This window comes from Miscanthus floridulus, chromosome 2 (assembly GCF_019320115.1).
Source record: "Miscanthus floridulus cultivar M001 chromosome 2, ASM1932011v1, whole genome shotgun sequence".
NCBI classification, from domain to species: Eukaryota; Viridiplantae; Streptophyta; class Magnoliopsida; order Poales; family Poaceae; genus Miscanthus; species Miscanthus floridulus.
The window spans coordinates 27932279-28001463 of NC_089581.1; the positions used below are offsets into that span (position 1 = coordinate 27932279).

Below are 69185 nucleotides of genomic sequence, written 5' to 3' on the forward strand. Positions count from 1 at the left end.
AAGAGGTATAAGCGATGACTCTACCCTCTTGCATAAGAACACCTCCTAACCCAATACCTGATGCATCACAGAACACATCAAAAGGTTTCTCAATATCCGGTTGTGCCAAAACCGGAGCCGATGTTAGAAGAGTTCGCAGGGTATGGAAAGCCGCATCACACTCAGGAGTCTAGACAAACTTCATGTCTTTTTGCAGCAATCGAGTCATAGGCTTGGCTATTTTAGAGAAATCCGAGATGAAGCGACGATAATAGCCAGCCAACCCCAGAAAACTCCGAACCTTGTGCACCGAGATGGGAGCCTTTCAGTTCAATACTTCTTGCACCTTGGTGGGATCAACCATAATTCCACCATCGGACAACACGTGTCCAAGAAAAGGTACCTTACGAAGCCAAAATTCACATTTGCTGAACTTTGCATATAGCTGGTGTTCTCGCAATCTAGTAAGAACCACCCACAAATGTTCAACATGATCTTCTTCATTCTCAGAATAGACCAGGATATCATCTATAAATACCACCACAAATTTGTCCAACTCGGGCATAAACACTGAATTCATTAGATACATAAAATGTGCGGGGGCATTGGTCAATCCAAAAGACATAACCAGGTACTCATATAGACCATATCTTGTAGAGAATGCGGTTTTTGGGACATCCTCAGGCCAAATTTTGATTTGATGATACCCAGATCCCAAATCAATCTTGGAAAAGACTTTTGCCTTAGACAACTGATCAAATAAGATATCTATGCATGGCAGAGGGTACTTATTCTTGATTGTAACTGCATTCAAGGGTCTATAATCTACACACATGCGTAGAGATTGATCCTTCTTCTTCACAAAGATGGCTGGGCACCCCCACGGAGATGAACTAGGGCGGATAAGGCCTTTCTTTAGTAGTTCATTCAACTGGGTCTTAAGTTCAGCTAGTTCATTGGGAGGCATTCTATATGGCCTTCTAGAGATGGGAGCTGTACTAGGAAGCAACTCTATCTTGAATTCTACTTCTCGATCCGGGGGCAATCCAAGCAAATCATCAGGGAAAACATCCGGAAAGTCACACACGACAGGGATATCTGCTAGAGACTTTGCTTGCACCGCATTGGTCGTGCAAGAAAGATTGACATCCCTGGGTAACTGTACTAGAAAACCCTCCTGATTGCTAGGATCTCTGAGCATAACTACCCTAGTAGATGTATCGATAAGCACTCCATGATGGCTCATCCAGTTCATTCCCAATATCACATCGATACCTAGCCCCGGTAAAATTACCAGATCAACCTGATAACTTCGCCCCTCTATCACAAATTGTACATCCCCAACTACCAGCTTGGTTGGGATAATACCACTGGCAGCCCTTATACAATAACCCTCACCCTCAACAGTATATGTTTTCTGCATAAACTTGGATGCAAATGATGGACTAATGAAGGAATGCGAAGCACCTGAATCAAATAGTACAACTGCGGGGTGTTGGTCAATCAGAAACTTACCGGCAGTCACTACCTCTCCATAAGGAATCTCAGTAATATTAGTGTGGTTCATGTGTCCCTGACGGCCACCCTGGTAATTATTCTTCTTAGGGTAAGGGCATTCCCTTGCCCAGTGGCCTATCTTGTTGCAGTTCCAGCATGGCATGTTGCTTGGTGGAGCCCTGGAACTGCCCTGACTGGTAGTGCCCTTGGGAAGAGCAATTGTAAATGCCTTGCGAAACCCAGTCTTGGCGGGATTCTTCTTCTGCGGTGGGCAAAACTTGGCGGCTGATGCTGGAGGACGGAATGGAGTCATTTGTGCGACGGGAGCCTTAGATTGTGAGGCACCCGCCTCATAGGCCCTCTTACGACTTTTCAAAGCCGCATATACAGCATTGTTGTTCTCTTGCGATAAAGCATCACTCACAAACTCATTAAAATGAGCGCACTTGCAATTTCCCATGGTCTTCATTAGTTTGGGGCTAAGTCCCCGCTTGAAGCTTGCAATCTTCTTGGCATCTGTGTCCACAAACTCGGTAGCATACCTTGCAAGGTTGTTGAAAGCTTGCAGGTATTCGTTCAGGCTCTTGTTTCCCTGAGTCAGCTTCATGAACTCAGTATGTTTGATCGCCATAAGACCAGGAGGAATGTAATTTCCCCTGAAAGCAGACTTGAACTGATCCCAAGTGATTTGGGCATTAGCAGGCATAGTGGACCGATGATGACTCCACCAGATGCCAGCTGGCCCATGAAGTTGGTGCGATGTGTACTTAGTTTTTAGCACCTCAGTCAAGTGGAGCAGATGGAACTTATGCTCGAGAGTATTCAACCACTCATCAGCTTGTAGAGGCTCCTCAGCCTCCTTGAAGATTGGGGGTTTTGTGTCAAGGAAATCCTTGAAATCACTATATTGATTTGGATCCGGTCCTTGGCGTGGACCATGGTCATCACGATTTGCAATCGTATGGAGGGCCTCGGCCATAGTGCGCTATCCTTCCGCAAGCATTGCTATTAGTTCCATTGGTGTGGGTGGTGGTGGCGGAAGATCATCATCATCACTCGCACCGGTGGAACAAGTACGAGGCATCTGCACAATGCGCAACCAGTAATTATTGATGATGTCAGCACATTGGAGAGGAACAATATAATCATGCCAAACTGTATTTACTGACGAGAATGAAAACTTCATGCAATAAACAGAGGCAATAATTCATTCTCCAATCACCACATCATCAAGTAGATTACTAGCGCCATATGCAGTGCATTCCAACATGACAAGTTTTAAACTTCACCAACGTTACGCATCCCGAAGGGAGCGAATTAAAATACATTACCAGTATGACTGCAAAAGCTTAACTCGTGAGACTTGCTAACGAACTACTCATCGAAGTGATTACTGTCCACATTGGACACACCTTGGACTTCTTCTAGGTATTCCTCTCCTTCTAACTTCTTGCCGAGAGATTTCACTTTATACTTGGGATAAGCAATTATAAGGGAGGGAGTAATGCAATATGAATGTCATGAGTGAATATGATGCATGCTCGTTCCGTACGTCCTCACAAACCTAAGAAAATTTAAGCTTTAGCGGAATATACGGTGGCATACATACGTTCTCTCAATTAGCGGTAACTAGTCGATCTACACGATGCGTTGTTAGCGTACCTGCAGAAAAACTTCATTGCAGCCCAACCCAACAAGATATAATGCTAATTACACAAGTAGTACTAAGATACTTTCCATATATACATCCCCCGATATATATACTTCGGCATCCAAACTACCCGACAAATGTACCCACAATTAAGTACTTTCATATATACATGTATGCAACATGTAAATACTCCAGTAACCACAACTAGCTCTCCCCTAGACCGACGGTTGGACGGTCATGCTCTCACAACTCACTCTTATCTTTGTGTAGAGGCAATTGATCCATACATTACCATTCAAACGAATGGCATCCATGCAATATCACGCCGCATGGACGACGAAATAGAGACAATTAATTCCCCCAAGTTAGTAATTATCTATAAGCCACCTAGAAGTCCTTAAGTGGGCTATAAGGGATGTGATCACCAGTATACCTTAAAAATTTTAATTTTTGAACACTTATATATAACTATAAGTTTGAAAACTATTTTAACAAGAAAAACTTTTGTTTTAAATAGCCGTAAGATATGTTTAATATTGAATCTAGCTCTGATACCAGCTGTCATAGAACCAACCAATTTATAAGAGCACAAGTACAAAAACAATCACCGAAGTGATCAAATTCTCGAACTTGAGCCCATATAAACCCGGTAGTCAACCGAAATCTCGAAGGATTTCAAACCAACTTGCATACAACCAAGATCACAGTAATTCAACATAACATATCGTACGTTACAACATTTCGCATACGTTCGCAAATAGGTTACATCATCACAGAGTCATTGTTATTACAAAACAAGTCTTGTAAACATGCGGAAGCAAATAGTTTAACTCACACCGAGTTCAAATACACATACTGGTTTGCTGATCACAGACCGCAAAAACATTCAGATAAGAGAAAAGAGATCATGCCCATGATCTGGTCTTCATCACCCGCCGAGTGGAGACAATACTTGCAGAATCCCTGATATAGAAGGTCATCTACAACAAGAGGGAATAAACCCTGAGTACAGGAATGTACTCAGCTAGTCTTACCCGTCGAAAACCAAACAAATGACACCAAGGATTATGCATAGCTTATTGTAGTGGAGCTGGCTGACACTTTCTTTTTGCAGAAAAGCATAAGTAATAATGATCAACTCTTAACCTGAGCTAGCAGTAACTTTTTAGCCATTTACCTGTCATCTATATTAGCACCTGTACTAAGCAATAATTTTATTAGGGTGCAAACATTAATAACCATATCAGGTATTCATTGTGGCAACCTTATCATCATCCATTTAACCATATCGTTAAATTAATTGAATCTACGTTGCCGCTGCTCAGTCAAGTTCTCACTATCCGGGAGAGACGGCGATTCGAATCGATTCCTATCCAGCTGGAGGGGTATTCCTAAACACAAACCCTGCTTCCCCCGTCAGGGTCGCAACAAGTCACCTTTGGTACAATTCAGGAGTCGTGGGTCCGAACAGATCGGCATTCTCAGAGAACCACTTTGCCAAGGTTGTTCGGGACTCTAACCCGCCTTGGACTTATGCCAATGGCTCTCCGCACATCCTTACTACCTCCAGAGTGCCGCCACTGCTCGCGTTCCTGACCTGAATCGAGCTACTAGGCTTTGCGGTCGGAACAACTTATCTGGCCAGCTAAGTGTTAGGCTGCGTTCAACATGACATGAGGACGTACAGCGTATCGGTCCTTAAACGATTCAGACAGAGTCACTATGTTCAAACCTACACAAGACCCCGCCCGGTCTTAATTCATTATTCACATGGTTCTTTTCCACGATAGCAAATATAGCCAACCATGATCCACCTCATCCTAAAGCTCGCAGGTGATAGGAAATCACCTGACTTCTACCGCACTAAGCATGGCTAAGCATTTAACCCGTTCCTGAACTTAAATAGGATTCCAGTGCGATATCTGGATAAGGAAGGATATATAATGCAGCAATTGGTTCCAACCAATTCCTATACTTAATGAATCATCAACAATAAAAGATACTCAATGTATTTGTAAAAACATGGGAGGCTTAATATGCTCCGGGGCTTGCCTTTCAGGAACGAGGAAGGCTGGTGGTCAGGGCACTCAGGCAATTCCTCCGCAGTGACTGCTTCGTCGGGTTCCTGCACCTTGGGTTCCTCCTCCTGGTTGGCTCCCTCGAACTCCAGCAACGTCACTCCCTCCGGCACACCTATTGCATGAATGCGCAAGATAAATATCATGGATGCACATGAACGAATGCCGGGGATGCTCGGGGAATGCACATGTTCGCTGTAGTTTGCATATTCCAACTTAAGCCCTATTCAAATCACTTTCACTTACCATGTTTATACAACCTAAGGTATAATTGCTCATCTTCCGTTAATGACCTAGCACCTGCACCTAAGCATATTCTCAAGTTAGGCTAACCCCTAAACAATCAATGAGAACATTGCACAAGCATACACTCAAGCATTTGTATTACAACCAAATGGAGACTATGTATCGGTACAGTAAACTAGCCATAACTGGAGATTTATAAATCCAATTGATATGTAACAAGACAATCTGGAAAGCTTATAAAATTGTCTACAATACATTTTCAGACCTCAAAGCATGATTCACAACTTTATCAGGTCGAATTCATCAATCAACAGAGTTCTATCCTCACAAGGCAGAGAATAAGCAAAAACTGCAACCTAACTTTAAACAGCTGTAGTTTCTAAACTACTAGGCCAAATGCCCTCAAATTTTGACATGAGCTAGATACATAAATTATCTACAACTCTTGTATTCATTACAATCACAGAAAACCAAAATATCATGGGGAGCTTTCTAAAGTCCCCAGATCTGTCCAGAGGGACATAATGCAAACGAAATACTTAGTAACTCATGAGGTAAACATATAATTGGACGACACTAAATCTACTCACATGTCACACATATAACAAGAACACCAGAAAGTAGGGTGTTCATTCCCAAAACATTTCCTCTAATACCTTTCTTAATTTATTTAATTAATTAGAGGAAATAGTAAACATATATGAAAGGTACACCATTAAATCTACAAAAATTACAGTAGACCCTACATGCCCTAAGTAGACTACCATAAAAATTTCACATCATTTGAGTAAGTATAACATCCTACACAAAATTGGTAAGGCAGAATGGCTTAAAATAGCATAATTAGGAAACCTTAGTGAAAAGTGTCAAGCAATAGATTTCATATTTTTCCTAGCATCCTTAGGGTACTAGGATACTCTCCAACAAATTTCATGGTCAATGGATTCATAAATAATTTACTAAAATTCACCCAAGTATCTACCAATGATAAAAGGAAAATCTATAACTCAAAAACTACCCATGCAATGACTCTCAAATTTTAACCAGAGCTTCTACTACACAAGACTAGCTTACCCACAAATTTTCATAATTTTTGGATCAAAGAAACTCAAGATATGATTTAAACAAGTTTGCATGCATTCAAAAACACTTTTCAAGTTCCTATTTACTTCATCCAAAATTTCTACATAATGTACTCAAGACATATTTTTCTTAAATACTAGACCTAACTGTGAGTCTAACAAAATTGGAACCATCCAATTTGGATCTACAAAACAGGAGATACAAAAATATCAAATCAGCATTCAAAACTGCATTTTTGAACTAGCCCTATGAACTACAGCCACTGACAAGCGGGACCCGGGTGTCAGCTGACCCCACCGGTCAGTGACCGCGAAAACAGAGGAGGCGCTACGACGGCGCGGCACACGGCGAAGCTCGCCGGCGGCGGCTCCCCCGGCGAAACCAAGTGTACCAACGTGCTCCCCTAAGCAACCCACACCGACTGGTACCAAGAACACGACCTATTCCTAGCCCTAGCCTTGCCGGCGGCGAGAGCAGCGGCGGTGCGCAAGGTACGGCGGCGCTCCGACGACGGTGGCCCGCCATTGTCCTGCTCAAGCTCGGTACGAGCTCCGTAAGACCACGGTGAAGCTTCCTAGGCGAACTAGGGTTCCGAGGTGCAGTGCAGGTGCCTGGCCATGTGCGCCGGCCAGCGGCGGCGCTCAGGGTACGCCGACGAGGTCAGTGGCCTGGCATGAATACCGCGAATCACTGAACTAATCTAGAGGTTAGAAACTATAGCTAACAGGGAAGCTCATGCTTGCGCTAGCTAGAACGGAGACGAGCCAGGCATGGCCAACGACAGTGAGCTCGTGTATGCGGCCATGGCAGCCATGGCGAGAGCGACTGGCCGTTCCGGCATGCACACACGGTAGCGTCTAACGTTACTCCTACCTGAGCACCAGTAAGCTAGGAGGGTACTAAGATGGTAGAGAGCTCAGCGAGAGAGGGAACAGGGAGATGGGGCCACGACGGCCGTGCGAGCGGCGGCGCTCCGGTCGGCCTCCCGCTCGAGCGCATCGCAAAATGTGGCTCACCTAACGGGGCAACACGAGCGTGAAGAGGTGGAGATCGTAGAGGTGATGGTGGTGGAGCTATGGACATGATCAATCAGACAATGGTGGTGAGGCGAGGGAGCCGGACGGAGGCGGAGCTCGCAGTGGCGCTAGCAGTGGTGTGCTCGGCCACGAGAGAGCGAGAAAAGGAAAAATGGATGGCGAGCAGGTCAGGCAGGCGTGCGGCTTCAAATAGGGGACATCGGCAGCGGCGTCAGGCCAGCCACGGCGCGTGGCCGCATGGTCAGACGGCCAGCGACGAGTGTCCACATGCGTCGGCTGATTTCTGTTGTCGGTCGGCCATGACCGGTCTGAAGCTCGTGTTTCAGCATTCATCGAGTTCGACTGACAGGCGAATTTTGACACCGATTAACTCCTAAACCGTGACATATTAGAGGAAACAATGAACATGAAAGTTGTAGCCCGTACTTCCATCTTAAATTTCTATTTAAGTACCAAGGACTAATTCTCAATGAATACAGAGCAAAATCAATCCAAAGTCCAGTTCATGAAACTGAAATCCAGTATAACACTTAGAAAAATTTTCAATTGTTGAAACAGCTTTAAATCCTGATTTGTGGGCCATTTTTGAACATGTTGTGCACATTTTCATGAGATGGTCATAAAAGAACTTTTGTTCCACATATAATTCTCTACAACTTTGCTTTAGGTTGCTCAAGCATGCATAGACTCTAAGTTGCACTTTTTAAACAGTCAAACTCATGAGCTCTAGGGGTCCAAATTGGTCAACCATGACTTGGAAACCTAATTAGGCAAAATGATCCACATGAACATTGTTCCTAATGACATTCTAGGTGTAACTAAGTTACTTAGGATGATTATTAACCACACCACACATTGATCACACAAGAATCAAGCATCACATGTATTGAAACAATGAAAACACAAGAAATGTTGCAAATGTTTCATAGTCATGTTTCACATGTTTCATGATCTTGTTGCATAGTATTAACTAATCTTGTTTCACTAAGTGAGTGACACATGTTGCACTCAAGTGTTGCACACTTTATATTTCATAAAAGAGACAATACACATGAAATATACAACATGTTACAATGTTTCGAAATCATGTTTCATGTGATATAAGTTCACGAAGGGATGCATGATGCTCATGTTCATGAAATGCAGTGCAAATGTGGAAGCTAAACACCAGGGGTGTTACAGGATGTAACATCCCAGCCCAGGGCTTAACAGGAGTAATAGGATACTCATATCAACAAGTTGCAACTTCTTTTTCGGAAGCCCATCTCTTAAGAACTCCAAGGTTAAGCGTGCTTGGCCTGGAGCAATGGGTGACCAACCGGGAAGTCCTTCCTAGGTGCACATGAGTAAGGACAAAGTGCACAGAAAAGACTTGTGTGGGTCTGTGAGGGCAGTCTATGTCCTAGAAAAGCTATCAGATGTAAGCGGGCCCGGCCTTGTAGAGGCGGAACGTTACAGAATGGTATCAGAGCTGACTCTCGCAGTTTCACGGGCGCGTGTGTCGCAGTTGTGCAGGCATGGTGCGCATGGCTGGTGTGGATCCGGCGTGGTCACACAACATGGCACATGCGCTGGCTCTGGACACACGAACGTGGCCAAGAGAGGACGCTCCTGGCTTGGGATTGATCGATGAGGACATCGATCTCTTAAGGGGGAGAGGATGTAACATCTCAGCCCAGGGCTTAACAGGAGTAATAGGATACTCATATCAACAAGTTGCAATTCTTTTCCAAAAGCCCATCTCTTAAGAACTCCAAGGTTAAGCGTGCTTGGCCTGGAGCGATGGGTGACCAACCGGGAAGTCCTTCCCAGGTGCGCATGAGTGAGGACAAAGTGCACAGAAAAGACTTATGTGGGTCTATGAGGGCAGTCTATATCCTAGAAAAGCTATCAGATGTAAGCGGGCCTTATAGAGGCGGGACGTTACAAATGTGCATATTATAGTTACACAACGGGACAAATAACTCCAAGCCTGCTCAGCATGGTGTCATGGATGGCGGTGGCAGATTGTATGGAAGGCCAGATCAAGGAATAGACACGTACCAGAATGGAGGCTAAAGGCTAGATATGGTGAGCAAGCGGCAGAGGAGAGCAAGCAAATGATAAGGGATAGACACACTTATAAAAAAAGTCTAATAGTAGGGTCATCTCCTATTTAGGTATAGAAGGTGCTGCAATTTTGGTGGCAAGCATCGGGATTAATACTCTTCAATATCACAACCCTAACTACTACAAAAACCCATTTTAAGAGGCGGGGGCACGTTGGAAATATGTGCACGTGCACTTTGTAGGATTTGACCCATGACGTCTCGTGTCTTGCACGTTCCCTCCCTACCACTACATTGTACACTCACTTGTGACTAAAGATAAGATGCTATCCTCTTGTATTAACATTTAGTAATCTTGTTTTGAAAATTTCAAACCTGAAACAATCTCAAATGAAAAATGTTTCAATTATAAAGCTTTAGATCATGTCGAGCACTACAATTTTGGCATATGGTGTGTCTCCATACAAAATTACAAAAATTTGAAGCTGAAATTGTAATAATTTAAAAAAAAATGAATATTTGGGACGACTCTAAACAATTTCAAAAATACTTGTGAACTACAAAGTGCATTGAGAACTATAATTTCAATATAGATTGGGTAAACATTCAAGGTTGTTTGAAAATTCTAAATTTTAAATTTCCAATTCAAAATCTGAGAGCTTAAAATTAAAATTTTGCACTCTAAATAGTTTCAAATTAAAAACTTGTAAACTACAATTTGGGTGTAAAATTCATCTTTAACTTCTTATGCAAATTTATGAATTTTTTCAAGACAACTATTCTTAGAGGCCAATTGCAGGCCTCTTAAGAGTGCCATCTATGTAATCGATTTCTAGAGATGGGCTTCCTAAGAGTAGTTCCCATGCTTACATCTTGAATAGAATTGGTTTCAAAGGGGGTCATAAACCAGTTGTAGTGACCATTTTCCAGTTGTAATTACTCACTAAATTTCATTGAAAAATATAATATATGATTTCCATTCGCTCTACAATTAATAATTGAGACAATTATCTATTTGGCACTGAAACAAATCAGTCTTTCTCATTGGCACTCAAATATCCAAAATTCCATCTTTGGCACCAAGTTGAAATTTCCTTTTCTAGATGGCACTGTCGTTCATTTTTCCAATCCATCTAATAGTTGACTGTTTTGACCATGTAAGTTTTTTCTCTGTATGACCAACATAACCCTCAGTTAGTCACGCCCTCGACTCCCTGAGCGGCTGAGCGCTCCTGTCTCCTGTGAGGCTGCGTGACCTTCTTCCTAGAAAAGACACCAAACCCTAGAGAGATGGTGGAAGGAGGAGCAGAGGATCTTGTGGTCAGCGACGCTCAACACAAACTCCGCATGCTCTCTGGAGGGGCAGTGTGGGGGGTATGACCCCAGATACCCATGGCAGACCACATGGGCTGCGCCTCTAGGGGCAGCCCAGCCCATAAGACGAAGCCTTGCGAGGCACGACTCTTCTCAGCGCCTCCCGCAAGACACCGGGAAGATATCCTGAAGATACTATGAGATCTATTAGGATGCATATGATCTCAAGATTCCAATAATCTGTTATTACTTTTCGGTTATCTCTCAGATCTAACCGACTTATAACCCTGCCCCTAGACTATATAAGGCAGGCATGGACCCCCTCCAAACTCACGCAATATCATACGATAGCTAATACAAACCAACAGACCACAGGAGTAGGGTATTATGTCATACTGATGGCCTAAACCTGTCTAACTCGTGTATCTCTGTTGCCTTCTTATTCTTGATCTCGCTCACCTCTACGATAAATCTACCATCGTGGGATACCCCTCGGTGAACTGCCGAGCATATTCTATCGACAGTTGGCGCACCAGGTAGGGGTGTGCATGTTGTTTCCTTATCGAACAAGATGGCCTTTTCCGCAGGCTCTTTGTCCCCCCTACAGCCCAGCCAAATCTTCATGGTCGGATCGATCTCGTGGATCATCAACACTGATGGAGTCGGAGAGCTCCTCAAACTAGTGTAGATCAATTCTTCACCGATCATCCCTACACCTACGACTGCAGATTCGATCTCGGAACCACTTTCAAGGTCACCTTCATCAACAACTCGATGCCCGCTTCCTCGTTACTAGAGGAGGTAGATCAACAATGATGATCTGATCGCATCTATCGATCAGGTTGGTCTGAAGCTCGTCGATTGCCTCTCCATTGCCGAATCGGCTCTAGACACTCTGGTTCAGCATCAACCACCCTTCGATCTAGATCTATTAAAGGCTGCTCAGGAAACTCCAGGGGCTACGGCCCTACCCTTCGGGTTCACCAACCTCGCCATCGCTTACCAAGATGCCCTAAGGGGTAGATTCGCTGACCAGGTAGGAGATGCCCATCCTCCCACCAACCAGATCGCCGACCAGCCTCTGCCCACCGTCAACAAGCTCCACATCGGCCGATGCTCCGGAGCATCCCTCTAGACCATCCCGGAGGAGAATCTAGACTCTGAGTCCCAAGACTCTTTGGAGACCATCGCCAAAATGACCACCGAGCTACTTCTTCCCCCTCCGTTCCGTGGCGGCATAATCTTCAATGTTAGCAGCGACAGCCCCCCTCGGAACGGTGAAACCAAGGAGGAACACGCCGCCCGCAAGAACCAGAACGTCAACTGTGCGTAGCACTACGCAAACGAGATTGCTCTCACAACGGCCAAGCAGCAACTTGACTCGCAAGGAAGGCCACTCCAATGCAACCTTGATGACTAGTTTGTCCATGTTGATGGCCACGACGTCTACAAGACCCCAAGCGCTAATCTTGTAGTGGCCGCCAATGAGCTTGCCTGGCTCCCACAAACACCCGAGGTCACCAAGGTCGCGGCCATGCTTAAAGTGGCACACTATCAGGTCAATGAGATCCACCAAGATCAGAGACCTACATACTCCACAACCTCGATTCGCCGATCAGCCATGACAAGAACCGATCGCCGCCAAAGTCGCTTCACTAACCAGCACCACGATGATAGGCAACTCCTCCATGGCGGAGCTAGGGGCAACCGCATTGAACATGACCACCAACATGACCAGGAGGTCGACCAGGACGTCCGAGTGCACCTCAACAATCTCTGAGATGCATGATGGTGTATCGATTAACACCACTTCGGTCACCATGAAGAAGAAGTACATGGCCGCTATGAGTATGAGCAAGAGTATGGTAACCCAGACTCAGCTCTTGAGCTGCTCGCCGTCGGCAACGCTGTAGATGACAGCACCGACAACCCTAAAGGGGGCCCTAGTATTCACAATTACGCTTCGAACACTTCAATGGCCCTGTGGTTTCAAAATCACTAGGGTTGAGCCCTACGAAGGATGAACCCAACATAGTGGCTATAGGCTTACGCCACTGCTGTCCGCATAGCCAGAGGAGACACCAATGTCATGGCGAACTATCTTCCCATCATGCTCATGCCAGCCGCCTTGAGCTGGTTCACAAGCCTTGCCCTGGACTCCATTGGATCCTAGCAAGAGCTAAAAGTCTTCACTAACAACTATATGGCTACGTGTACTCACCCAAGCACCAAGCACGATATCAACTGCATCAACCAGAAGCCATCTGAGCTCCTTCGCAGCTACATCAGACCCTTTTTCGAGATGAGGAATTCTATTCCCAACATCACGAAAGTGGAGGTCATCACCGCCTTCATCAAAGGACTCCATCACCATGAGCTTCGCTCCAAGTTCAACTGCAAGCTGCCCACAGGGATCAGCGAGATGATCACGACCACCAACTAGTATGCCGACGCCGAGGAAGCCAAGGTGTGCTTCAATGAGGATGCGGGCACTCATTGCCCAACATGCCGCAGCGACGACCGCCCCGACAACAGTCACCACAACGACTGCCATTACGACGACCGTAGTTGCCATCATGACAATCATCGTGATCGGCTAGAGGGACCCAAGTCTGGTCAAAATCGCCGCCGCCGGCCAAACCACATCATCGCTGTCGTCAATGAACCTCGCGCCAAGCACAACTATGATGAGCAATACAAGAAGATCCTCAATGACCCATGTCCCCTCCACAAGAACACCAGACATAAGATGAATGACTGCCTCGACTTAGCTAAGGAGTTCTAGGACAAGAAGCTAGATGATGACACCAATGATGGAGCCGGAGGCCGCCGACCACCTAGGGGCAATAACAATGCCTTCTAGGACCATGACAAGGTGGTCACCACCATCTTCGGGGGCCTCGCCTCCATCGAGAGCAGAAGAGAACGGAAGCGCGCCGCACAACGGATGCTCACCGTCACTATGGAAGATGCCGCCGTCAACCCCCAGCTATCGCCCATGGTTTCAAGGTCGCCCATGGTTCAAGGTCCCAATCACCTTCAGTAGGGCTGACCAGTGGGCGGACATCCCCTACATAGGGCATTTCCCCCTCATCCTCGATGCAACCTGTAACACCCCGGTGTTACGATCTTATTTAGCACCACGATTTAGGCTTAAGTCAAATTTTTGAAACGATTTTTCTCGGATTTTAAAAATTTGGAAAAAAACCTATTTCTTATGTCCATGACAGAAATCTGGAAATATATTTGAAAGCACTGTTGTCCTTGCCGCGCTGTCGTTCTGGAGTTTTGAGTACAGTGGTGCGTCTCTCTGGTTTTGAATAAATCCATCATCCGAATTACTAGCATCGCGTCGTGTTGTCAGGATCTGTCACTGTGTACGCGGGCTTGCTTGATATCACCAATGGAACTATACCGCAATCTGCTTCTGTTGTCTCGTCGCGTTATTGTCTTTGTCGCAGCACCATTGGCTGTCTTCGCGTCCCGCTAGATTTGAGTCGTTGGGTCGGACATCCCATGTGAGTAAATACACTTTTGTTCTAACTGAAAACTGGGTGGAAAATAAAATAAAATAATAAAATAAAATAAAAGGCTACATCATCTTGACCTTCTGCGTTGTCACTGAGGAAAAGTGAAAACAATCGAACGTGACACTATGCTTTTGACTCGTGCACAGTGTACACGCAACCTCGTCGTGCTTCGCTGCTGGCCTGACCCTGCCGGCCACGTTTGGCCAGCGCGTCCTGCCTGCCACTGTCGTGTCTGTTTCTATGGCTTGCTTGCGTCTCCCTACCACTGCTGTCTCTGTGCTCGCTTGTCTGGGCTGTCTCTATGCCGACAGCGTCCTAGTCGCTTTGGCTTCCTCACCGCGCCTCCTCCTTTTCCCCGCTCCACTGTCTCGGGCCACAGCTGCAGCAATCACCGACGCGTCCATGCTCTCATTCTACCATGGTACCTCCTTGCCTTCTGGGCCATGAACGCTGCTCCTCCTTTTTTCCCCACCGCACTCGGCTCCCTTCCGTGCATCCATGCCCCTTCCCTCACCGTGTCCGGTCCACGACCACCAGAGCCTCCAGCGCCCGTGCCTTCCTCCTCCTTCCCTGCATCGTGTGTGCGACCACTAGGGCCGTGCCCGAGCCCGTGCGTGACTCCGCTGCTCCACGCGCCCCTCGGCCCTGGCCATGCTGGATCGCTCTATCTCGCAGCCGCAGCGTCTTCGTCGCCGGTGTTGCCCCTACCTTTGCATGCTTGCACCTGGCACATCCGCGCTCCCCCTCCCTCGGCTTGCCCGCACGCGTTTGCATCCAGCTCTCTACCCTGTGCCACCGCACAGGGCCGTGCCGAGCAGCACCACGCCGAGCCCTGCAGAGCTCCTCGGCTACGCTCCGTAGTGCCGTGCCGAGCCCACCACCACCGCAGCGCCATGCCCCGTGTCCTGCGCTGCGTCCCCACACCGGACCGTGGTCCAGCGGTGGCTCCACCGTCATCCGCTTCCACCGCGCGCGCGAGCACGCCTTGCCGCCGGTGCCGTGGACCTTGCTGCACCATGGTCGCCACCGCTCAGCCACGCACTCCTTCCCCGCGCACTCGCGCCACCGTTGCGCGGCCACACGCATGGCTGCGCTGTCCTGCCGCTGGTGGATGATTTTTCCCGTCCGTGCTCTGCTCCTGGGAAGGTGAGAAAGGGAATAGAAATGAATACGGGGTTCTCATTGCAAAGTCAGTGACTTGCATGAATAGTATTTTCATACCGCGGGTTAAATTGAGGAAAGATCAAGGGCCTTTTCGCAAAGGTGTCATGCTACTTGCCGTCTAGGCCGCTGGCGCTGCTGGCATGCGCCTGTTGGGCCACTGGCCTCGGCTGGGCCGCCGGCCGGGCGCGCTGCCTGGGCCAGCTCGCCACGGGCCGCGCGATGGGCCGTCGGCCGCGCCCCCACTTGGGTCGGCCTGGTGCTGCTTGCGCCTGGGCCGCTCGCCCTGGGCTGGGCCGCGTGGGCACGTTGTGCTTGGGGCCACCGTGCGCCGTCCGGTTGGCCCGGATTGGTGCGGACTGGGCTGCCATGGTGCGGGGCCAGTTCGTTGATGCTGGTCTTTTCTATTTGTAGAGCAGTTTCTAATTTAGCTTACAAGGTAAATTTGTAAACTTAAAATAAAATTATGTAGGTGTCCAAAAATTATGAAACTAGTTTTGTTGAGTTCCTAAAATCATGACCTACCTACTAATATAACTTGTTCACGTAGTGGGATAATGTTCTTAGGAGCTACATAATTAAATTGGGATACCTGATGTTGTAAAATGTAAACTTATAGAAAGTGTTGTGATAAATTGGTAATAGTATGGGGTCTGAAATCTTTACAGTAGGTTCCTAGCAATATTAGCTGCTCACTGTAATTTTTGTAGCTCCCAAAATAATTAGTTGCTAGATAGGTAATGATGTCCTACTGCGAGTAAACATTAACGATAAGATAAAATAAAGAAACCACTTGGGTTTGTATAGCTGAAATACTATTTGGGAAATAACGTCTTATCAGACAACGTGTATATGTAGCCTAAGTACGGTCATTGTTAGAACTAGCCCGTTAACTCGAGAGGCGTACGTCGTAATTTATGAGTCACGATTGCAGTCAATTAATTATATCTTTGCATGACATTACATTGCATATCATGATAGGGACGTTGGCGGATCACGGAGTCGTCGGGAGTTGCTAGAGAAATGGTGCTTTTGGAGCTCATGTCGCCATGATGGAGTGCTAACTTCTGATTATATTTTTCCCAGGCAAGCCCCGGTGCATAACCCCTACTTTCTGCAGTTTAAATTATATTTGTGCATTAAGTTTCAAGGAGTTGAATGAAACCCACTTGCATATATATCTTTATCCTATGAGTCTTACTAGTATGACAGGATCGTGTAGAATGCTATGCTACAAGACCCTGGTAGAAGTCGAGTGATTGCCTATCACTCACGAGATATAGGTAATATGTTACTATATGATTATCACCTGGAATATATAAAATGGTGGCAAGGAAAATGGTGACCGAGCAGGGATATGGTTTGGGCATTGGTGAGTGTAAGGAGTTGTGTCGCCGTGGACACGAGGCATAGCTTGGTTACACTATTTTTCCCTGTCTAGTCGGTTAAGGACCGATCATTGCATATGACTCTAGGCAGGTCACAGACTTATTATCCCGAGCACATACTTGTGTATGGGCGCTTGGAAGACTTGTTGCTCTCTTGTCGCGGATCTGGCTCTTTCCGGACCGGCTGTCAGGGTTTGTTTTGGTGGAGGAGGTCCTTGCGCCGCACTGAGTCTAGGACTCAGGGCAGGGGCTTGGAGTCCCTGTTTGGGCAGGGACCTAGATACCCAGGACAGGAGAGTGATGGGTTGGTCCTGCTTGTGCCCAGGGTACAAGCGGGGCATGTGTTTTCGGGGTACCCAGCTGGGGGCATTGATTCGCGAATCACCAGGCTATCCGGTACGGCTTGTCTGCGGTTTAGCATCGTAGTAAGAACTGGAAGATGGAAGATGGACAAAGGAAATCTGATTGCTTACCACCTGCCTGAAAGTAGCACAGGTGCTTACATAGAATGGTTAGTTAATGAACCAATGTGGCTGTCAATAAAAATCAAATATAAGGACGCACATTTAGTAATGCTTCCTGCAAATGCAATGAACCCACAAGCCAAATAGCTTTGCATATCCTTGGAGTCTTTTCTTATCTCCTGTCAGGTAAGTCTTGCTGAGTACAATTGAGTACTCAGGGTTTCATTCCCCTGTTGCAGGTGACATGTGGACGCTTGAGCTGACCTTTGTGTGTGGATTCCTCCTAGTGGGCTCGGAGAGGATTTCCTTTACGCTGCGATCGTAGTTGTTATTTATAACTCTCACCAAATACTTTTATAAATGAAAGTTTCATAATCTATTGCTGTAGTCTATATATATCAATACTTCATCATGGCATTAATAGATGTTTATTTCCGCTGTAACTCTATTCACATGTTTCTATTCCGTTGTTCAATTAAATTGTTTATATCTCTGATAATATGATTACATTCCGCTATTATAATAATAAATGTTATACTCTGATGTACATTTAACATGATGTAAGAACTGGTTAAGAATGATGTAAGCTTTATTCTCTCATTTGTGATCCTGAGGGAAAAAATGTGGATTTTTGGGTTCTCCCCTGGGGTGTGCCCAACGGAACCGAGTAATTTAGTGTTCTCCCTCGAGTGCTTAGTGTCTAATGGAAGACAAGCGCTCCTGTGAGGCATTAGATTAGGTGGTTCTGTCACACAACCATCCAGAAAGTGCTTTTCAGAAAAATGCTCATCAATAGTGGGAGCGCTCTGAATCTCCTCTTCGTCGGAGCCCTAAAGGAGTTGGGCCTCGGGATAGCAGATCTCACACCCTCAGACTCCTCCTTCTAGGGTGTGGTACCTGGTAGGGCATCCAAACCACTTGGAGAGATCACCCTACCAGTATAGTTCAGCACAAGCAAGCAACTACCATGTCGAGCATATCAACTTCTACATCACCGACTTTAACACCACCTACCACGCCATACTTGGTCGGCTAGCTCTAGCCAAGTTCATGGTTGTACCACACTATGCTTATCTGGTGCTAAAGATGCCTTCACCTGTAGGAGTCCTGGCCTTGTGGGACAACCTCTCCATCGCCTATGCCTATGAGACAGAGAGTCCCATGCTCGCTGAAGCACTGACCTCTCCATCCAGATGACCAGCGTGGTCACCGACTCCAAGACGGTGCCCATCGACGACATGGAGATCCTAGAGCTAGAGCCTCCTTGCGCCTCCATCAAGTCCAAGGAAATAAAGGAGGTCGGCCTCGACCTCGATGACCCCTCTAAGACCATGAAGATTGGGGCTCACCTCAACCCCAAATAGGAAAGCATGCTCGTCTCCTTCCTACGTGCCAATACTGACGTGTTTTCTTGGAAACCTATAGACATGCTAGGGGTACCACAGGAGAAGATCGAGCACTCCTTAAATGTCTCGTCGACCGCCAAACTGATCAAACAGAAACTCCACCAATTCATGCCAAACGAGGAGGCTATTAGGGTAGAGTTAAAATGGCTTTTAGCTGCTGGATTCATAAAAGAAGTATATCATCCTGAGTGGATAGCAAACCCTATTCTCGTTCAAAAAAAGAATAAAGAATGGAGAATGTGCATTGATTACACTGATCTTAACAAACACTGCCCTAAGGACCCCTTCGGTTTGCCTTGGATAGACGAGGTTGTAGACTCCACTATCGGATGCGAACTGCTCTCCTTCCTTGACTGTTACTCTGGCTATCACCAGATCTCCCTCAAGGAAGAAGACTAGATCAAGACGTCGTGCATTACGCCCTTCGGTGCGTGCTGCTACACCACCATGTCCTTTAGACTCAAGAATGCCGGGGTGACCTATCAAAGGGCCATCTAGATGTGCCTCGATCAATAGATCGGCCGTAATGTTGAAGCTTACATTGATGATGTGGTCGTCAAGTCTAAGACCATCGACAATCTTATCGCCGACCTCGAGGAAACTTTCGCCAACTTAAAAAGGTACCGATGGAAGCTGAACCCTTCAAAGTGCATCTTTGGAGTTCCATCCGGTATACTGCTGGGCTACATCATCAACGCACGTGGCATCGAGCCCAACCCCGACAAGGTCTCCGCCATCACCAACATGAAACGGCCAACATGGGTCAAGGATATTCAGAAGCTTATAGGTTGCATGGCTGCTTTAAGCCGCTTCATATCGTGCCTCGGCGAAAAGGGGCTATCGTTCTTCAAACTCCTCAAGGCCTCTGAGCATTTTTCCTGGTCGAAGGAGGCAGACACAGCTTTCGAGCAGCTCAAGTTGTTCTTAGTAAAGCCTTCGATCATGATGGTGACACAGCTAGATGAAACTCTCCTGATCTACATCGCCGCTACTTCTCACGTCATCAGCACAACCATTGTGGTTGAACGTGAGGAGGCCAGGAACGCCTATAAGGTGCAACGTTCAGTATACTTCATCAGCGAGGTTCTTAATGAGCCCAAGACTCATTATCCTTAGGTCCAAAAGCTGCTATACGCCATCCTAATTACGTCGCGCAAGCTCCTCCACTACTTCGAGTATTACAAGATCGCCGTGGTCACCGAGTTCCCTATGGGGGACATTCTCCGCAACAAAGAGGCCAACGGCCATATCATCAAGTGGGCTATTGAGCTCGGCACTTACTCCATCGAATTTAGAAGTAGGCCTACCATCAAGTCTCAGGTGCTTGCTAATTTCGTCACTGAGTGGACTGAGATTCAAGAGCCCATCACCGCTACTTACCTCGAGCACTGGGTGATGTACTTTGACGGCGCTATCAACATCAACGGTGCTGGTGCGGGCATTTTTTTCATTACGCCAAGCAAGGATAAGCTCCGATATGTTCTCCAAATACACTTTTTGGCCTCCAACAACGCCACTAAATATGAAGCATGTCTCCACAGACTTCGTATAGCCATCGAGCTCGACATCAAACGCCTCATGGTGTACAAGGACTCTACGCTGGTCGTCAACCAGCTCAATAAAGACTCATCTTGCTCTAGTGAAAAGATGGATGCATATTGCGCCAAAATCAGGAAGCTTGAAGGGAAGTTCTACGGTATCGAGTACCATCACGTGGTATGCGATCAAAATCAGCTCACCGACCACCTATCCAAGTTAGGCTCCTCTCACACCACGATTCTGCTAGGGGTCTTCATTCAAGATCTGCTGGCGCCATCTAATAAGGAAGAGAAAGAAGTTCAGAAAATTCCCTCTGTCGAGCAGCTAGTACTTACGATACCTTCGCCGGCCACCGATTGGAGGGAACAATTCATTAAGTACCTCACTAGCATTGAAGTACCCGCCGACAAGACTGAAACCAAATGCTTAATTCATCGAAGCAAGCATTACGTGCAAGTGGACGACAACTTGATGAGGAAAAGTGCCAAGGAAGGGATACTGTAGAAATGCATCACCCATGAAGAGGGAGTGAAGCTGCTTCTCGAAATCCACTCTGGTTCCTACGATAACCACGCGGCCTCAAGAAACCTGGTCAGTAAAGCTTTTCAAGCTAGTTTTTATTAGCCCATGGCCATCTCCGATGCAGAAGACCTCGTTCGACGTTGTGAAAGATGCCAATTTTTCACCAAGCAAATACACGTGTCGGCACAAGAGCTGCAGACCATCCTAGCTTCCTGGCCCTTTGCTTATCGGGGACTGGATATGATTGGGCCTTTCAAGCCAGTGCCAAGTGGCTTTCGGTATGTATACGTCGCCATTGAGAAGTTCTCCAAGTGGATCGAGTATAAACCGCTCATCTCGGCTACTACAAAGAAAGTAGTCGAGCTCTTCGAAGATATCATCCATAGATTCGGTCTCCCAAATAGCATCATCACCGACCTCAGGACTATGTTTACTAGCATCACTTTTGGGACTTCTACGAAGACCGATGCTTCTCTATCAAATACATCTCCGTTGCCCATCCTAGAGCCAACGGCCAGGTCGAACGGGCGAACGGCATGATCCTTGATGCCCTCAAAAAGAGGCTATATTAGAAAGAAGAAAAGCATCCGGGCAGATGGCTCAAAGAGCTACCAACCTTGGTCTAGGGACTGCGCACTCAAGCTAGTCGCAGCACCGGTGTGTCTCCATATTTCTTGGTCTACGGCTTAGAAGCCATACTACCAGCGGATATTGCCTTCCCAGCACCTAGGGTGGAAATTATGACGAAGAGCAAGCCACCGCTGTTTAGACAAAGGACATCAATAGGGCCAAGGAGGAAGGCCTGATCACCTGCGTCTGCATAGCCAAATATCTAGAAGGCTTGCGGAGATACTACAACAGCAACATCAAAGGTCGTTCATTTGCTGTCGGCGACCTCATTCTCCATAGAAAACAAAAGACCGAAGGGATGCACAAGCTCTCTTCCACCTGGGAAGGGCCTTACGTCGTCAAAGAGGTTACCCAACCAGGGTCTTATCGCCTATGTGACTTAGACAGAATCGATGTCCCCAACTCATGGCACATCGAGCACCTCATACGTTTATATCCTTGAAATGCCCCAGATATGTACTCTCCACTTTATGATGAATAAAGTTTTGGTCTCCATAATTTGTCTCCACTTTTTTCGATTATGGTTTAATCTCCATTTACGGTCGTCGAGCTCTAAGCTACTCCATAATGAACTGCAATATGAAATCACCATAACTACGCCGACCACGTTTCTCCAAATCTCCGACGTTTTCACCGAACGAGTTTCTCCAAATCACCAACATATTTTGCCAAACATGTGTCTCCAAATCGCCGAACATTTTTCTCCAAATCTCTAAGATATTTCGTCGATCAGCGAGCAGCATACGTTCTGTCCTATTCTCTATGGAAAAGACCCAGTCTCTGATCTCTCCCTACATGTGCTACGGGCTCCACGCTTTGTGTTATGGGTGGTCGGCTGCAGTTCCTTGGTCACACATATTCCTCCTACACGTGCACGGGCTCCGCGCTCGATGTTATGGACTATGGGCTAGCCAAGGCCGAGAGCTCAGTAAAGAACTAACTGCTCAAACGCCACTTATACTACATTTATCTCTAAGTTATTTCACCAACCGCCGAGCAGCACATGTTCTACTCTATGGAGAAGACCTAGTCTTCGATCTCTCCCTACATGTGCTACGGGCTCTGCGCTCTGCGTTATGGGTGGTCGGCTGCGGAACCTTGGTGATGCCTGCTCTTCCTACACATGCACGGGCTCTGCGCTCGACATTATGGACTATGAGCTAGCTAAGGCCAAAGAGTTCAGTGATGAACTAACTGCCCGGATGCTACTTATACTACGTATAATTGCATTAGGGTTATTACTACAACGATTTTTCACCGCAAATATGAGCAAGCTACATAAACATGCACTTTATAACATTTATACAAATACACAAATGTTTTTTGCGCTCTCGCACGCTCTAACTACCCTCTCCAGATATTACAGATAATACTCTCAGAGCAGATCATCAAGCTCCACCATCACTATCCGTCTCGCCAAACAGGTCTATGTCGGCCAGCTTTTTGCCGCGTCCTCCACTTCATCCTCTAGCTGCTGGGTTTCTGCCTCGCCCATACCTTCAGCAAATCCTACCCCTATTGCCTGAAGGTCAACGGATTGATAGTGGGACCGAACCCCCACAAGGGCATGTGTAATGCCGATAACAACGGCGTCATGGTTGAAGCTCTTGAAGCTGTCTCATATCGCCTTGCACCTTTGGATGATAGTGTCTGAACGTGGTGGCCTACCATCGGGTTGAGGAGCAGCCTCTAGGTCGACGTAGTCGAGCACCAGTTTAACTCCGGTGATTATGGCATCGAACTTCTCCCTTTGGGTCCTGGCCTCCTGCACCAACACATCAAACTATGCCTTGACCCTCCGACGGTAGTCTGCAAGCATTACAAGGTTCCATCAAGCAAGGAATCTCCTTCAATAGTAACTCCGACTAGGAAGTACTCACCGTTTAGCTCTTTGGCCAGTTTGTCTGCTCGCCCTGACTCCTTCGCCTTCTCCTCTCGGAGTTGCTCAACGGCCTGGCGTAGCTGGCTGAGCTCCGCATCTTGCTCTACAAACACAATAGTCATCATCAAAGATATAGCTATTCAGTAATACAAAGCACATTTGCTGATATGACATACCTTTCTTCTGCTTGGAGACTTTTTGCAGCTGCTCCAACTGCTTGGAAGCACCCGTCAGTTGCTCGAAGACAGTGGCCAGTAGCTCAGACTTGCTCTGCAGTTGCTTGAACGTGGTCGCCAGCTGCTCGGATAGGATGACCTTCTGGTATTCTAGGCCCCACATGTTGGACTCTACAAGTTCTCGCTCACGCTAGGCCCTCTAGATGTTTCTCTCCATGAGGTTCATCGCCTCCTTAAGTTTTTCGTTATCCTCGGCAAGGGCCTCCATCCTCTTTATTAGCTGGTGCCACTGCTCAGTAGTACGAGTTATCCCCTACAAATGCACAATGATAATGACGAACTCTGATCTCCAACATCAAAGACAAGCCCTCTAGAAGAAGTACTGACCTCGATTTGTTTCATCACACCGATAAGGGTGGACTTCAGTCTCCTCATCTTCCTAGTGGTGTCCTCCTCCTTGACAACCACCACCTCATCGCCGCGCTTGCGGAGGATTTGGACAGATTGGGGTTGAGGTTTAGCACACTCGATCTCTTCCACCTTGTCTTCCTCTGTAGTAGCTGGATGCACCACCGAGGGGCTCGGGTGCTGGATAGCATGTCTAACCCTACCCTCCGACGCCTTAGGCAATGCCGCCTGCTCCTCTGGCACTGCAGGCCCCTCCGTTTCAGCTCCCGAAGATCCGACGGTTTCTACCATTGCCCTGAGCACCGTCGCCAACTCGTCCATCATCAGCACCAACTGTTCGCCGCCACCAAGTTCACCAGTAGCGACAACTGACTCCTCCATGGACCGCAGAGCACCCAAGGACTTTGGAATGGGGTCTACCGACACTTCCTTTGCTCTGAGACCAGCCTTCGGTTGCTCGATAGTCTAGACGCGCATAGGGTCGGATCCTCTGCACACCTCGCACAGCATCAGTTCAGCTCGTTAGTCGCCAAAAAACTAAGGAACAACAGCAAAGTAACTCCAAGACAAGGATACTTACGATTTGATTTGCCGGTACAATTTCTTGAATCGGTGGTGCCTACCAGAGCCCTAGCCGTGGCCTTGGGGTCGATGCCTATGTCTTGGGGTGGAGGTCATGCGGTCTCTGCCATTGGCCTTTCCCCTACCGGCTACTCCGGGGCTCCCCTTGTTTGTTGCTCGGGCACTTGCTTTGCCTGCCGCTCCAGGGCTCCCCATATCTGCTGCTCGGGGACTTCCATTGCCCTTTGTTGGGGAACTTCCTCCCCTCCCATCAATTGTTCCTCCATGTGCGCACTGCATGGAGGCGCCTTCATGCTCGGTGGAGGTGCCACCGGCACGTCATCGTCATCTGACCACTCAAACACTGCAGTCCTTCGCGTCCGAGTGGTTTGGTCGCCACCAAGCAAGATGCCGCCCGACTTGAGGGGAGCAGTACCCGCCGTCTTTCTCTTCTTCTGGGCTAGCTCATCTGCCGCTGCCCTCTTCCCCCGGATTTTCTCCGACACCAGGGATGGACTCTCCGATGAGATGCTGACAGTTTCCTCCTCAGGCTACGGCGGTGGCCGGGTGTCTACTCCCTTCGGCCAATCGCTCCTCGGCATGCCCGAGAAGTACAATGCTCTTTCCTTCGAGTGGAGCTTCACATAAGTGAATCAGACCACTGCTCGACAATGACAAAAGACAAAAAGCATCAGGAATACACAACTAAGATATTTACCTAAGTAGGTAGATTCTTGCAGTTAAAGGGTTTTGTATACCCTGACATGCTGAAGGAGGCAAATGGAGCGAATAACTCTGTAGCTCGCTATTCCACAACATCCCTCGATAGCATCTTCGGCCTCTCCTAGGTATCGTCGGTCTCCCCCTTGAACTCGAAGGCTGGGTGCGCCCTCTCCTTACAGGGCTGAATGCGACGCACTATAAAGCTCGCCGCCACAAATCCGTTGTTGGTCTTCACGCCTTTTATTAAGCCAAGGAGCTCCCTCACTTGCTCCATATCAGCACTGCTTGGCAACTCCAACTAGCTCTTCTGGCTCTCTAGGATGTGGTCGGCGTTGCAGCAGATGGCTGGGTGGCTCTGCTTCATGTAGAACCACCTAGTGTTCCACCCCTTCAGCAACGTGTTCAGTGGCACAATAAGGTACTTGCCTGCAATTCCATCGTGCAGCTGAAGGTACACTCCGCCGACCACCTTGGAACCACCGCCGCCTCTCTTCTTCAGCCAAAATAGGTGACGGAAGAGGTTGAAGTAGAGAAGGATTCTGAGATATGCCTCAAAGAAATGGTTGAAGATCGAGATGTGCAAAATGGTATTTGGTTGGAGATTGCATAGACTAACCACCTAGAGCTCCAATAGTTCCCTCAGGAATGGATGGATAGGAAATCCCAACCCACACCAGAAATAATCCTCAAATACAACCACTTCATCGGTATGAGGCATGGTGAAGGGCTCACCGAGGGCCAGCCACCATCCGGCGGTGATGCAGTTAGGCAGAACGCCCGTTTCCACCAATCTGTTGAGCTTTGCCTCTCCCATTCACGACGGCACCCACTCTTCATCATGCCGGGCTTCGGCGCTCGCCTTCTTGGGGCTTGTCTTCTTTGGTTTCATGGCTTCCTTCTTCGGCTCCATCTCTTAGATCTGATTAGGGTTTGGCGGTGGAAGCAAGTGTGGACGCGAATCTGGAAATGCGAGGGCTGAGGTGGAAGACAAAATGGCAAAGTGGCAAAGGTGGGAACGCGGGATGCGGCAGCGCAGTTATAAAGCATTTTTCCCACCCTTTCGCATTCGAGGGTTTTTGGGAAACTGTTCCCGTGATTTACGCTTCTCCAAATTCTCCACAACTGAAGGTGGGCTGTTACCTGGACCTTCGCGTAGCGCTAGCCCTTATCACTGATTTATCTCCGCAATTTGTGACAGCTCACCGAATATTCACCAACATCTCCGCCATCCATTACGGCTCAGTAATTACTCTAGGGTTTTTCTCCGCGATTCTGTTTTCCCCAAGTTGACTGTTGTTTTTTACCCTGGCACCACATGACAACATCACCTACTATCAAGCTTTGGGACTAAGTGGGCACACTTCACCTTGCGGTGAATGTGCTTTTTGGGGCTACGCCTGGGGACTGGCCGCCTGCTCGGCTGGTCTTCTATTTTTCTTCTACTTTGGCCCCTGGCACCATATGACTATGTCATCTACTGTTAGGCTTGGGTACTAAGTGGGCACACCTCACCTTGCGATGAGTGTGTTTGCTTAAATCTAGAAGACTTTGCGCCTCTTGAAGTCGAAGAAGACTACCTCCTTTTCTCATGGTCGGACTCTAAGTGGGCACACTTGGTCCACTGCGAAGAAAATTTTTTATGCTGAACTTGAGCTCCTTACACCCTTATGGCAAGCCGTACTTGGGTTATACTGCTCGGCTATGTTTCACGCTGCTCGGCGATAGTTCACGCTGCTCGGCAATTGCTCACAACTGCTCGACAACTCATCACGGTGGTCGGACCATGAGTTTGACTACTTGGCTTTGTTGGCACCTGCTCGGATAAGCTCAAGATGGTGTTGCACAATGGGTACAAGGCGCTCGTGGACTAGCTGTGGGGGGTACGACCCGGGATACCCACGGTAGACCACATGGGTTGTGCCCCTAGGGGCGGCCCAGCCCACAAGACGAAGCCTTGTGGGGTATGACTCTGCTCGGCGCCTCCCGCAAGACACCGAAAAGATATCCTGAAGATACTACGAGATCGGTTAGGATGCGTATGATCTCAAGATTCTCATAATCTGTTATTACTTTCCAGTTATCTCTCAGATCTAACCAACTTGTAACCCTACCCCCAGACTATATAAGGCGGGCAGGGACCCCCTCCAAACTCATGCAATATCATACGATAGCTAATACAAACTAACAAACCATAGGAGTAGGGTATTATGTCATACTGACGGCCTAAACCTGTCAAACTCGTGTGTCTCTGTTGCCTTCTTGTTCTTGATCTCGCTCACCTCTACGACAAATCTACCATTGTGGGATACCCCTCGGTGGACTGTCGAGCATATTCTGTCGACAGGCAGCTTCACTCGGCAGAGGCAAGTAGCGGCACGGTCTTGGCGACGACGCAGGCTCACGGGCCGGTGCTCCAGCCAACCCGCTGCATGGTGGAGGAAGCGTAGCCCCTTCGGCCAACACGTGGCGTGCGGAGGCGGCGCAGTGGCCTCGCTAGCCGGTAGCAGCGGTCATGTTCACATGCCATAGGCCAACCTCCCCAAGCCGTGGTTCGTCGAGCGAAGGATGATGGGGCAGAATCCCTCGGTTGTGGTTCATCGCGCAGAGGCTACGGGATGGCCTCCCTTGGCACCAGGTTAGCCTGCCCAAGCTGCGGATATGGAGCAAGGGTAGCCTCGCCCAATGGAGCACTGGCCTCACACAGTGGCACACCAGCACAACATGAACAGCAACATGAATGGACTTCTTCTTCTACAAACAAGGGCATTCATGTCATTTTGCAAGCCACTAGACACCATTACTATTAAAATGGGCGGCAGTGTCATCTAGGGAAGGAAATTAACTTGGTGCCAGATAAAGAAGTTCAAGTTTTTGAGTGCCAAATAAGGAAGACTGATTTGTTTCAGCACCAAATAGATAATTCTCTCTTAGTAATTCATACCAAACGAGCAGTTTTCTGGTAGACCCCAATACACAAATAAATTATATACCATTCCCTGATTAAAAATGTTTTCTAGCAGTCTAGAAAGGAATAACGTTGAATTCAATCATATGTAAAATATATGACGTCAACTACGAACCTTGGTTTGATGTGTGGGAATTATATTTCTCCCTAGAAATTGAATTTTTGGGGGTGGTAAATGGAAATTGAATGGTACTAAGGACCGGGAGCTAATCACACCACTCACCGTACCATAGTACTAGGTAGGTATGTATACTAGTATGTGCTTACTACCTAGGTTTCGGAAAACAGGTACCCCGTCTGTTCCAAATTATAAGACGTTTTAGTTTTTCTAGATAGTAGATTTTGCTATGCACATAGATAGACACTATGTCTAGATATATAGTAAAAGCAATATATCTATAAAAGCTAGAAACATCCTATAGTTTAGAACGAAAGGAGTAGTTATAGACTATAGGTAACAGTCTGTTTGGTTGTAGGCCAAGACGAGCCTAATTTGGCCCAACGTCAAATTAGGGCAGTGCTAAAATTTGGCAAGTGCAGCCGGTAAGAAAAAAAGGTGTTTGATGATAGCCATGGCAAAATTTTATCACAACTCTGAGTATAGCGTATGCGGTCTAAATGTCACACAATTTTGTCTTCACTGAAAAATATGCCATGATCTTATTTTGTAGATCAAATCATAATAAATAAGATGACAAAAACAAATTATAATTTGATATTTGTTTAGAAGATATTTCCATTTAAAGCTCTATAATTCAAAACCTCTCGATGCAAGTGCAACAAATAGCAGCTTGATATATCATCTTGGTGCATGGCAATGCAGCTGGCCAAATTGGTGCTAGCAATTCTCCCGCCCGTGTGAGTACCCACACCGCCCCTGTTAACTTTTTTCGAAAGCGTGCTTGGCACGTGCTTCATTAAGAGAGGTTATAAAGATACATAGGATTACCAACAAAATCCCACAGGCACAAACCAAAGCAAGAAAACACGAGGGGAGGGGGGAACACTGCACCAAAATCCCCAACCGGCTAAGCCTAATACAGGAAGATGACACATGGGTGGCCAGTAGTGTAGTGAAGACTGCAAAGGCGACGGGGCTAGCATCACCGTCCCTGCGTAGCGGGTACAAGCTAATAAATTTGTTTTGGCTAGCCAAATATAATCTTATTCTGAAAACAAACCGTGGCCAAAAAGTCCTAGGCCATGTCAAAATTTGGTTTGGCCAGCTATATAGAACCAAACACATGACCTAAATCCGGTTTAACATGTATACCAGTATTTTCGATCTTATGACTAGCTGAAATTCCTATGATTTTACTCCTTATTTTCATAACTAAACTTCAACTTCCCTCCGTTCCAAATTATAAGTCGCTTTGATTTTTTTTGTATATAAAAATTTTCTATTATATTTAAATATATGATATATTTAAATACTTAGCAAAATAGATATAAAAAAGTTAAAGTGGCATAATTTTGAACCGTGGGAGTATATACTAGTAATTCCAGTGGCTTTAATTATGCAATTAATTTATTGCAATAAAACGGTGCGCCCTCGTGCACGTTACGCTCTTTAATTGCTACTCGTCTCCTAGTGATAATAGAGCACACATTCAATTCTCACTCATGATCGATCGATACATGCCCAAAGAAATACCGTACATGTCCTGCCACTTGACTAAATGCATGGTGAGGAAGGAATATGCTGAAGCCAGTTCATACAATATAAACGACACATTCACTGGCTCAGAGAGGTGCACATATCATGTCAATCAGTTTCCAGTCCATGCATCCCATCCACCGGTTTGGACCATGTCTCAGTGCTACGCTGTACTCCCGGCCCGGCCCACACAAAGAAAAATATATATATATATATATTGGTGCCTGCTCCACCTAGCTCTCAACGCGTTCCATCTCTCTCTCTCTCTCTCTCTCACTCACTCTCTCTCTCTCTCTCTCTCTCTCTCTCTCTCTCTCTCATCACCCTCGTCGTCCAATGCAACCTCACTAGCTGCGGGCTATCCCTATAATTGTACCAGCATAACAATACCAAACTTTGCTCCTCTGATCGATCTCTAGGTATCTACTACCTCCCTCCTCACCCACATGCACAACAGACGCAACCCCTATACAAGAACAACCATATGTCATATGCCACTCATGACCTAATCACCAAGATCCATTTCTTCTCCTCGAGCAAGAACAGGCGGCAAGGCTCTGTTGCCAATTTAGAAGTTCAGCAGCAGCTTGCAATGGATACAACAGCCGCGGCCCCCGATCTATCGCTCCATATCAGTCCTCCATCGCCGCCCAACTATGCTAGGAGCAGTGGCGGTGCCCAAGCAAACCACGAAACGGACATGTTCTTCTCCAAGCAGACGCTGTGTCTCGGACTTGTTGAGAAGACGGTGGCTGTGGCGCAGCAGGATGCCCAATGTGACATCCAGCAGGAGCAGCAGAGGCTGCACCAACCTAGCCAGATCCAGAGGTTCAAGAAAAGCTCATCGGCGGCGTTATCCGGAGGCACCATGAGATCTGGGAATGGTGGCAGCGGTGGTGGAAAGAGGAGCTCCAGAGCACCAAGAATGAGGTGGACCACGGCTCTTCATGCACAGTTCGTGCATGCTGTAGAGCTCCTTGGCGGCCATGAGAGTACGTTCTTCAAGAACGTTCTTGTTTGCTTGTTTAATTTCCATCCATGTTCTGTTAAATTGTTAGCCAACTGATTGTGCTTCAATTCGTTGGGTTTGCGCTTGTCGTTAATAACGACATGATGATCCAATTTCATATAGCTCACTGTGGGGAACTGGCGATCGAGAGTGCAATTGCTCAAGACTTATTAAGTTCTTGGAATCTTGGATGAATATGCTTTTATTATATTTTCTCGCTTGATTATATTGATATGATATATCCCCTTGCCTATAACTAATTAACTAACAAACATGGAGTGCTTTTCTTTATTTTCTTTCCACTTAATTGTAGCTTGCAGACTTCACTGAATTGTTCAGTCTTTGGTTTCAGTTTCATTTTGGCTACAAATTAAGAATTGTACCTTTCTTTCTAGGAGCAACGCCAAAGTCAGTGCTGGAGCTGATGAACGTTATGGATCTCACATTGGCTCATGTTAAGAGCCACTTGCAGGCAAGTTACCAAAACCTTAATATAATCTCTCTCTCTCTCTCTCTCTCTCTCTCTCTCTCTCTCTCTCTCTCTCTCTCTCTCTCTCCAGTAGAATTTGGTACTTAGTACTAGTGTTTCTCATGTCAAGAACCAAACAAAAAGGTAACACAGTTTGATGATCTCTTGATCAGCCCCATTCACCCACCCTTTTCTTCTTGGCATTTGTTTGTAGTTGTCGCCAAGTACTTGTCTCTTTCATCTGAATCATTTATTTAACTAGTAATATATCAACCACAACGAATTGAACTAATGTTTTTTTTGTTAGCACGTTGCAAGAGTAAACCAAATGGCAGCACAAGGATCAGTTTAATCTTTCCATGTCGTTGTTTTCTTATTTGCTTTATTACTTGATGCAGATGTATCGAACAGTGAAGGGAACGACGGCAGACAGATCATGTGCTGCAGGTAAAACATTACATACATGTCAGCTCCAGAAACCTAGGGAATAGCCACATATGTTCATATAGATGTATCTCCGTTGTAAATTTCAGTGATTTGACAGGCATGCATATATAATTTGCTGCAGGCCATATGCAGATGATGAGAGATATGGGCTTTCTGCAGAGGGGTTGTGAAATGAATGGCTTCGAAGCGTTTCGCAACAGTACTTCCAATGCTACCGCCAATAGTAGGTTTGTACACATCATCGACTGCTTATTATATATAGTATTGTGTCATTGTGTGTGTTAGTATTGCATATATATAATCCGGTACAGTGATGCCCTATATATTTATTCCGTTGCATTGGTTACTTTTCCTCTGCGAATCTGCATCCTCTATTTTGTCCATTTTGACGATTCACGTGGATACCTTTTGCGCGTGTGTTTAAATTTTTTTATGTATAATGCACTAATTAATATGGATGGTTGTCTTTTAATAGACTTGAATTGGTGTTTAAGTTCGAAGCTATTGTTTTTTGTGTCCCTCTTTGAGAGCAAGTTGTTTTTAGTCAGTGTGTGTTTTAATAAATAGATGGTCGTGCACATATATAACTTATGCGCAGAGACCGGAATAAAAATATTTTTTTTCTAAAAAAATGTATAGTGCACGATCATGGCCACTATGATCCCATGCATCATTTCATATTTCCTTTCTATCCTTTTTTTAGAAAAAAAATGATCTCTCATGTCTTTCTTATTTCCACATGTTCAAAGCCATCACTATATTTTTTCTTATTTCCTCTGTCCCAAAAAAAGAATAAAATCTGGCTTCTCAATGAGTCAAACAATCTCAAGTTTGATTAGGTATCTTGAAAATAATATCAACATTTGTATCTTTAATTTATTACGAAAATATATTCTATGGTTAATCTAGCGATACTTATTATGCATCATAAATATAAATTAGTATCTTTTTGTGTATATATTTGGTCAAACTAATTAAGGATTGTCTCCTCAGATAACAAGGTTTCTATTCCTGTTGGGACAGAGGGAGTAACTAGAGGGGGCAGTGGAACCTTATGTCCATGTTTACGAGATGACACTAGTGAACCCAATAATTTTCTGTCATGTGGTAGTGAAAGGATCATATATACTGACATGCTATTCATGGTTCATGCACATATTTCATATATGGTCAAGTATACTGCTATGACAATAATTTTGGTATTTATATGTTAACATATATAGAGGTCATAGTTTAAATTAAGTTAGCTGTACAATGCCATAATATGTGTTTATATTTATGTTGAATATATAATAGATAAGACTAATGAGCACCTACTTTTTATTAAATGTTAGTGATGCTCCTTCTCCGATCATAAAATCAAGTACCCTTTTGATATTTGCATGGTCCATGGAGCGCAACTTTGCTCACAAATTTATTTCAGTTGATAAGCAAAAACCTTAAAAGAAAATGAACACAAAGCAATTGTTTTTGATATATTCACAATGATCATTAGTTAAATTCAATAGTTTGACAACACAAAGAGAGAGAAATTTAGTTTATTTGAATAATACAGATCACTGTAAAAACCTATACTACAATATGTAGGTATTAGTAAGAATTAATCAAGGACATTGGATGTACATGTACAAAACATTTGAAGTTTTTTCTATTATTCTATACTTTTCTGAATAAATCATATAAATGAAAGAATTGTGTACCTAGTTAGGCAGCTGTGGTAACCAATGTGTACAACATAAATGAAGCCGAGGTTGGATTGATGCCTGAATCACAAAAGCTGAAAATAAACTTCTCTTTTTTATATCAAACATAAGAAAATTATTAGGGCTAAAACACAATGTGTATGTCAGGTAGTATATACCAGACTGATGGACATTACTTGCATTAAAAAGAGGCTTCCTATATGTAATAATAAATACTACTAATAATGTTTAGGGCACCATCAACAATAGAGTCAACTTGCTATATGAACTTAAAATAAGATAAAAATAGAGTAACCCAACATGCTAGTGTAGAAAAATGTGTGAACATAAACACAAAAAATTTAAGAAAGTGTGTGAGCTTAGCTCTTCATGAAAAAGCTAACTTATCATTCTCTCTCCTTATTACTCAACATCTATGTGCTAGATTTTTTTAATACTATTCGAGCAGCCCTTAGAAGCTTTCGTCTCAACCGTACCCTTACTTTAGTTATTGCCAGGAAATTGAAGAAAACTTGCCACCCATATTATGCACACAAACTATATATTATACACACACATGTACAATTAATTTTGATATTATTTAAAACTATTTATTTATTTAGTTATTAATTAACATACGCATCGCTTGTTTATATATATAAGCATCAAGATTGAGAATATTTTTTCATATGAACACAATCTCCTCAAAAGATTAACAATAATATTTGTCATGTTCCATGGTCATCTTATATATCATATGCATGGGGGTGGGGTGGGGTGGGGTGGGGTGGGGGGTATATTATTGTGATTTTCTAGTTCAGGTGGGCCGTGGGCACCTTGCTTGCCTTCGTTCCCGTTGTTGAATGCATGCGTGTCCAGAATTCTTTAAAAAAAAGTGAAACAATTACTCAATCCGTGCCAAATTATAAACGTTCTGACTTTTCTAAATACGTAGCTTTTGCTATGTACATAGATATATACTATTTCTAGATACATATTAAAAGCAATGTATCTGAAAAAAGCTAGAATATCTTATAATTTAGAAATGAAGCGAGTAATAATTTATTTTTCTGGTGGTGAGTAGCTGGGGAAGGTACGATGACAGTGTTGTGCATGCATGCATGTCTGATGGTGATGGATGCGTCGTCCTTGGCTGCCGATTCCAAACTCCCACTCACGCACGCATGCAAAAGCAGCTCTTGCGCTGGAGGAACCTGAACTGAACGCACACCCTGTGCGGTTGTACGTCATGCATAGTATGCTGCTGGCAGTGGCAGCAAATATACTGCTCCGATCCAACTAATTGCTGGATCGATCGATCGATTGGATCCCTCTGCAGCGTGCACAGTCGGGCACAGGGATAGAGCCATCTATCCATGTAGTATCTACTGCGCGCACATGCATATGCATATATAGCGGCTAGGGTTTTGGCCTGCATGGGGGACACGTCTTTAAAGGGCAAGTAAAGCCCTCTAGCTAGTCATATTATTGCGAAAAAATATTGGTGCAGAGGCATGCAGCAGTCACCTTATTAATTCATTGCATGGTAGCTGGTGCTACGTACTACAGCTAGCTATGGTAGCCAGACAATGGCGCCCAAGGACATCATGATGGATGGCAAGACTTTCTCACCATACATTGCCCGATTGTTAGATAATCTACTACTCCTTGTGTGAACATACGGTAAGAGAAGGCTGCGCCAAAAATGTACTCTGCTATGGTACTGTAACCGCTACAGAGGCAGGAGCCGAACGGCTCACCTGCCGCACTGTAGTCACAGCAGGAGCATGCGTCAAAATCAGCCATTGCTATCTCATCTAGTCACTGTAGCAGCATGTCGGCTATAGTAGGACTAAATAAATAGAGTTGTATATATAGTTTGCCACTGCAACTCAGTAAAGACAAAGTTGAGATTTGTCATCTCCTATACAGAACTCCGGCCAACGCTGGTGTCTCTGCTATGTGTATGCTCTGTTCTCCCTCACTTCTTCTACCTCTAGCTATAGTGTGTAGTTGGACAACGTTAGTCGTGGTCAGCAAGACTGGTGAGTGATCGACTCACCTAAGCCGATGATCCTGTGGGCCAACAATTGGTATCGGAGCTGTACAAGCGACATCGCCGGACTAACCGCTGGTGATGACGGACGGTTTGGAGATGAGCGACAGTAGTGGCACTGTTGTAGCTACCCAGCCATGATAGGAGGTCGTTGTTCGCACGGTGCGGAAGGTTAGCGGTACCAGTTGGCCGACACTGACTCGCACTAACTATGGAGAGTGGTCGGTGACCATGAAGGTCAAGCTCAGAGCCCGACGACTCTGAAATGCTATTGACAAGGGCACCGACAATGAAGAGGATGACATGTCAGCGTTGGATGCTATCCTTGCTGCTGTACCGGCGGAGTACAGGGAGCTATTGGGGGCGAAAAGCTCTGCTAAGGAGGCATGTGAGGCTATTGCGGCGATACGCATTGGTTTTGTTCGCGCAAAGAAGGCGACGGCCTAGCTTCTGAAGCAGGAGTATGCCAACCTCAAGTTCAAGGATGGTGAATTGGTGGAGGATTTCTCCCTCCACCTGTAGACACTCATCAACAAGCTAAAGAGCCACGGCATCACCATCGACGAAGAGGAGGCGGTCTCCAAGTACATCCACTCCGTGCCGGCAAAGTACATCCAGATCGCTCTCTCCATAGAGACAATGCTGGACTTGTCCACCCTCACCATTGAGGATGTGATAGGCCGTCTGTGGGCGATGGACGAGCGACTGGAGCAGGCGACAGCAATGAAGGACAGCGGCAAACTGCTGCTGACAGAGAGAAGTGGGCTGCTCGGAGGTACTCTGGGGTAGCCTCCTCCAACCGCGGTGGCGATGGCAAGTGCCGCGTCAAGGCTTCTTCGGAGAAGAAGAAGCATGTCGACCCCAACACCTGTCGGTGCTGTGGGAAGACGAGCCATGGGGCAAGGGAGTGCCAAATCGCAAGAATGAGAAGAAGGTTGAGGGTCATCTAGCGCAAGCTGACGATGATGATGAGGCCACTATCCTGATGGTGACGTTCTATGCACTGCACGACATTGAGGACGAGGAGAAGGGAGAGGTGATAACGGTGAAAGGGCCTAGGAAGACCCTGAAGGCTGTCAACCTCGATGAACCATGTGCCCAAGTCCACCTCAGACCTGTCGGCGACGAGCAGAAGCAGCGGTGGTACTTGGACTCTGGACGCCAGCAACCACATGATGGGCTCCAAGGCAGCCTTCTCCGAGCTCAACGATGATGTGACCTGGCACGGTGAAGTTTGGTGACGGCTCAAGGGTGGCAATCCAAGGGCGCAGGCACCATCATCTTCAGGTGCCAGAACAGTGAGCACCACACGCTAACTGATGTATATTACATCCCATAGCTGCGTTCGAGCATCATCGGTATTGGCCAGCTAGATGAGCACGGTAGCGAGGTACTGATCAAGGATGGAGTCCTTAGGATCAAGAGACCAGGGAGCAGCGACTTCTTGCCAAGGTAAAGAGGAACTTAGAACCAGTTGTACCTGCTTGACTTGAAGGTGGAGCAGCCGGTGTGCCTAGCGGCAAGGAACACCAAGGAACCATGGCTGTGGCATGCCCGGTTCGGACATCCCAGCTTCGACGCACTTGGTCGGCTAGAGAAGATGGTCTGAGGGCTACCCCACATCAAGCATGGACGCAAGCCATGTGACAGCTTGCCTGGCTGGGAAGCAGAGGAGATGGCCATTCCCAAAGGCGGCCAAGTATCGCGCAGTGGACGCTCTCGAGCTCGTCCATGGCTGATCTTTGCATGCCAATCACGCTAGCCACAAACTGTGGTCGGTGGTACTTTCTCTTGCTCGTGGATGATTGCAGCCGCTACATGTGGCTGCAACTCATAACGAGCAAGGATGAAGCGGTGGTGGCGATCAAGAAGTTCAAGATGCGTAGAGGCTGAGAGCGGCAAGAAGCTCTGTGTGCTGAGAACTGATTGCGGCGGTGAATTCACTTCAGTGGAGTTCGCTGCGTACTGCACGGATTAGGGTGTGGTGTGACACCACACCGCACCGTACTCACCACAGCAGAATGGCGAGGGTGGAGCAACAGGAACCAGACAGTGGTCGGCATGGCTCGAACCATGATGAAGGCCAAGGGCATGCCGACAAGGTTCTAGGGTGAGGCAGTGACCACGGTGGTGTTCATCCTCAACCGCGCTCCCACCAAGGCCCTGAAGGGCAAGACGACCGTTCGAGGCTTGGCATGGACGCAAGCCAAGTGTGTCTTTCCTCTAGACATTCGGCTACATCGGCCACATCAGGAAGACGATGCTTGTCCTGACCAAGCTGGATGACAGGAGCATACCGATGGTGTTCCTAGGCTACACGGAGGGTACCAAGGCATACCGGCTCTATGACCCACGTGGAGACAAGGTGCTTGTCTCGCGCGATCATCAGTGTTCAACGAAGAAGGCTGATCTAGGGACTGGAACAGTCCGAGCACGGGGCAAGCTGGCGGCTTCACCAACACTTGGTCATCCACGGTGGTGGAGACGCTGGGAAAGAGGTGCCAAGCACTCTAGGAGGGATGCCAAGCAGTCCAGCGATAGAGCCAAGCACTCTTGGGGAGGTGCCGAGCACTCCAGGAGTGGAGCTGGGAGGTCCTGCAGTGGTGGCAACCACTCCAGGACGGGTGCCGAACACTTCTGTAGCAGAGCCGAGGGGTCTTGCAGTGGTACCAACAAATGCAAGATGGTTGTCGAGCACTCCTGGAAGGGTGCAGACCAATCCAGGAGTGGTGACGAGTGGTCCAGGAGTAGCGCCGAGCACTGCATCCGGGGTGCCGAGCACTCCAGGTGCTGTGTCGATCACTCTGGCAAAATAGGGAACTCCATCAACACTGATTGAGTTCACCTCACCTCCAAGTGACATCACTGAGTTCATGGATGCCTTCCATGAAGGTGAGGAGGTGCGGTTCCACGGGCTGGATGACATCGTCGGTGTCATAGGACCCTCAGGCCTGGTGGGTAGTCTGCTCAACAACCTAGAGCTATAGCTCGTCAGTGCTAAGGAACCACCCACGTTCACGCTGGCCGGGCGTGATACACATTGGCGATGGGCGGTGCTAGAGGAGATGAAGGCGATCGAGAAAAACGAGACTTGGGAGCTCATCGATCCACCTACAGGATGTCGTCCGATCGGCCTAAAGTGGGTGTACATGGTCAAGCGGGATGAGCACGGCGCCATTGTTAAGCACAAGGCGTGACTCATCGCCCGATGCTTTGTCCAACACGAGGGCATCGACTTCGAGGAAGTCTTTGTGCCAGTAGTGCGCATAGAGTCTGTCCGTTTGCTACTAGCCTTGGCAGTAGCGACGAACTGGTGCGTCCATCATCTGGACCTAAAATTGGCCTTCCTCAACGGCGAGATGGTGGAGATGGTCTTCATCAGACAACCTCCGGGGTTCGCCATCAAGGGAGCGGAGCACAGGGTGCTCCGACTGCGCAAGGCGCTCTACGGGCTACGACAGGCCCCATGAGCGTGGAATGCCAAGCTTTATGCCATGGTGGGCGAGTTTGGGTTCACGAGGTGCGAAACCGAGCACGTGCTCTACACACGGCGACGGAGGAAGGAGGAGCTCATCGTCGGTGTGTATGTGGATGACTTAATCGTCACCGGTGTGCGTGTGGAGAATATCGACAGCTTCAAGCGTGAGATGGTGGCTCGTTTTTGAATGAGCGATGTCGGGGTGCTCTCCTACTATCTTGGCATCGAGGTGAGACAGGAGAAGGAGGCACTCACGCTTGGTCAGAGCGCTTATGCCTCGAAGCTGTTAGAGCAGAGCGGCATGGCGGTGTGCAAGCCATGCGTGACTCCGATGGAGGAGCGGCTAAAGCTGATGAAGGCCAGTACCGCGGTGAAGGTGGATGCAACACTCTACCGGAACATCATCGACGATCTGCGCTACCTAGTCCACACGAGGCCAGACATTGCGTTCGCCGTGGGCTACATCAGCCGGTTCATGGAGGATCCTATAGAGGATCACTGGGTTGCGGTGAAGCGACTACTACGTTACATCAAGGAGACAGTAGATCAGGGGATCATCTTTCCCAAGACCGGTGGAAATAGGCTGCAGCTCACTGTGTTCAGCGACGCAGACATAGCGTGCTCGTCTTCCTCGGGTTGGCTTTGATCACATGGCTATCGCTAAAACGGAAGGTGGTGGCGCTATCTACGTGCGAGGCAGAGTACGTAGCGGTAGCCACAACGGCGTGCCAAGTTGTGTGGCTACGCCGGCTGCTGGGCGAGCTGACCGGTGGAAGCTCACCCACCAGCACTGAAGGTGGACAACCAGCCCTCCATCGCCCTCGCGAAGAATCCGGTTCTCCACGACTGAAACAAGCACATCGACGTGAAGTTCCACTTCCTCAGGTACTGTGTCAATGGACGACAGATCGTCATCGAGTTTGTCGAAACTGGTCGGCAACTTGCGGACGTCCTTACCAAGCCGATCGGCCATCTTTGACTCACGGAGCTGAAGGAGATGATCGCCATGGAGGGGGTTCAAGGGTTAGCGGTAGGATTAGGGGAAAAATTGTTAGATAATCTACTACTCCCTTGTGTGAACACACGGCAAGAGAAGACAGCGTCGAAAAGGTACCTTGCTATGGTACTGTAGCCGCTGCAGAGGCAGACGCCGAATGGCTCACCTGCCGTACTGTAGTCACAGCAGGGGCAGGCACCAAAATCCGCCCTTGCTATCTCATGTAGTCACTGTAGCAGTATGACAGCTGTACTAGGACTAGATGGATAGAGTTGTATATATAGTTTGCCACTGCAACTCAGTAAAGACAGAGTTCAGATTTGCCATCTTCTATACAGAGCTCCGGTCAACACTGGTGTCTCTGCTGTATGTATATATGCTCTGTTCTCCCTCACTTCTTTTACCTCTAGCTATAGTGTGTGGTCAGACAACATTAGTCGTGGTCGGCAATACTGATTAGTGGTCGACTCACCTGAGCCGGTGATCCTGTGGGCCAACACAGATTGCCTCCAACAGACTACAGTCCCACTACTAACTTGCAAATTACTAGCATGCAGCCTGCAGCTAGCTAGCTGTGTTGATGAGCGAGGTCCCAACAATGCGACGGATCGATACACTTATGTGCAAGAAGCCTGCTGGCTGGCCGGCCGGCCGGCTGAGTGGCCGCTGCTGCACAGCCGGCCGGCCCGCGACCACCGGTAGTGAGTAGTAGTCGTCGTCCGTTGTGATGATTCATTGAATGTCATTCAGATCCATATCAATTGTCCCCCTGCGCTGCTTCCCATCACTCAGGGTCATAACACATTATATTATGCGACGACGAGAGGTGGTGGCCGGAATCTTGGCAAGAAACAAGTAGAAGAAGACACGAGGACGGAGGGCAGTGCGCGCGGCAGGGGGACATGCTGCTAGCTAGCTGCATGATGCAGTTGCCACAGCTCCATCCATCCATCGTCCATTGCCCTTGACCGAAAGCCTGCGTGCAGGTACCATGCATGCTCCAGCAGTATAGTGTAGAGCTCAGCTCACAGCCATGCAGGCATGCAGTGCAGCCCGGCCGGCCAGCTGCTTAAATAGAGTTGGCACGGTAGTGGCGAGCATGGACAAGCCAGGTTGCCAGCAGCAGCAGCCAGCAAGCAGCTAGCGCATTGCATTAACACACTCGCTCGACACTGCATTTCAGTCCAGACAGTGCACCGAGCTATAGTTCTCCTTCATGCACATATTGTGCGTGCTTCGTGTGATGGCGGAGTGCGTGGCATCCATTTAGCTAGATCCTCCGTAGTGGGGATGGTGAGAGCAGCTAGGTACCCGCACCCAGAGTCCGAGACCCAGCATGCAGCTAGCAGTTAGTAGTAGATTACTAGAGATCCTCTCTCTCTCTCTCTCTCGCTCTCGATCGACCACGACCAGCCTACTGGCCGTGTGGCAGATTGGAGTTAATTCCTTGTGTACCTACGGGTACGATAGATATAAGATGGCATGCGTCCTGCTGCTGCTCCTCTGCATGCATCTTTGTTCGTGTAATCTGATGTTTTTAACTGTTTTTCTGCCTGTCGTTGTATTCATTGTGTCTCTTCAGCTGGTACACCGTACTGCTCAGTGAGTCACGAGACTGATTCTCTCTTCGATCTCTCCTTTTCTCTCTCTGCGTACCGCGTACGACCTGGTACGTAGTATAGCATCAAACTAGGAGTATCTATACTGCGATAACGGAAGGTTCTGTGCACTACCCTACATGGCTAGCTACGTACATAGGAGGATAGCAAAAAAAAAACAATATATATATATATATATAATATATATATATATATATATATATATATAAAAGCTACAGAATAACTTATTTTGTAGCCAGACCAAGTGACCGCACCAGACAGACCCATCCGTGCCAACTGGCGCAAGCGCGCGAGCATTTACCGGATCGGTGGTTACCACGGCGTGATTTTGGATCTGGCGAGCTGCCGTGTGCACGCATGCAAGAAATATAGTGGAATGAGTGGTTACGAGAATACATGAATTACCATACCGAGAGCATACAAGTGAATTAGCGTATGCATGCACCGTGCACTAAACTATTGTATATGGACTATGGTAAATAGATAAGATATTTAGGTAGTTACCAGAATACCGTATGCAAAATATTCTTGTTACGAGAATACAACATACCTTAAAATAGTAAGGTTACGAGAATACTATTGTCCGCGAAAAATAGTAAAGAATATATTCTAGTAAATAGGGATGGGTTACGAGAATACTCTACATGCATGCTATGGCTAACTGAAGAGTAGTATACAAGTTGAACTAATGTAATTGTTCATGTGTTACGAGAATTTGAGCACAGTGACTAAACCAATTTTGTCATAAGCTAATTAAAATAATTTGAATGTCTCGGACAAAATTAGCATTAAGAAAAGATTTACCATAATTTCATGGACAAGTTAGTATAATACTACATATTTACGATAATTCTGTTTACAACAATACTAGTACTATTTACAAGAATTTGCACTAATAATATTTACGAGAATTGCTACTCGAGAGCGATTGGATGCGTGCTCCAATTTCACGAGAAAGAAACAGGACGTTGTCTCACAGGATCTTGCCACCATAGAAGATAGAACCTCTGGCCGCCGCCGCCTACATCAGTCATCAGAGCGCTACTGCTTGAGCCCGACATCAGGGAGTCACCGGTGAAGGTGCGGACGGGCTTGTCAACGAAGCAGCACCGCCGGAACAAAAGGACAGGAGTCGCACCGCCTGGCTGCTGGGTACACCCCCGCTGAGACCTGCCGCCGATGAGGACCCACCGCCGCCACTAGGCTGTACACCATCGGTTGCTGCTAGATGTGCAGAACGTACTGCAGGCGACATCCCGAGGTGTCCCTGGCACACGCCATCGCACTCGCCTCCCCACCACACCACCGGGGGCCGCCATCTCCACTGGACGTGTCGCGCCATCACCGGGTGTGTCGTGCCCGCGAACCGAGGTGTGCCGCAACCGCCACCACCAGGGCGTGCCATGCGCGCGAGTTGAGGGTGCGCTGCAACCGCCACCACCAGGGCGTGCCATGCGCAGCGAGTCGAGGTGCGGCGCCACCATCGGGGCGCGTCGTGCACGCGGATCGAGGATGCGCCTCCACAGCCGGAGCGCGTCGTGCGCATAGATCGAGGGCGGCCCGCCAGCCCGCCACTGCCGAAGCGCGTCGTTCGCAGGGTGCGCCAACGGCTAAGTGTCGCCGGCAGGGGAGAGCAGTTCGTGCTCGGCGGCAACCACTGCACCTCCCCTGCTCCTCGCGCTTGAGGCGGGGCCTGGTGTACCGGTTGGTCGGCTGCCGCTGCGCCAGCGCCCGCCGCAGGAACGCGTCGCTGCCGCCCACCTCCTGCCCTCGTCGTTCCCACAGCGCACTGCCCCAGCGTCCCTGTCGCACGGCGCCCGCAGCGCCCCGAGGTCCGTCGGCCCAGCGCCAGCGGAGGCCAGCGTCGCTGACGACACAACGTAGGTAGAGGAGGCAGGCCGCGAGGGCCGCGATCTGCGGTGGTGCAGGACGTATCTGAACAGGACCCAATCTAGACTTTTCTCTGGAGAGATGAAAATAAGCGTAATTTTTGGGTTAATTAATGGACTAGTATTTATTGTCTTTACTGATGCCGTCTTTACTAGTGCGGTGGGTGAATGGACGGAGCTGGGTGACGCTCGGGCTCGAGTTTTGACTCGGCTACACAATATGTTATTTTTTTTTAGCCAGCTATAAGATAGTAGTTATATATATATATATATATATATATATATATATATATATATATATATATATATATATATATATATATATATATATATATATATATAGAGGACTACTATCCTGTAGCTGGCTATAGAATAACTTATTCTGTAGCCACTTTGAGTTGTGATAATTACTATGTTAATTTACGAGATTATAGTAACTCCTTACTAAGTGGTTTAATATAACGTTATGGTAAATATCCCCATGTGTTATAGTAACTTAACTATCGTAAATATGTATTGACATTATGGTAAATTAGTATATAAAATTATAGTAAATGGAGGTGGCTACAGAATAACTTATTTTGTAGCCGGCTACTAAATAGCCTCTCCCTATATAGAGGACTACTATATATATATATATATATATATATATATATATATATATATATATATATAAGTTATTTCCTACTTTCAGGGTATTCCCATGCATATATCTTTAGATTTATGGTGTATATGGCTCGACGAAGTATACGTAAACGATGTATATGATCACACTAGACTATCTAAGGTAGTATGTAAGTCAAGTATACATAGAGTATATGGTTATACTTATTTTATATATTACTGTCATAGTATTATAATAACATATTAAAAATATGGGTTCTTTTGAAAAAAATTCATGTAGTAAGATTTAATTTGTAGTATCTTAAAATGAGTATATAAACATACTCAAACTGATAAATGGATATGCAAACATACGCAATGTGGTTTATTGAAGACGGGAGTAATTACTCCCGGGAGTAGAAAAAATGTGTCCCACTTATATATATGTATGTATGTATATGAACAAAGTACTGATAGATGATCATTAACGTATGTACGTATGTTGTTCGTACATATACGTCGTTTGCATGCATGATGCAGAATGCAAGCAGCTGCAGGGTCGCCAGCAGGGAAGCAGGAGGTGGCCTGGTTCTTGCGGCCACCACCCTTCGCACACCAAAGTGGGGCCGTGCCGCAGCCGCTGCCCTCTGACTACCTCATGTCTGCCCACCACAACCGCTACTTGCTCTCGCAAAATCAGGTACGGTGATTATTACTCTCTATTTACATGTATTATTATATATATTAGCACCTCTCTATCGATCGTAAATATAAATCTAATCTCTCAGCCCAGCTCCCATTCAGTAGACATATTATAGAGAGAGAGACGATTCAGGTGCTTTGCCGAGTGTCTGCGGCACTCGGCAAAGCCCTAAATATACTTGATAAAGGCTTTGCCGAGTGCCGCATTCGGGAAAAAATGGCCAGCAAAGCAGCCTTTGCCGAGAGTCATTGTCGGGCACTCAGCAAAGCTTTTGTCGAGTGTCGAGGACAGCACTCGGCAAAGAAAACGAGCCGTCACAGCACAGGAAAACGGTGACGGCGGCTTTGTCGAGTGCCAACCCGGATGACACTTGGCAAAGTTTTTCATTTTTTTTTAAATTCTTTGTCGAGCGCTGCCCGGGCTGGCACTCGGCAAAGTTTTTTATTTTTATTTTTTAAATTCTTTGCCGAGCGCCGCCCGGGATGGCACTCGGCAAAGTTTTTTTTAATTTCTTTGCCGAGCGCCGGACGGGTGGCTCTCGGCAAAGTTTTTTATTTTTTTTAAAAAAAATTCTTTGCCGAGTGCCGGATGGGTGGCACTCGGCAAAGTTTTTTATTTTTTTTAAACAATTCTTTGCCGAGTGCCATGGTCATGACACTCGGTAAAGCTGGGAAACGGGTTGGCGCCTCTTTTCCAGCTTTGCCGAGTGCAGTGACCATTGCACTCGGCAAACTGACCAAAACCAGTTTTTTTATTCATTTTTTACATTCCATCACGACAAACACAAATTATTACATATATCTCACATCCATCCAAACATACATCACATATTTATCACATCCATCGCATATATCACATTCATCACAATATATCACATACATCAATCCAAACATCTATCACATATATCACAGTTATCCAAATATACCACTAGTGCATGACAAGTATATCAGAAATCCATCACCAAGTGAACAACAAATGCACATACAACTAATGCTACTCATCACCAAGGTGGAAACTGAGTGCCTGGTGAAGGAAAAGCTAGATCAGTCGGAGGCACATGAGCTGGATTATTTGAACCCTCCGACTGAGGCTGCACAAAGGAGAAGAGATTACATGCGTTAGACAAGATTACTTGGATAGCTAATCTAGGTCATACAAGCAAAGCACAATCGAAAACTCACAGGAGTAGCTGCAGCTACAGGAGTCGGAGGTGGAGCGAACAGCCCAGGTAGCACAGCTAGACCGGTATGTTGCCCAAGAGTCTGCATGAACTGCATCATTTCCGCCATCCTCTGCACCTGGGCCTCTCGCGCGGCCCGCTCGGACTGCAGCTGGGCCGCCAGGTCCTGACGTTGCCTTGCTTCTTCTTCCAGCCGGACCTACAATATTTCACTCCAATGTTTCAGTAATGCAAAGCTAATTAAGGTGTGTAAAGATCAATGTACGACGAGTAAAACAGGAATAACCTCGAGTGTGTCGACCCATTGCTGTGAAGCGCTTGGACGTGGTCGTATGGCCGGGCTTGCGCTCGTGCTCCGTGCTCGGATCTGGGAGAGAGAGGGAGTAGAGGTCGAGTCGATGACGCCGTCACCAAGCCAGTACCGCCCATGCTTCTTGCCTCCACCCACCCTCATGACGATCTCTGCATCAAAGTCCTCGGTGCTCGGGTCGTACTCTGGCCTATGGACCGACCTTGCCGCCGACGTGTACTCACTGATGCGGGTGTGGACGCTCAGGTTGGTGTACGCCTCGAGCAGGTCCTCCGGGTTGTAGGAGACGCCGGACGTCGCCTTGCCCTTGTGGGACATACAGCATGCCTGGAAGTCAGAGCATTGCTGGCCACCATGTGCCTCCGATTGCGAGAAAGACAGCAAGATGATTAGAAATCAGGCATAATTGAGCGTCAGAATAGATAAATGAATTCGCGTACACATAATTGTTTGTATTCGGCGAGGTTGCGGTTGCCTTGATGGTGTGCTGGACCTTGCATCTACAAACACCGCGCCCGGGCAGCATCATGCGTCTCAGCCCACCCGGGCGTGAACCACTTGTCCACGATCATCACCCAACACTCGGGATACGAGGAGCACCACCAAGGACACATCTACACAGCATCAAGTATTTGACATATAAAAAGATCAAATTAAACCAACTTAATCTCAAAACAAATCAATATTAATGTTCTTTATCTACCTCAAGATACTGGTCCTGGGTCAGCGTCATCTTTCTTGCTTCTTCTTTGCTGACCTTCTCTCCAAGTTTCGACCTGTAGTAGGTTATGATGGCCTAGATGCGCGTCTCGTGATGCATGTCAATGACGAGTGTTTTATAGGCTTTGGTAGCCACCAAATCTGCCCTGGCCTTAGATCCCTCCTCACATCTGAAATAAGTCTGCATACAGACGCGATGTATCCATTCATTATTTCAAGAAAAGTCCAATGAATACGATGTATTGAGCAGTGTAGTGCGAGGGAGACTTACCCAAAACTCCGCCTTCACCCGCTCCGCCTTGCTGGGGTAACCCACATCGGGGGCAGCGGCGTAGTGGTCAAACGTCTAGGCCGGCTCCCTCCGGCTGGCTTAGTCAACTAGGCTAGGGTAGTGTTGCCTGTACAGAAGACCCAGGACGCCATTGACCAGGCATCCGTGACCACCACCCGACATAATCGTCCAGTTCCTGCACAATTGATTAAGAAAAATTATTAGTTTCACTATCGATTTTCAACATATCATATGAAGTGGTGGTGATTAAATCTAAAGTTACTTACTTTTGCCCTTCGGGGTGAATCATTGGGTGTTGGTGAGGAAGCGGAACCGGAGGGAGGCTCGCCGGACCTCGCAAGTAGACGTTGGATGAACCAGAGGAAGCGAAACCCGTACCATCCTCCTCGTGTGTCCCCTCCCCCTCGTGCGCCCCCTCCTCCTCGTCCGTCTACCAAACTAGCTCATCATCATCCCCAGGCCTCGCCTTCTCCTCGTCCTCCTCATGCTGTGTGGTAGGAGGCGGCGGTGGCTGCCTCCTGCAGCTGCTACTTCTCCTCCTCCTCCTCCTGTCCGATGGCCCCTCACCTGCAGTGGCATCTGCAGTGCGTGGTGTTTGGTAAAGCGAGGACACGTCCCTGTGACGGTCGCTTTGGCCTGCCATCTTAGTTCAATCACCTGCAATTAAAAAGAATAAACAAGACATAATTAGAAATAGAAATAGATGCAAAATAAACAAAACATTATTACAAAAACATAGTATTACATGTATTAGAAATAATCTTCATGATTGGGATTAGCTGGATCATAGGTCTCGTCATCACTATCAACATTGTCATTGCCCAAATAATCAACACTATCCGAAGGAGGAATGTTGTCTTCATTGTCATTGCCTAAACGTAATCACTCAAGCATTTCGATGTCCTTCACATTTTGCACCTCATCTCTAGCGTCCTCGTCATCAACCCTTTCATTGTCTAGTTCCATTCCGATGGCTTTGGTTAAGTCTATCTCAAACCTCCCTGTTGGCCTCTCTTCTTGAAAGAACTCTCCATCATATGTGTGTGGGTTGAAGTTGTAATCTTCATCGTTTGGGACAGGTAGTTTACCATGTGGCGAGACCTTGTGCACGATATCCCAACCCTTAAGATGCCCTTTGGTTTGGCACGCGTATGACGTATACTAAACCTATGTGGCCTATTGAGCCACAATATAGACATCGTCTCCTGGATAGACAGAATCCTATCGAATTTCGACTAGCCCAAGATTAGGGGTCCGTCTCGTTACTCGAGGATCAAACCAATGGCATTTGAATATGACAGGATTAAAAGGTTTGGCACCATAAAATGAAAGTTTGTATATTTCTTCAGTTCTTCTATAATAGTCGAGGCCATCAGTGTCGGGCGTAAAAACTCCACTATTTGTGGTTTTTTTATTAGGCCGACTCTGCTCATAGCTTGCTGTGTGAAAGCGATATCCATTCACGTCATAACTAGTAAATGACCTGACCCTTAAGGCACAACCGTTTGCAACCTGTCTCAACTCATCACTTATAGACGCATTGGTTTGGGCCTGCAAGCTCAAGCAGGATAGATCGTTATATTATTCGAACATACGAGCAACTTGGAACATCGAACTAAGTACGAGCTAAATTAGATGGTACCATATTTTTGAACCAAGAAATGAAACCGGGCCTCCCTAGCCCCACACCCTGTGAAAGAAGGGTATCATTTTCCTACGGGGTAGGATCCCTTGATTGATGCCAGGATTCACGAAGAAATTCCCTATACCAACGAGAAACAAGGGAGTTGGATGCAGAATAGTGACGACATACTGAAACAAGTTCGTTGAGAACTTACCTCACATATGGCTGCACCTCGACAAGGTTGGTCCATACATATAGCATGATACTGCGCCACTCTTCAATACTCAAGTGCTTAGTGGTCAATGCACTCGCGCTTCCAAGTTGCCCTTGGAAAAGGCTGAGGTTCGATTCATTTTCGCCAGCATTGTAACGAGGGGGTAGATTATGCACGCTAGGAAGGTTCTCAGTGTAGTATTTTTCTGTAAAGTTTGACACCTCCTCCAGAATGTATGCCTCTGCAATGGAAGCCTTAATTTTGGCTTTATTTCTACATTTTTTGCGAAGAGTCTTTAGACATCTCTCGATTGGATAGCACCAACGGGCCTGCACGGCCCCCCCATTCATGCTTCATACGGGAGGTGCACAAACAAATGCTGTATCGACAAGAAGAAGCTAGGTGGAAAGATCTTCTCCAACTTACAGAGCAACATAGGTGCCCCTTTTTCCAAGTCATCAATAACGGTCTGAGATAGCTCCTTGGCACAAAGCTAGTGCAAGAAATAGCTCAACTCTGCCAGCACTAGCCAAATATGCTCAGGGACGTAGCCTCGAACCATCGCCGGAAGAAGCCGCTCAATCCATATGTGGTAGTCATGACTCTTCATCCCGTTGACTCGCAGAGTAGATAAGTTCACTCCCCTCTTCAGATTCGCTGCATACCCATCAGGGAACATTAGCGTCTGGATCCATTCAAGTACTTTCCTCCTTTGTTTGCTAGTCAAGACGAAATTGGCCTGAGGCCTTCTCCAATTCTTGCCGCCTCTAGGAGGCTGCATCTCTTGATTTGGTCTATCGCAAAACGTTGCTAGGTCCACTCTAGCCTTAGGGTTGTCCTTAGACTTTTTAGTGTCCATGAGTGTTGCCCAAAGTGCCTCGGCGACATTCTTTTTAGTGTGCATTACATCAATGTTATATGGCAGAAGAAGCTCATCAAAATAGGGGAGCCTCGTCAAGCCTGACTTATGAGTTCACATATGTTGCTCACCATATCCCACAAAACCACCTTCTTGATTGGCCACAAGAGCATCTATCTGAGCATGAACCTCGACACCAGTCATCATCTGTGGTGTAGGGTCTAACACTATGACACCTTTCGTAAAGTTTTTGATGTCTTGTCTGAATGGATGGTCAAGAGGGAGGAATTGACGATGTTTGTCGAACGACGAATACTTGCCACCCTTCTGCAACCAAATGAACCTTAGACCTTCCTTGCATATTGGGCATGGGAACTTCCTGTGAACACACCAGGCGTAGAATAACCCATACGCCAGGAAGTCATGCAGGGAGTAGTGGTACCAAATGTGCATTTTGAAGCTTGTCTTTGTAGCTCGGTTGTATGTCCATACCCCTTCATCCCAAGCACGGACCAATTCATCGATCACAGGCTCCATGAACACTCCCATATTACTCCCCGGATGTCCAGGAATAATCAACGGCAAGAATACGTTCTGTCGTTGAAAGGAGACATCGGGGGGAGATTGAGGGGGATAACGAACATGGGCCAACAAGTGTATGGGGCCGACATCAGTCCATAAGGATTGAACCCATCTGTTGCCAGTGCAACACGTACATTACGAGCCTCATCGGCTTTCTCATGATGTTTGTCGTCAAAGCGGGTCCATGCTTCACCATCGGATGGATGTACCATCTTGCCAACATTGTATCGTTTGCCCTTTTTGTGCCATGTCATCTGTTTCACGGATTCCTCGGTCATGTATAGCCGTTGGATCCTTGGTAGGAACAGAAGGTGCCGTAGGATTTTCACGGGGATCGTAAGCTGCCTCTTCTAGTCATCACCAGAGTCTACCTCTAGGTACCTGGAGGATTTACACTTTGGACAATACTTTGCATCCTTATGTTTTTCCTAAATAGGACATAGCCATTCGGACAAGCATGTATCTGCTCATACGGCATCTTAAGTGCACGAAGGAGTTTCTATGACTCATACAAGCTCTTTGGCAGAACATGGCTCGCCGGAAGCAGGGTGCCAATCACGACCAACATCTTATCGAAGCCTTCTCGACTCAGCTTTAACTCGGACTTCAACCCCATTACGCATCCAATGGCATCCAGTTGATAAACCATTGTCCGATCATGAAGGGGTTTTTGTGTCAAGTCCATCATGTCGTAGAACACCTGTGCGGCTGCCTCCATCTCCTCCTCACGTCCTTCAGCAAACTGTGCTTGGTGAGCGTCATCTAACATGTCTACTACCCTGGCATCAGCATCATAAGCCTCGACACGTGGTCTCACCACCTCCTCTCTCATACAATGGGCTTCACCATGGTGGACGCACCGGGTATAGTCCAGCGTAAATCCATTCTTCAAAAGATGTTTACCCATGTTGTCCTTGTTTACCCTTTTCCTGTTTGCACATTTGCTGCAGGGACATAAAACTAGACTCGGGGATTTAGCTGCCTTGCCAAATACACGGTTCAAGAAAGCATTGGTCTTGTTCATCCATTCATTGGTATAATCACTCTGACTTCTCCGGCCCGTGTACATCCACTGACGGTTATCCATCCTCTAACATATATATCACCGAGCAAAGTAACCATCAATTGCATCTACATGGTGTTCCTACTGTCTAATAGGTGAGGATAGGTCCTAATCCTACCCGCGGATGCATAGATGAGGTTAGTCTCCATGGTCTACTCCTATCCGATATAGAATTTTGGCAGCACCTCCCTGCTATTCTCTAGATACACGTCTTGCCAGGGAGAGTGTGTATCCGGAGAACAATAGGGAGGTCATACCGAAACAATATCTTATATCAGAACAGACCATGAAAACTAACCCATCTACGCATCCGCGGGCTGTCCAAAAAACGTGGACAATCCAAAACAGATGCGGTCATAGATATGCAAAGATCTGCATACCTCCAATAGTATTTCTTTCGAACGGAAGACACCTAACTGGGTTACATGATCTACGACCATGATACAGAAAGAGGGGTTATACCTAGGGTGACGGTGGAGTCAGGCTAGCGGGGCCATGGTGGGTCGGTGCAGTGGCGAGGCGACGCGGTGCAGGCAGACCCGCAGCGGCGAGGAAGATGATTGGGGTCGCCGAGATACTCTAGCTCGGCTAGGACGGCTCTTCTCTGCAAAAAAAGAACAAAATACTATCTCAGTTCAAAATTTCGGTAGAACCTCCCCTGCACGGTGAGATATCCAAAACCTACAAAAAACCATACGGCACAATGGCCGACAACCACATATACATATGCATTCAATTCAACATATCATTGCCAAGTCACATTCATCCATCACCACCGCCGCCGCCGCCCGCCACTCTACTCTTCTACTACTACAACCACCACCACCACTGCCACTCTACTCTTCTACTACTACAACCACCACCACCACCACCACCTATTACTACTACTACTACCACCACAACCACCTACTGTACTATTACTACCACCACAACAACCACCTACTACTACTACTCTACCAAACTCTACTTCTACTAAAATATACTACCACTGCTACTCCACTACTCACCTATGGTGTCGGGGGCTAGGAGGGCGTCGGGGCATCGGGGTCGACCGAGGCGCGCCGGGGACGGGGAGAGGATGGCCGTGGCGGTCGGGGGCGCGTCGAGGATGGCCGGGGTCGCACCGAGAGGGCCGGGGCGCGGGCCGCGGGGTTGGCGCGGCAGGCCACGGTGTCTAGGGCGGCCGGTGGAGGCGCGCCGGTGTGGGCGGGCCAGCGGGGGCGCGCCGCCGTGCGCGAGCGGTGGAGCGGTAGGGGCACGTCTGAGTCAGAGAGTAACCTCATGAACTTCTTAGTGAACCAACGCCACAAGAAGGATATACTCTTTCCCTACAACTTCAAGTGAGTGTTAATAATGTCGATCATCCTTAATGGCTCATATGTTGATTCTAGTTAATTAATGAGTGGGTCGCGTCGGCATCCTTAAATGCATCGTATTTTTTTTAAAAAATACCACTTTGCCGAGTGCCGGGCGGAGAGACACTCGGCAAACATTTTTTTATAAATTTGGCACGCTCTTTGTGGAGTGTCCCCATGGACACTCGACAAAGGGAACACTTTGCCGAGTGCCTGGCGCTGGCACTCGGCAAAGAGCATGTTTGCCGAGTGTCAAAAGATGACACTCGGCAAACCAAATTTTTTTTGTATTTTGACCTCTAAACTTTTTTTGTAGTCCTCTTATAGTACTTAGTACTCCATGTCGAAATTTGGTACATTTCCTAAACTATTTGCTATATTTAGTTAATTTATTTCGTTTAATTGAATTTTTTCGAAATGCAAATTTGAACTGCACGTGCATCGAATAATGGAATTTAATGATTCAAAAAATGATATTCATGGTATTGAGTGTAGTGTGAGGCCGTATCCAGGAATGGACCCAAAATTTCGAACATCTTGTTCACGAAACATGACCACGAACTTGCGGACGAATTGTTTTTAAATTCTATAAAATGCAAACAAAGTCCGAAAATCATTAAACATGTCGATGTCATGATATCATATGTGGAGATGTCCTTGTTTGTAAGCATCGTACGTGATAATGTGCATCAAACCTTCTCAAATTTTTATCACATCCTCCACATATGATATCATGACATCTCGACAAATTTCATGATTTTTGGACTTCGTTTGCATTTTATAAAATTTAAAAATAATTCATTCGCAAGTTCATGGTCATGTTTCGTGAACAAGATGTTCGAAATTTCGGGTCCGTTCCTGGATACGGCCTCACACTACACTCAATACCATCAATATCATTTTTTGAATCATTAAATTCCATTATTCGATGCACGTGCAGTTTAAATTTGTATTTTCCGAAAAAGTTCAATTAAATGAAATAAATTAACTAAATATAGAAAAAAGGCATAAAAATGTACCAAATTTTAACATGGAGTCTCATGTACTGTAGGAGGACTCGAGAAAAATTTTGGAGTTCAAAAGTGGGAAAAAAATAGTTTGCTGTTATTCTTTGCTGAGTGTCAGGGTCTGACACTCCGCAAAGAAGTGGTTTGCCAAGTGCCTACCCGCTGGCACTCAATAAACCTGGACGCGGCAGGCGGCCGCCATTACCTGACGCCGCTTTTTGCCGAGCGCCAGAGTTTGCCGAGGGCCTGACACTCGGCAAAAAGAGCCTTTGCCGAGTGCCTGACACTCGGCAAAGCCTTCTTTGCCGAGTGCGGCACTCGGTAAAATAGCTCTTTGCCGAGTGCCCGACTTTTAGCTCTTGGCAAAGAAAGTTGCACTCGGCAAAAGCCCCGTTTCCGTACTGACTGTACTGTACTGTCCTTAGTAGTTATTAAGGATGCAGCTGTTGCTTACCAATATTGGTGTTTTGGGTAAGCTAACTAATTACGGTCAAATAAATATATCATTCTACTTCATTTCTCCCCTCAAATTAAATTACATATTTTTTTTGAAACAAACCAGCAGGAGATTGAGCTACCCGCTATTAAAAAGAAGGGGACACCCAGACGGGCAAAATTACATAAAATTATATCATTATTCTACTTCATTTGAACAAGTTTTTGGTCGACTAAATGGCCCAAAGTAATTAGAACTTGCATCCTGGGGCCTATAGTACAGTTACTAATATATATTGTTACTCAATGAAGGTTCAGTTCCGTGCAGTCTAGCATCATGTGCGGTCCGTTAGATCGTAGGATCCAAGGTTGTTGATCAACAAATATCTCGCCATATAATTTAGTAGTCCGTAATGCTTCCTGGATGTCTCTCTCCCCACATGATTTATTATACTCGTACATTCAAGGAGAACATTTCCTTGCATGCTAATTGCAGTACGGACATTGAATGATTTTCTTCATGCACTATGTTACTGCTCTCTGGTACTCCGAAGGGTTTAATTAATTGGGCTAGTAATGTAGTAATAATACAATATTCTGATTATTGGGGATAAACAGCACATCTTTCATCAATAATGTTTGTTGCAGCAGAACCGTACCCTCGCTCTGTTAATTCCTCAGAGCTACTCACTCCAGGCAAAAAGTATCTATAGAAACGTCACCATATATACGACGCATGCATGCAGCTGCAGTGGCAGAGTGTCTTAACCTGAGTTTGGTCCACGGGCAGCCAGTGCTTAGTTAGATGAGCCACATCGGGGGGGGGGGGGGGGGGGGGGGGCTAATCAATAGAGATTTAGAACAAATATCGAAGATTAACGGTGAAATCACGTTTTTTCCTACAGTAAACATAAAGGAAAATCACTCTCACAGGGGGCTCCCTAGCGCCCCCCACCCCACCCCCCTGGATCCGCCACTGAATGCATGCAAGAAAATGTTCTCTTGTTTGCCAGACTCATTATATATATTTCACAACTCAAAAAAAACAAGAAAATATTTTCCTAGTACGTAATCAGATCCTCCTGTACATACATCTGTTATATTATTAGTTGTTATTAGCTAGGCTTGGCAAATACAGTGGCAGAAAAGCTATGCTACCTGTTGACGTTGTCGCGATTCATAATGGCACTTTCCACGTATGGCCAGAGCGAGATGCTGCTGGAACCACACATGTAGCTAGACTAGGCACTATATTTCCCTTTAGATCTCGTGTTGTATTGCTTTGCTGGAGCCACCCAACACTACTTGGATCCTCACTACTTCAGTAGAGAGAGAGAGCAAGTGAGCAACGAGCTGAAAAGTGCTATGACACACTTTAAACAATGGCTCGATTCGCTTCGCTGAAAAAACAGGTCGAAACATTATTTCGGCTGATTTGTTATGAGAAGAAAATACTATTCCAATAAAAAAACAAGTAAAAAAAGATGGATTGTAAAAGAAGCCAACAGGGCCAATATCCATCTAATCAATCATTCAACTGGGCTTTCATATATAAAAAAACGACGACATGCATGTCAGCTCGATCCGAAAAGATCAGTACGTTACCATAATAGTTTCTGCATGGCAAAAACATATATATATATATATATATATATATATATATATATATATGTATATATATGTATATATATATATGTATATATATGTATATATATATGTATATATATATAGAACTACTATCCTATAGCTGGCTGCAGAATAACTTATTCTGTAGCCACTTTGAGTTACGATAATTACTATGTTAATTTACGAGATTTACAGTAACTCCTTACTAAGTGGTTTACTATAACGTTATGGTAAATATTCCCATGTGTTATAGTAACCCAACTATCGTAAATATATATTGACATTATGGTAAATTAGTATATAAAATTATGGTAAATAGAGGTGGCTACAGAATAACTTATTTTGTAGCCGGCTGCTGAATAGCCTCTCCCTATATATATATATATATATATATATATATATATATATATATATATATATATATATATATATATATATATAAAGCGATGCATGCATTCTTTTACAGGGATGGAAGGCCAGAGGCGCGCAGCAAGACGCTGCCTCGCACGTCCTAGGTCAGGACATTGCTGCGCGGCGTCTGCATGCAGGCTTTGCTGACACGGCCATCAGGCAGCAGAGACCATCATCGTGGAGCGCAGGTGTTGCAAGCCGCTGGCCGTCGTCGACGGCAGCGGCGGTGCCTTGGCCGTCGAGCGGCAGGAGTAGCATCAGCAGCAGCACGGAACAACCAGCATGCAGCTGGACGACGACGAACAAGCATCAGCATCAGCAGGTGCCATCAAAGATCACGGTACCGAACCTGGAGATAAGCCTGGGGAGGCAGGGATGGCAACACAACCTGCAGGATCACCATCAGCAGCGCAGCGGGGAGTCCAAAGCGCCAAAAGAGCTGACCCTCCTCAAGTGATTGTGATCGAAATTAATAGTTGATAACTTGATTGGCTAATCACTTCTATATATAATTTTATCAAGATGAGCGAGAGAGGTTCAAGGCTGCAAGCAAATGATCGACCGACGACACTAGTAGCTGACCCTCTCGTAGTTCTTTTTTGTACTTTTCATGTATCCATTAGCTTCATATTGTGGTATATGCATGTCATTTGAGCTGATGTGTTCTAGCTTGTAGAGACTGTTAGAAATTGCGTAAATAAACGAGCCACCCTTCTCAATAGATGGTGACTAATTTTTTAGAGTTATATATATATATATATATATATATATATATATATATATATATACACACGAGACTGTTAGAAATTGCGTAAATAAACGAGCCACCCTTCTCAATAGATGGTGACTAATTTTTTAGAGTTATATATATATATATATATATATATATATATATATATATATATATATATATATATATATATATATATATATATATATATATATATATATATATATATATATATATAACTCTAAAAAATTAGTCACCATCTATTGAGAAGGGTGGCTCGTTTATTTACGCAATTTCTAACAGTCTCTACAAGCTAGAACACATATATACGGTGACTAATCAAATATTGTACTTGTGCTCCATCTTTTTAATAGCAAAGTAAGATCACCATGTTCAAGTATACACTGTGAAAACCCACCTAGTGACACAGAAAAAGTGGTGGCTCGTCCTCACGAAGAAGACCCGCATCACTTATCTCTTTGTACCCTTCAAGTCAGTAACGAACTTTCGACCTATCACTTTAATTTGATAAGTTAATAATGACTTGTGTTAACAATGTCAGACAGCTCATAATAACGTCAACCATCACTACCATTTGCATGGGCTTCCAATAGTCCTATTACAGGAAGAGGAACAACCAATTCAAGACCAAACAGTCAACTCTCTTGAAAACTTCATAGATGAAGAAAGCCCTATTAATATACCGATTGCTCTGTCCAACCAGGAAGACAACAATAATGTTAAGCCTCAAAACCAAGAAAATTACAAATAGGTTTTGTGATGATTGAAAATGATTCATGTAGTGCTCCTGCCTTTGAAGAGTACTCCAGTATTATTGCACCCAGTTTTCCGAAGGAAACCAAGCATATAGTGCCAAATATGTGTGCCCTAACTGCATGTATGACCAGGATGTCCACGATACACATGTAGCGTTAAATATGGAAATTTACCAGAAATAATGGTAATGGATAGCGTAAAAATATTTATATTAACAATTATACATCTTAACACAACACAACAAAAACGATTCTGAATCTTGTCTTATGGCTTCCATTCTTCACAGGAATGGTTGATTGGGGAGCATATGCCTAACACTCCTGGTACTTCTTAGAAAACTCACTACATCCACCATTTGGTACCCTCATTCAGGATTTTCTTGAATTTAAGCAAGCGTGAGCTCACCATGATCAAAAAGTATAACACGAGTTTATACAAGGCTCAAAAGGCTAAACATGGTTGTATTGTGGTAAGCACTTTTAGTTGGTCACGTTTTATTCTTTTAGACATGAGTAATTGAGTTATGCTTAAACCCCAAAGTGTAAGTAATTAGAGATTGCAGCAAGCCAAACCATCCATGGTAAAATCAGCTAATAAAATGAATCCTGACTGCTCATGACAGAGAGCACGACTGATATATCAGTCTCAATAACTTTGTAGAGTGTGTACAACTTTAGCCATGAGTCGTGATCCCCATTTGCCGAAGGTAACTAGCCTATGAAACACTTCCAAGGTGAGTCGACAGGATTTTACTACGATCTATTCCAAAGTTCCTCTAACAAGTTGGTAGCCACGAGGTTTTAGGTTTACCCAGTAAATATGGTTACTCACCTACCAAAATGGCACACACAATCACAGCACCACACACAATTATAGAAAGTCGAGTCATACTCAGCAAGGCACCTCCTTTTGCGCCTTTCCATAATCATTAATAAGCTAGAGTAGTTCAGAGTACTAAGACCATACCAGAGCCATATAGTCCTCGTGGTTGTACTATAAGTCCTGAGTTGCTTTTGGGTGGTCACTGGAGTTATCCGGTGAATGGAGTTTAGACAGAAGAAAAGAAAGATGCATGATATACTTCTGGTGTGCATTGGAGCTATGTAACAAAGCTGATACACACGTGGCAGAGAACAGAAGAGAGCACCAGAGCTCTCTAGTGAAGGCACTGAAGTTATTATGAGGTGCATTCCAGAGAGCTTTGGACTAAGCACCAGATTTTTCGGTGGTGCACTAGACAAACCACCGGAGTTATGGAGCAACGGTCAACAACAACTAGTTAGCGAGGAGTAGGGCACCGGATTTCTCCATCAACTAGTTATTTGGTGGTCACTCCGAGGCAGGCCCTATTCATAATGTCCAATTGGGGATATGTATACCCTCATACCTAACTATTTGGAGTGTAACAACATTCCAAATTAGTAAACAACATTATTCCAGGTCTAGGAGAATGGTAGTCCATGTTCATGAAAACAATATTGTATTCATAAAGAAAAAAAAATACTCAACAGAACAATATTATGTTTTGAGGAAAATAATACTTCAGGTTCACGTGAATGATATATATTCTAGGTCAATAGAATATTCTAGTCCATGAGTAGAAAGTAAAATAAATGAAAAAATGAATATATTAAAAATTTTGGTTCATGAAAATAATATTCCATGGTTAGGAGAAAAGTATTTGGTTCTAGGAGTGCAAGGAAACAGAAAGCAAAGAAAATAATATTTTAGTTCGTGAGAAAAGTATAATCCAGTTCAGTAGAATAATATATCCCTATCTTAAGAGAATATATTCTAGTCCATGAGTAGAGAAAAAATAAAAGAAATAAAATCAAGTTGAAGGATGAAAATGTATTTGAATAAACAAAAGTAGAATAGAAATACAAAGGAAAGTAAAAATAAGATAAAATAAAAAAGAGATCACGTTACCATGGAAAAAACAAAAATAGAAGAAATGAAAAGAAAATGGTTGGATGTGCCAAAAATGCGTGTGTGCTATGGATGGCGAAAATACGGCCCAATAATCACCCTGTTCATTTGATCGTATCTGCCATGCTTATCAGCCATGATACAGTGTTTTTCTTCTACAACAAAACAGCATCAGCCGGCTTATAAGTCACAGAAACGATCAAACGAACAGGGCCATTAATATTGTGCTCTAGGCTCCATTGCGTCCGTTGTACTGCGGTAATAGTAATGCAATTGAACTGGGCCGAGGTCTGAGAGTACTGGCTGTACCGCCATTCCGCCAGATGGCCCTAAGAAATTCACAGAACCTAAAAGCATGACCATTACACAAAACTAGAATTTCCACAAATCGTAGGCTTATCTGTCAGCTTTAGCTCCGATGATCAACAAGCTGTAAAGTGTAAAGTGTGCATTGTATTATCGAGTATTCTAAAATAAAGAAAATGATCAACCAAGTACTCTTCGTCGAGCTAGGGATGACGACCAACTGTGACGTGCTTGAAGCTTGAGCTGCTGTCTTTTTTCTTCCCCTTGGTGACCGTGTGTCAGCATGTTTCCATTAAGAGAAGACAAGCTTGAGGCGTGAGAAACAGACCAATTTTGGATAGTAGTAGTACGACGACAATAAGCTTGAAAATTTAACTTGTTGGCTAATTATATGTTGGTGCCCACTGCCCAGCCGTGTGGATTGTTAGATCAACGACCCGTGCACGCGATGAAGCTGACAGCCAGCACGTTATTAGTTAGTACTATGTCTGTGTAGGAGTATAAGTCTGAAGTAATCCTCTACTAGCTCGGTTCGGAGACATCATCATTGAGCTTTCATGCATGCGGGTCTCTTTTCATGTCGCCTGTCAATTCTTTCTCGTGCATCGTTTTCGCTGGCCGTCCATACCCGTGAGTACAAACATTTTCTTTTTTTCTCGAGCCGCCAGGCTCCCAAGCCTAAACACCCAACCGGTCGACAATTGAGAGAGAGAGAGAGAGAGAGAGAGAGAGAGAGAGAGGCGTGGTCTGATCGTTGACACACGTCTTAGGAGAATTGCAGGGAGACCGGAGGCAGCGTGCTGCCGTGCATACATGGCTCGGATCGTTGACACACGTCTTAGGAGAACGATCCAACCGTGCGTGTCCGGGGAAGCCTCTTGCATGTTCTCTGCTCGGCTCTGACGCTCCAGTTTGCGGACTATCCCTCTGTTTGTTTTTCTTATAATCCGTCTTTTTCAGCTTGTTTTTTCAACCGGAACAGTGTTTTTTTCTCACAACAAATCAGCCGGAACAACATTTCGGTTTATTTTTTCAGCGAAGCGAACGGGGCCTATAACTTGCAAAGGAACCATCTCCAGGTGCGTTCGATCCGTTTTCTGGGACGCGTGTCAAGAATCCGATCCATGTATGCACCGTAGCACGCTGCATCCATCCGGAGCCAGATCGGGTGACTTTACAGAGCCTCAATCTTAGTCGTCCAGATAGCATCCAACGAGTAGAGCCAGGACTTTGCTTTTCAGCCCAAGCCAGAAGCACAGGCGCTACAGCTCACCTCCATTCCCCGCCAAAATTGCAGGCAGCCAGGCCAGCCGCCAGCCTCTCTGTTTCTGAAACCAATCCTGCAGGTCCCTGCTCCCCCCCCTGGGTATAAGCAGCTCACAAGATCCAATGAACCTCAGCGTTTCCAGCAACACTTTGCAGATTCAAGCAAAATACACAGCAGCAGGCACTCTCAAGAGTGCAAAACAAATAAATACAAGGGACATCTATATTATAATCATCATCAGTAGAACTTAGCATTTTTCAGTTTGGAAGTTCCAGGTTGAAAGCACAAATACAGGAACCATGGTGAAACTGCCATGTTGGCATCAAAACACTATAGTTGGGCCATTTCACTTCTACAATCCCGGGTATTGCTTTTTCCTACCTGGACCCGACGGCCAAGTTGGCATCGACTCATCGTCTCTATCTGCCCACCCTCGCTCAGCTCCCGGCTTATTGGGCAGTATAAGACCCGGCAGCAAGCACAGCGTCTGCTCATCATCCAATGCACCAATCCTTGTCCTCAAAAAAAAAAAAAAAAAAAAAAAAAAAAAAAAAAAAAAATCACCATTCCAAGTGTCCTACTGAATCGATCCCTGCTCCCACACACCCAGCAAGCCATCGCACGCAGCATCAGCTCGATTGTAGTCGTCGCCAGCCGGAGCAGATCGACGTACACCATGTCTTCGTCTCGGCCCGCGTCGCCGTCGCCCAACCCGGTCGGCCTCTGGTTCTGCCAGATCTCCTCGGGCCTGCAGGCCAGGAGGCAGAGCGGCGGTGCCTCCGATCCGCAGGGTGCCAGGAACGGCGCCCGCGGCCCGGACACGAGGCAAGCCACTACAGCACCTGAACCTGACGCCGCCGGGGGCACCAAGGACGTCGTCCCGGTCCCGGTCCCGCCGAGGAGGACGGCGGCGCCTACGACGTGCTGCCGCGAGGCCATGCCGGAGGCCACCGTCTACCTGCTGCTCGACAGGTTCGCGCCCAGCTGACGGAGTAACGGATGACGCACGGTGTAGGTATCAAAATGCAAAAGTTGGGCTATAGCTAGCTTGCCGTGTGGCAGTTTCACCATGGTTCCTGTACATCCTTATTAGCTTCCTTTTCTGTTTTCTGTTCCCTATGTAAGTCTGCATCTTGATATTGCACATATGAATGAACAATATTAATAAGAGCAAGAAGAAAACGTCAGCATTGGGATTAACGATTCACCTTGCAAATATGTTTTTTTTCTTTTTTTTTACAGATAAAATATATTGTAAATAGTACAATCAGCTTGGTCCTCCAAGGAGAGGAATCAGGCCAAGCTTATTACAAATTTCTTTCAAACCAAAGTAAAACCGAACTCACAATCTCTCACACAAATTTAACCTTTAATCATAAACATAAAAGACAATTCACGGGAAGCAAAAAATATTCAAAATATGTCTTTTTTACCTCGGTTTGTTCTTAACCAAAGCCATGTTCGCTTAAAATGCTTATCAGCCATGATACAGTGTCTCTCACAACAAAACAACGTTAGTCGGCTTATCAGCCATAGAAACAAAAGTCATATTCGCTTGAACTGCTTATCAGCCATGGTACAGTGTCTCTTACAACAAAACAACATCAGTAGACTTATCAACTATAGAAACCATCAGTCAAACAGGCTCCAAATCACAATTACACCATATTTGTTGAAATCGAAGGATTAACTCTGCGATTTCAATCAAGCGTTGCATGGTCTGTGTGCTCTACGATCATTGCAAGTATAGTCACATTCTGAAAAGTGTTGGATGATAAGGACATTAGTAGTCGGTTGCACAAAATGTTGTCTCGATCAAAAAAAAAAAAAAGAAGAAAAATCTTCGTTTCAGTAAATATCAGCTGCCTAACTCAAATTCCTCGTGCCTACCACTAGTAGAGAACAGACCTTTCATCCGAGGCTAAAATGGGCTCTAGTCCCGACATTTTTTGCGCCCGGGACTAGAGAGACCTTTAGTCCCGGTTGGTGTCTCCAACCGGGACTAAAGGTCCCTGCCCAACGGCTACTGCGCTCGGCACAGTGGCAGGGGACCTTTAGTCCCAGTTGGAGACACCAACCGGGACTAAAAGTGGACCTTTACTCCCGGTTGGAGCCACCAACCGGGACTAAAAGTCCTCAACCTTTAGTCCCGGTTGGTAACACCAACCGGGACTAAAGGTAGACCCTTTAGTCCCGGTTGGTAACACCAACCCGGACTAAAGGACCCTTTAGTCCCGGTTGGAGCCACCAACCGGGACTAAAGGTCCCCCGGTGGGTTAGTTCAAAAGGGAAGCATCCCATCTATTGTCAGATGTGTTGTGTAGGTGGGGTGGTAAGCTACGCGCGAGGCAATGCATGAGGTCTTGGGTTCGAATCTCATGGGACGCAGCGGTGGGAGGTATTATTTTTTTTAAAGCTGGGAGGACCTTTAGTCCCGGTTGGTGTTACCCACCGGGACTAAAGGTCCCCCCTTTATTCCCGGTTCCTAAGGGGCCCTTTAGTCCCGGATGCTTACTCCCGGGTGGGGAACCGGGACTAAAGAGGGTTCCCCACCGGGAGTAAAGCCCGTCTCTGTATTAGTGTACAGTAGAACCAACACGTTAGATTTTCAAGAAGCAAATATGAGCTGATTTCAAAAAGGATGTTTTTGTGTTACCTAAGAATAATAAAAAACTGGTTTACTCTCTTAACTTATTGCTTATTCATATTATATCAAAAAAGTATGAAATTAGTACCAAACCTTTACAAAAAAATATGATATATTTTGTAGTGGTCTGATTGAGTTATTTGGATTTTATTTGTTCCTATTCCTAGTATTTGTAGTCTATGGTGACGTCATGTACATTATTTCTATTTCAATTATCATTTTCTACTTGTCGGGTACCTTAGAACGGGGTACCCTAAGCAAACATCGAAAGGGTCGCTAAAGTCCCATCTAATAAATAAAAACTAGAAGGCAAGTCGTGGGCCCCTCACCCGCCACGACCGAGCCCACTGGGTCCTCCTCCTCCTCGCCTCGAGCCTCGAGCAGGAGGTCTCGGCATCCTGACGCAAACTCCGCTTCACCCGAGGCTCTCCGGAGAAGGCCTCGGCAGGGAACGTCGTCTCCGCCTCGCCCGAGGCTCTCCACAGAAGGCCACGGCAGGAGGTGCATTCTCCGTGTCACGCGAGGCCTCTCGCGCGAGGCCTCGGCAAGGAGCCTGATCTCCGTCTCGCGCGAGGCCTCATTCTCCGTACCGCTCGAGGCCGGCTCGTCCGCAGCCCGTCGCCCCCCGCCTCGGTCGACCCCCCTGACAGCGCGTCACGTCTCATTAATACTTTCAACCACTCCCGCAATCTCAGCCGGACAGTGGCTCAACGCCACAGAATGGCCGACGCGACCCGAGGTCGCATCAGCGCCATACCGGCCGGGACAGGGCACGGCGGGGATTACTGGCCACTGTGTCCTAACACTGTGTCCACGATCAGCGCCATACCGGTTGGGACAAGGTACGACAGGGATTACCGGCCACTGTGTCCTAACGCTGTACCCACGATCAGCCGCCCGCACAAGGCCTCGGCACTGTACACCACGGCCTCGGCGATCTTGGGGTTCGTGCCTGCCGAGACCCCCCACCACAGTGCAAGCCTCGACACCGACCAAGTCTCGGCCTCGCGCACAGTCTGTCCACAGTGGCTTGCACGTTCGCCGTCACGTCCGCTCCGAGGCATTCCTAGGGCTGCCACGACGCACAGGATCTGATGGAACAACCACGCCGCCCCAGTACTCTAAGGACGGACCACTCCTATGACCACGCCGCCACAGGAATAGGCCATAGGGCTCGGACGTGCCACCCCTATTGGCACGACGCCGCATAGTAATACATGTACTTTCCTTGTCCTCCCTTCAACTATAAAAGGAGAGGACTTGGGCCACTTAGGGGGGGGAGAACACTGGGTAACACACACGCACACATCCCAGCCGCTTGAGAGCAACGTCTCAGACGGCCCACACGACGCCCTGCTGAGACCTGGGACTAGTTCCTTCTCTCCCTTAGCCTGTAACCCCCTACTACGAGCACTTCGGTGCAAGGAATACAAGTTCGATCTCTCAGACTGGACGTAGGGCACCGATTGCCCGAACCAGTATAAATCTTGTGTCTCTTTGCATCACCATCCGAAATCGGGAGCACGCAGAACAAATTCACTAGTCGGTTGAGGACCCCCCCGGTCCGAAACACCGACAGTTGGCGCGCCAGGTAGGGGCCTCTGCGTGTCAGTTTCGTCATCCCAGCAGGTTCCGGATGGCAAACCCCATACGACCATTGCGTCTCAGCACCGTAGTTTGGTTCGGGAGCCTAGAGTTCATGTCTCTAGGGCATGAGTACGACATGGTACTCCTCACACCTCGAGCCCCACCGTCCGACGATGAAGTTATGCACCGGCAGCCCATGCGCAGGCGGCGCCCGGGCGGCCGCTCTTGCCGCGCTCGCCAGGCACGACGCGAGCAAGGCCACCCCGACGCTACGCGAACCCGGGGTGGCACGCCACTCCCTGCCGATATCCTACGACCAGTTGTTGGCACAGGGTCCCTGGCTGGGGACCTGTCTGGCCTGAGCTTGGACAAAGGAAAATCGCCGGTGACGCGCGGCGATGCCCAGTCATCAAGCTCTGCTCCACCACTCCCTGAAGAACCGACCCCGGCGGAGCAGAATTTGGCAACGGCACCATCCCCATACCCCTTTGGGTTGAGAAATGCCGCCGCCTCTTACGCCTATGCTTACACTGCCGCTCACGAGGATCCCTCGGAACGTCACCAGTGCTTCACTCTTGACCTAAGCACCCACGCCGACTCCTCGGATGAGGACGAGGCATGGCTCGAAGTGGATTTCTCTGGGCTCCACGACCCTGAGGCTTTGCGCTAGTTCTTGGCTACAAGCGACTACTGCCTCGGCTACTCTGACTCCGACGATGAAGGCACTTATGACCTCACTCGCGAGTGTTTTCACGTCGGGCTCGGGATGCCGAGGGCCGGCGAAGAGGATGAGGGGGCAGGTAGCCGTTCCCCGCTTCATCCAGGGGCGGGCGCCGCCACGCACCCATGCAATGTCCTACTAGCCGTGCGAAATGAGAACGTCGCTCTTGCACGACCTCAGCGCCCAGACCTAGAGCAGCTCCGTGAGCTCCAGGCCAAGGTCGAACAAGACCAACTCCTTCTGCAGCAGCTTCGAGACTCTCTCGAACAAGAACAGCGAGGCCGCGGCGAAGGCGGGGGAGCCCGATGGAGGGCCCGCGATGTGCATCACCGCATCCATGACGACGAAGGGAGTGAGCAACCCCTAGTCTTCAATCGCGCCAGCCAGAATGTCACGGCTGCGGCAATGCTGGTCCGCGCAATGCCCGAGCCTTCTACCACGGAGGGGCAGCGGGTCCGTGGCGAGCTCCGTGATCTCCTAGAGACCGCTGCGGTTCAGCAGGCCAAGAGTTCCGCCTCCCGACGGCACGGGGGCGCCTCGAACCTTCCCACGGCACCGCCTCGGTAGGACAGGGAAGCCCCGGCTCGTCCTGAGCCCGACCGAGCGCCAATAGCCCACAGGGTCCCCGTGCTTCTGGACCGCCTCGGCAATCGACACGAGGTGTAGGGAGACCATGAGGTGGTCAGTAGGCGACGACACCACGACAACGAGGGGCTCGCTTGGGGCTACCACCCACACCGAGGTGGTCGCTATGATAGCGGGGAGGACTGTAGTCCTTCCCCCAAACTGCCAGGCCCTCGGGTCTTCAGCAGGGCCATCCGCACTGCTCCTTTCCCTGCCCGGTTCTGGCAGCCGGCCAATCTCACGAAGTACAGCGGTGAGACCAACCTAGAACTCTGGCTTGCCGATTACCGCCTAGCCTGCCAGCTAGGTGGTGCGGATGATGACCTGCTCATCATCTGCAATCTCCCCTTGCTCCTGTCGGACTCGGCGCGAGCCTGGCTCGAGCACCTTCCTCCCTCGCAAATCCACGACTGGCGTGACTTGGTTAGGATCTTCATCGGGAACTTCTAGGGCACATACGTGTGCCCTAGGAACTCCTGGGATCTTAAGAGGTGTCGCCAGAAGCCGGACGAGTCTCTCCAAGACTTCATCCGATGCTTCTCCAAACAGTGCACCGAGTTGCCCAGCGTCGGCGATTCGGAGATCGTCCAAGCTTTCCTCTCTAGCACCACTTGTCGGGACTTGGTTCGAGAGTTAGGTCAGAATGTGCCGTGCTCTGCTGCCGCGCTTCTCGACATCGCCACCAGCTTCGCCTCGGGTGAAGAGGCTGTCGGAGCCATCTTCCCCGACACTGACACCAAGGGTAAGCGGAGGGACGAGGCCCCCGAGGCCTCAGCCTCCCACCTCCCTAAGAGAAAGAAAAAGGGGCGCCTGGGGAAGCAGGATGTCCTGGAGGCTGATCTGGTCGCAGCCGTGGAATGCAAGAACCCCCGAGGCTTCAAAATCCCTAGGCCCTTCGACGACATGCTCAAGAAACCCTGCCCTTACCACCAAAGCCTGGTCAAGCATGCCCTTGAGGATTGCTCCATGTTGTGGCGTTACTACGCCAGGCTCAGGCTCCCCGACGACGACGCCAAGCAGAAGGGTGCTGGCGACCGGGATGAAGGCAAGGACGACGGGTTCCTCGAGGTACGCAACGCCTTCATGATCTTCGGTGGGCCCTCGGCATGCCTTACGGCGCGGCAACGCAAGAGGGAACGCCGAGAGGTCTTCTCGGTCAAGGTGGCCACCCCCAGTACCTCGACTGGTCTCGAGAGGTGATCACCTTCGATCGAGATGACCACCCTGACCATATTCTGAATCCCGGGCAGTACCCACTGGTCGTCGACCCGATCATTGGCAACACCTGACTCTCCAAGGTGTTGATGGACGGAGGCAGTGGCCTCAACATCCTCTACGCCAACACCCTGGAGCTCTTGGAGATCGATCGGTTGAGGCTCCGAGGTGACATCGCACCCTTCCACGGCATCGTGCTAGGGAAGCACATGCGACCCCTCGGGCGCATCGACCTTCCTGTCTGCTTCGGCACCCCCTCCAACTACCGCAAGGAAGTCCTCACCTTCGAGGTAGTCGGGTTCGGGGGAGCCTACCATGCCATTCTAGGGCAGCCATGCTACGCCAAGTTCATGGCAGTACCCAACTATACCTACCTCAAGCTCAAGATGCCAGGCCCTAGCGGTGTCATCACGATTGAGTCCACGTACGAACATGCATATGACTGCGACATCGAATGCATCGAGTACGCCGAGGCTCTTGCAGAGGCCGAGACCCTCATCATCCACCTCGACCAACTCAGTGGCGAGGTACCTGACTCCAAGCGTCGCGCAGGGGCGTTTGAGCCCGCGGAAATCATCAAACTCATCCCGATCGACCCCGCCTGCCCCGATGATCGGGCGCTGAGGATCAACGCCACCCTCGACATCAAATAGGAAGCTGTGCTCGTTGACTTTCTCTGCGCGAACGCCGACATATTCACATGGAGTCCCTCGGACATGCTGGGCATACCAAGGGAGGTCGTCGAGCATGCCCTGGACATCCAGGCCGGATCCAGACCGGCGAGACAAGCCTGCGCCATTCAATGAG

At 47.2% G+C, this 69185-nt stretch overlaps 1 protein-coding gene across 1 annotated transcript; it reads left to right on the forward strand.

The window, feature by feature from the left end:
- Positions 1–30537: 30537 nt before the first annotated feature.
- On the forward strand, positions 30538–57145 carry LOC136538300 (uncharacterized). Its single transcript, XM_066530286.1, has 6 exons — positions 30538–30937; positions 31350–31426; positions 31822–31870; positions 31992–32097; positions 44735–44894; positions 56631–57145. Exons 1-6 carry the CDS (start codon positions 30538–30540, stop codon positions 57030–57032), a joined length of 1194 nt encoding a protein of 397 aa, XP_066386383.1. The 3' UTR covers positions 57033–57145.
- The last annotated feature ends 12040 nt before the right edge of the window (positions 57146–69185 follow it).

Excerpts from the sequence above, each read along its gene's own strand:
- LOC136538300 (XM_066530286.1), top strand. The coding sequence starts at position 30,538 with ATGGATACAACAGCCGCGGCCCCCGATCTATCGCTCCATATCAGTCCT. Across the intron at positions 30,938-31,349 it reads GCTCCTTGGCGGCCATGAGA|GAGCAACGCCAAAGTCAGTG; the intron begins GTACGTTCTTCA and ends CTTTCTTTCTAG. Across the intron at positions 31,427-31,821 it reads ATGTTAAGAGCCACTTGCAG|ATGTATCGAACAGTGAAGGG; the intron begins GCAAGTTACCAA and ends TACTTGATGCAG.